We start from the raw sequence: 53,225 nt of genomic DNA, 5'->3' as shown, positions 1-53,225 counted from the left end.
AATACCCGGGTATGCTGGTTGCCAACTTACGTGGTAAAGTTAAAAAAATTCAAAATAAAATACTTACAGGCTGTTTAAAATTACAACTTATGCACCAAAAATCATAAATTAAAAGTTGGGAGGCTACGGAAAATTTCAGGTCAATAAAAGCAATGAATCAAAAGTTATTGCAGTTCGAAGCTGAAAAAAATACCCGGGAATCCGGTTGCCAACTTAAAGGTTAAAACTACCAATTTTTCATTTCTCCTACCGAAAATCAAAGATATTTGATTTTCCTGTCGTTTAAGCTTAACCGTCATGTGTACAACCGCCTACCTACCGCCTATTTTTAGTATCGACTTAAAAATTTTAAAATGCCTCAGAAAAGATGTTTTCTACCCATGTGCAAAAACTATAAATTATTAAAAATGTTAAGTTTATATACCCTTCACAAATACAACCGCCTACCCGGGTAGGCCATACATTTTGTATGGAACAATAATGTTTTTCATGGTTAAAAGCGTATATCTTTTGAATTACTTGTTAGATTTGAATGAAAATTGTCTTCACACATAAGTTTCTTTCATTCCATGGGTTTCTTCCATTATATCAGCATGGAGGTCAGCTGCAGCCGTGTACGAAAAGCATGATGTCCAAACGCTATCCAAATCAAATATGCTGCGGAATATAAAACTTATGTAGCTCATGTGAAGATAATGGTAATATCGATACACTGACCTGTTATAAAATCATGATGACACACAAATTAAACAATAGCTGATAAAAGTTGTCGCAGACGCTTGGTTTTGTTGCCATCTACACACAAGCTACACACACGAAGCTTGACGAACTTTTTGACATAAGAAATGGAGGCGCCATGTACGTGACCATGTACAGTATGTCTCAAAAATTATCGTCATCAAGAGCATATTATTTTGCCCAAGAAAATATACATTTTTATGAAAAAATTTCTCATTTGCAAATATTTCATACCCTTTATCAAACTCTTCACATGTATTATTTGAAAATATGAAATATTAATTTTTTATTTTTAAATTCTTTTTTTATTATCACCGCAGCTTCAAATAGAGGAATAAAAGAAAACACATAGTTTTCAAACAGTTAATAAAAAATAGTTTGGTGTAAAAATAAATACGCATTATTACATAAATAAGAATGGAAAATGATTTTCCGAATATTGAATAAATTGGAAATGGTGTACATAAAATTTGAAAAACACTGTGTGTTATAGTAACCCGAATCGAAAAAAAACGAGTGTAACGGAATACGTCGTTATGATGTAACGCTGGCAAATGTCATATTCTCTTAAGAAACTCTATTTGATTTTTAAAGGCTTTAAAAAACTGTTAATAATCAAATAGAGTTTCTTAAGGCTACTTGGGGCAGCAATGAGATTATTGCCGGCGTCCGTCTTTGACACTTTGACAAGAGCCATCTCGTACCGATGTCATGCATTAAAAAGCTATAAAGATCCACCAAGTTCGGTACGCTTTCTTAACAAGCCTTCAAGTTCCATCATGAACCCTACACATAGTGCTAATCAGCCGCAAAGTTCCAAAAAGTACCATGTGCCTGTTAAAAAGCTCCTTAGTTCCGCAAAGTACCGTCTATCTCTTAATCAGCCACAAAGTACGATATCGGAATGATTTTTCGTTAAACAGCCCTAAATCAGCTATAAAGTACGAGCTGGCTATTTGGGTTATGTCTTTTTATTTTCTTTCAAATGTTGTATTACAGTTGTGTACAGTTAAATTGTATTGCTTGTTGTGTAACAATATACTGAAATTAACACTGAAATCACCTCTTTTAAAATGTTACCAACCACTACAAGCAAACGAAATAGAATTGGCTGAAAGTTAACACACACATTCATACTTTTGTGTTACTCATAGCGTCATAGTGTTACTGCCGAATAGGGATGGGAACCAACGGCTCTGGAATAACGTTTCAAGAGAGACGGCATTGTATAATAGCGTAAAAAACGAATCTATCATCTCGCAAGTGTAGAAGCTAACAGCCAAAGTGATGGTGTGATTGTTGAACAATGTCCAAAACTTATCGATTTTTTTTATAGATTCCTTTCAACATTATTTACTCAGCTAATTATGGATCTTCCCGATAAAAATATTTAAAATGATTTTTTTGGTGCAATCTGTAAAAACCGGCTCCGGAGCCGTGAGCGTGGAGTCGTTGGTGCCGAGCCGGCTCCGGAGCAGCTGGAGCGGAGTCAGCTTCGGAGTCGTGAGTGCGGAGCCGGCTCCTTTGGGTTGGAGTGGAGGAGGTTCCAAAATTGTCTGGAGCCTGTCGTAGCCGGTTTTTAATAAAACATGATGAGCATATTTTATAGATCATCAACATATATTTTTATACAATAATTTTATAAACAATTTAAAAATGTATATAACTTTTGAAACAAACGTAAGTAAAACTTAGAAAAAACTAATCATCCACTTAAAACATGCGGCCTGGCCAGTTATGGTGGTGGAGTTACAACATATTTTTGATTGAAAAAAATATTGATAGGATTTTTAAAATTCTAATTTTACTACGATATATTATAAAACATTATTATGAACCTTTAAGACAGTTTTCATTCAAATCTTACAAGAAATTCAAAAGATATACTCTTTTAACCACGAAAAACATCATTGTTCCATACAAAATGTATGGCCCACCCGGCTAGGCGGTTGTACGATAACGTAAAGTTTTTTGGTCGTACACAAGACGGTTAACCTACCGAGAACTACAGATAAAATGTTGGTGCTTCTACCGAAATCCGCCAATATAATCTGGCCACACTGACGGTCACACGGACGGACAGCTGCTGTCAGATCGAAATTTTGACGATTTATTATTTAGGGAAAAGTTATAAAATGTAGAAAAGCGAACATTGAGGCAAAATTTAAACTAAAATCAGAATTATTTTATTACCCAACACCTTTGGCAATACGAAAAATATCTTTAAAAATCGCAACCGTTTTACCAACGTTCAAATAAAATGACCGCTGACGTCCCTATGTGTGCTGTTGTGATTAGCAGAGCTTGATCGGCTTAAAAAAGTGAGAATTTCTCGTCCCGTATCGATAAGCAGACAAAACTAACTGCTTTTCCCGTTCTGTAGCGTCTTTTCAGGTAATTTATTGCTTTCATTAACGTATTGTTCAATTTAATAATGTTTTCCGTTTTCGTTAGACGTCTTTCAGGTAGCTAAGGGGGTGCTACAACACAATCCCCCTCCACCTGAGGCCAAGACAGGGTAAGGCAAGCAACAAAAAAAAAAAAAAAACGGGGTGGTGCCCACCGGAAACACAGCCGCCAGAGAGCTGCTCGATGTTACCGAAACACAGCAAAATGCCAGCAATTAAGGACAGCCACATCGTGAAGATTGCGGTCGAGTATGTGGACAACACGCCCCAGATGTACCCGCAGCTGATCGAGTTCGACCAGCGGCAACCGCTCGGTGCCATCATCCAGAACCTGTGCAGCTCCTGGGGCATACCGGACGCGGAAAGCTACGCCCTGCAGTTCGACGGCATCAACTACGTGACGGAGAAGAACCGGAACGAGGTGAAGAATGGGACGGTGCTGAAGTTGCGATTTTCGCCCTCGAAGACGACGAACGACATACTGGAGAAGCTGCGCAGCGGAACGGAGGACGAGAAGGTGGCCGAGCTGAAGGAGCTGCAGGTGCTGAGCGCGGACAATACGTTTGCGCTCGAGTTTATCAAGGAGCAGGGCCTGCGGCTAATCATTGCGCTGATCGAGGACGGGCAGTGTGAGGAGCGCATACTCGAGCTGGCGCTCTGCTCGTTCGTGCAGCTGATGGAACACGGTACCATCTCGTGGGACATACTGGAACCGTCGTTCATCATGCGGAACGTGGCGTTCATCAATGGGTCCTCGAAGCCGGAAATCATCCAGTCGGCCCTGTCCATCCTGGAGAACATTGTGCAGAGCAGCAACAAGTACGCGCTGGTCGAGAAGGAAATTACGCTCGAGACGCTGCTGAAGCTGCTGCGCGACGCAACGCGCACGCAGGTGCAGCAGAACGCCATTGCGCTGCTGAACGCACTCTTCATTAAGGCGGACGACGGCAAGCGGCGTATGCTGGCGGCGACACTCGGCTCGAAACAGTACCGCAGCGTGATCAACAGCGTCATCACACCGACGATGGGCGCCGAGATGGCCCACCAGCTGTACGTGCTGCAAACGCTTACGCTGGGTCTGCTGGAGCAGCGCATGAAGACGGCAATGGACGTGCAGGACCAGGACGCGCAGGAAAAGATCAAGGAACTGCGGCGGATAGCGTTCGAGGCGGACGGGATCGAACCGATGCCGGACGTGACGGCCCGCCGGCAGCACGGTTCCTCCTACTCGAGCCACTACAAAAAGCTCGGCTTCAAGTGTGACATCAATCCGGCGCAGGACTTTTTCGAGACGCCGCCCGGCACGCTGGCCCTCGACTGCATGATCTACTTCGCGCGCAACTACACGCAAAGCTACACGAAGGTGGTGCACGAGAACAGCTGCCGGGCGGACGAGCACGAGTGCCCGTTCGGGCGCACCAGCATCGAGCTGGTGAAGGTGCTGTGCGACATCTTCCGGATCGGCGAGTCGCCCTCCGAGCAGGGGCAGGAGTTTTACCCGATGTTCTTCACCCACGACCACCCGTTCGAGGAGTTTTTCTGCATCTGCATCGTGGTGCTGAACAAAACGTGGAAGGATATGCGCGCCACGACGGAGGACTTTGTGAAGGTGTTCTCGGTGGTGCGGGAACAGATCGTGCGCAGCATCGTAGGGCGGCCGGCAAGCCTGGAGGACTTCAAGGCGAAGATACACACGTTCACCTACAACACCATCACGACGCTACGCCAGCAGGAGCGAACGTCGCGCGAGGAGTGCGAATCGACCGCATCGGCCATTGTGAGCTTGAAGAAGAAAATTACCCCCGAGATCAGAGCGCTTATTAAGGAGCAGCGGCTCGGCTACCTGATCGTGGGCACACGGTTCTGCAAGTACTCGGGCGGCAAGCGCGAACGGGACAAGTACTGGTACGTGCGGCTGTCCCCCAACCACAAGGTCATTCACTACGGCGACTGTGACGAGAAGACGGTGCCGACGCTGGAGGAGCTGTCGAACAAGCTGCCGGTGATCGACATCCGCCAGATGCTGGTCGGCAAGGAGTGCCCGCACATGAAGGAGATGCGGTCGAAGAAAGCGTCCACGCCGCTCGGGTTTTCGCTCGTGCCGGAAAGCAGCGAGCAGCCGACGCTTGACTTTATTGCACCGGACGAGGCCACGTTCAACTACTGGACGGATGGTATCAATGCGCTGCTCGGGCAGCCGATGACGAGCAAGCAGCAGGAGGAAGACTTCGAGACGCTGCTGTCGATGGAGATCAAGCTGCGGCTGCTCGACACGGAGGGGGTGGACATTTCCAAGGATCCACCGGCCATTCCACCGGAGCCGGAAAATTACGACTTTTGCTTCGACAGCTAAGCAGCAGGAGCGGGATTAAACGAAGGCACAAGAGAGAATGTTAAACCAAAGGTTTATTTTGTATGGCAAATTTCCAAAAAAAAAAAAAAACGTGAATGCCACTTATTTTCGAGCATCCAAATTTAATACAGGTTTTAATTTTTGATACTTTCTCCCTCCATATCTTCCATATCGTGCAGCAGAGGGAAATGAAAAGAGGAAGAAGAAGAAACGTTCAATCGAGAGCAGCAAAGGAAGTAGTTAGGGCAAAAAACGAGGGACGATCTTGTAGTAAAAGCCAAATATTCCACGCAATATGTTATCGTAATCAGTTCTACCACTATTATAACTATGCTAATGCTACCCTATATCCAACGTATTCAACGCGCACATGTGCTATTTTATTAGTTTTACGAAAGGAGCCAACGGTTCGATTTCGGAAAGTCGTTCGTTCCGTTCCGCATTTACTCGACCTAGCTTTAAGACGAGGCAATGCACATTTTCTGTAAGCAAATAGCCAAAAGTATGTAAGCCTATCTCCCCATCCGAGAAACATTACTGCAAAATGGTCGGAAATGTAAGCAATGAGAGGCGCAAAAAACCCTCGGATATATATACGGTAATAAAAGTATATACACTTTTTGTATGAAAGTAAACTTTGACGGTGTTGTAAGAATTTAAAGAAAGAAATAAGACAGAAAACAGTAATATAGAAAGAAAACGATTAAGAAAGAAAACACAGTTTGAAATATAACAACAGTATAGCGAAATGAAAAAGAACAAAACTGAACTAAACATGTGAATACTTTACATTTGGTAACAACGGGGTTATTAGATTAGTCCGAAAGTAAATTTGAGGGGAGCAGTAAGTAATAATAAATACTAAAATAATTTAAGATGGAAAGAGGATCGATAAATAGTAGCATTAATGTGAAAATACAATAAAAAATATTAAAAAAGAAAGTACAACAATAAATTTCAACCATGTTTTAAGAGATCGAAGAAAGAAAACTTGGATACATTAAAGCAAAAATATAGAACAAAAAAGATAAAAAGAAAGTAGAACAAACGAAAGCATGAAAATATAAACTAACAAAAAGAACAAGTAAAACCAATACAAATAGGTAAAGAAACAAATAAGGTAAACAAGCAAACAGATGATATTAATTCAGTTTATTTTCAAATAAAAACGTGTGTAGTGTAAGCGTTTATTTTGCTCTCATGTATTTAAAAAAAGGAAAAAAAAACGTTTCAGGTTAAAAATATTACAAATATTAAACCACATAACGGATAAATAAAATGCACCATATCGCGCAACAACCTTTGCTTTGGTGCGTAAAATACAATCGCAATCGAAAAACGCAATACACTAATAGCATCCATCTAGTAACAACTCTCTCCCCCTAACAGCCCAACCTGGCTCAAAACAGTTTCTGCTGCTTCTTCAGCTCCACCTGCTTCCACTTGGGCAGCTCCTCGAACTCGTGGTACGTCATGCTGAACACCGTCACAAAGTCGTCGTGCGTCAGATGGATCTCCTTGCGCGTCGGATTGACACTGGCCGGCAGATTGGCCGCATCGCCCCGCAGCATATCCAGCGGGTACTTTTGGTATCGGTCGAAATCATCGCCACTCCCATCATCACTCCGCACGGACGAGCGGGGCACGGGAATGGGAGCACCCGGCAGCCGCCCACCAGCTCCAACACCGTTCGGATATTCGATTTCGCTTCGCAGATTTTCATACAGCACACAAGACTTCGCAGGAGAGGGAAAGCAAAATGACACTTCCATTAGTATACACGCTTAGTGACCGTCAAAACGCTTCACTTACCTCAAAACGCTTCCTGTCCCAGCTGTCAAAAAAGCCCACGAACGTGATCGGTTCCTCACCCTGCCGCACGGCAGCGATCGGCATCGCCGTATCGCGCTGCACCGGATGCGTCGCGATCAGCTGCCTCGCCAGCTCCCAACACTGGGCCCGCTCTTCCACCACCGTCTGCTCCCCAATCCACACGTACACGATACTGCCCGCATCCAGCAGGAAGATACTGTCCGGCCGAAGATCCTGCTGCGAAAAGCCAAAGATCTGTCTCAACGTTGGCTTTCCATCCTCCAGCAACTGACAGCGGTACAGCCCAATCACCGCCCGGTCCCACGTCTGCGCCACGTTCGTCTGTACCGCGGGCGTGATAATATTGCCCGCCGTGGTCGTCTTCTTCAGCTGCTTCAGGAACTTCTCGCCCACCGAGTTGAAGAACTCGTCCGTCTCATTGCCCTCCATCACGAGGCTGTACTCCCCGAGCTGGCCCGCGATCGACTTTGCCATCTCGCGCGAATCTCCCGTCGAGTACTGGCCGCACCAGATCCACACCTCATTGTCCGGCGCCTTCAGGATGTAGCAATCTTCCGGATAGTACAGCGTCTTGCTCGACACCTGCACCGCCTTGCAGGTGTAAGTCGCATTCCCCACCACCTTCAGCACGAAGCTCGTCGGGTACTGGCGTATGTTTACGACAGCGCCCGCCTGCTCCAGGCTCGGATCTTGCGCATTCAGCACGATCAGTGACCCCTTGAAGATCTGCAGAAAGTGGGGCGGCTCCATGCCCTCCGCAATGCGTACCTGTACCACGTTCTTCTTCAGATGCTCGCACAGCTCGGCCAGGAACGCTTCGCCAATCGTACGATGCTCGGGCGGTGCGTTCAATCCACACCACAGATAGACCACATTACGGATCGAGTTTGGCAGTGAACCGTTCGCGTTCTCCGTACTGCAAGCGACCTCGTAGTGCACCGCGTAGCAGTTGCCCGAGTAGAACGTTTTTGCGTACTTGTTCGGGATCTCTTTCACCTCATCGATGCCGATCTGGTACACGGTCATGTCGCCCGACCCGTCGTCCATCAGCTGTATCTTGGCCGCCATCCGGGGGCGCTGTATCAGTGTCAGTGCGTCAAACTTCTCCGACAGCCCCTTCACCGTGTTCCCGTTAATGTCGGCGCTGGTCCACGCCGGGAAGAGGCTCACAAACTCGGCCGGCTCAAGGCCATCAATAACGCGCGCCACAGGTGTGCCCGCGGGGTAACCCTTCTTGATGACGTACCCCCGCACATGGCGCATCGCTTCTGCCCGGTTCTGTTTGTGGGAGCTGCGCCCAATCCAGATCCAGATCGCTTGCGGGAAGTAATCCACGATGTAGATACTGTCCCGCCCGTACAGATCCGCTTGCTCGAGCGCACCCGTCTTTACCAACTCCACCCGGAACACACCGTTCACTGTGTCACAGTGGTAGAGCTTCAGCAGCCGCTCGGCGACGGTCGGTGTGAGGGGCATCGGTTTGACGAAGCGTTTGGCCAGATTTAGATACCCGTTCCAGACCTCCTTCCGGGCGATGCTCATCGACTGCTCGTAACCATCGTCCACGATCGCCAGCTCGGCAATGGCGTGCTGTTGCTTGAGCCGTTCACCCATCCGTATGCCAAAGATCCGCTCGACCGAGCCGGTCGAACGACCAATCCACACGAACACGATCGTTGCCGTCTGGAGGATCATCACCTGACCGCTGTTGAAGCACTGCCAGCTGATCGTTTTCTGCTGGACGCAGCGTTGTGGAGCTGTCCCGGAAATTTGATACAGCCTTGGGTCGGTTGGAGTTGAAGATGCATCGCTACCTGAATGTACACTTCAGGAGAGGGAGTTAAAAAAAGATCTTGTAAGAAATTAGACACATTGGGATATTCAACGTGACCCACACTTACAGGATACCGTCATCCTTGAAGTAGGACAGAAAGCGTATGCCCTCGTTACCCTGCGACTCCCGGAACTGCGTCGTTTTGTGGTCGAGATGCAGATCCAGCTCAATTATCTTGTACGCCGCAGATTTCGAACGTTCTGCAGGAATGTTAGCACCAAGCCAGAAGTGAATGTTGCGCTCGATTGCCGCCCCAGCAGTTTTGATTTCACGGCTCTGAGAAGATATAATCACTGTTGACGATACTACCAGCCATTCGAATTCTTCGAAGATCTACTCACAATAGTGCTCTTGTCGCAGGTGGTCCCCGCAAGCGACGCAGCATAGATGACGTACGCACACTCGTCGTAGAACGTACCGTACTGTTCCTTTGGCAGTGTCTCCACATGATCCTGCTGGATGCGCCAGACGTGGAAGCCGATCGAGCGGGGACTAATCTTCCGGAACGCGGTATCAATCTTGATGTCCTCGTACACCGGACGCTTCTGATCCTACATGGAGTGACATTAAGGGTGAGGAATGTTAGTGATGTTTGCAGTTGACAAAAGCGTAAATTGACTATAATTCCGAGATATACGGTACATGTACACAGTAACTGTTTGGAGGATATTGCATCTGGAATAACACATCACTCATCACATCAAGGTAGAAGCCACAACGTGGTAACCATGCAGACAACGACAACGATGATGATGATGATGATGTTACGCTTCGGTGGAGTGGAAAATCGACGCCTACTTTGCTGTTTCGTAGATCGCGCGAGCGCGACACAACCTCCAAATATTACCCCTACGCGGCCATTAGAGGTGGTGGTCTACTACACCGAACCGGTAAAAAATGGATCGACAAAACGGGCATTCTCCCACCACCACCCCATTTTAGAAGCGCACCGGTGCGAAAGCAACCAATCCATCAATTTCCAACGTACCCGCATACAAGAGCCTCCCAAAACCCCAATGTACCAATGTGCCAATGTTGGAGGTTAATGACTGACGAGGCACCAGACGCTTAACACGGGCGGTTTATGACGCTGGTGCTACGGGTAATGCACTGTGCGGGAGCAAAACAGTGATCTTCATTCAATATGGAGCAAGGTGTGTCTTTGAAAGGGGTTTTGTTGAACTTGTGCAGTTGTGGGAAAATCCACAGCTTTGTGGAGATGTTGCGTGTTGCGATCGGAGGCATTGTGTTCTGGTAGAATTTCAATCTATGACCGTACACCATGTAAAGTAGTCGATCATAGGCAAGATCGTGTGCCATTCATTGGTCAATATGATTAAATTGGACTGCAGGGTGGAGTCAATTCGTTGGCCTATATCTGATTTGCATTGTTTTAGAGAAGCCCTTTTGGGGGAGGTTGCATCATTGCATGATCGATACACATTGTTGCAACGGAGAGTCAATAAATCATTTTGCCATACATGACAAGGTCTTGATCAAACAAAGGGCCGCTAGAATTAAGCTAGAAACCAACATTGTACAGCGTGCGGCTCTTAGAATGATGACTTTTGAGCTCCGAAGAATTCCTTGAATACAAAACATTCGTTGGGTTTTGTTGAATTGAAAACTACAATCAAGATGATGACGATTTCATCGTATTGGTTGGTTGGTTTCTGCTGAGCTCCAATCATTCCCAGATTAGCATTTAAATTGATTGATTTTTGTGAATTGAAACCAGTTAACTATGGAGATCTTTATTTGATCATGTGAGGAAATTAGAGCATATTTGCATATTGGATATCCAATTGAAAGATTATAAAGCTATTGCTACTAATCCATATTAACATTTAATTAGTAAAATTGTAAAATCTCAAGCATTCATCTTTAACCACAACCCTGCCAAATCAATAAACTTGCAACTTGCTGCTTTCCTTCTACTCGAAACGCAGCACCATTTCTACACCTCCACTCCATTTACACCATTTCCCAGCGAAAATGTACCATTCGGAGATGATTGATGGGTTTTCCTTTATTGGCGCCCGTTTCGTTTTAGCCAGCCCCCAGCCCAACCCATCCCAGCTCACGCTGCCCAAAATTTATGCAAATTGGTCACTTTCGTTCGACTACTACCATTAAAAGCTTTGTTTAATGTGAATGGATCAGTACACCGAGCGGGAGAGCGCGGTTGATAGAGCCTTATACTTACGGGGCGTTTAATTAGATGTGCCGTGTGCCTATTATTACAACTTTTTCGTACTTTACCGTGCTAAGAGGGATGGTGGTAAAAAAGGGAAGCAAAGAGGGACCACATTCAAACGCACATAAACAAAAAACAAAACCTGCCACTTGATACTTAATCTTTTAGCAAACTTCACTATTTAGACGATCCACTAATGGATGGGGTATGTTTTTTCTCCCCTTTGTGGCACACACATTAACGATTCGTCTTCCTATCGGCCGCCCTCCCCCTTTCTTTTAAACGCGTTTTAACGACCTTCGCTGGTGGTAATTATGCTGCATTTACACCTGTTGCTGCTGCTGCTGCTGCCGTTGCTGCGTCGGTATTTGATGTTGACGGTTGCAAGCTAATATTCATGGGGGGAAGGCAGACATGTAGCATGTTCATTATGCTTCGTTCGCTTCGGTTCTCTCATGGACATGGGAAAATGTAACTGTGAAAACCACCAGTGAGTGTGGTTTACCGAAGGGAAAATTGACGTGAGGCTGTCATTTCCACCCCAGCAGAGCAGGTTGACCGGTGCTGTTGATCATTGCACACGCATTCACGAGGTTCGTCGCTTGTGGTATGATTTAAATCCCACCCGCAGTCGTACGGGCGCCTGTGTTGACGCGGAACGGAACGGTTGTGCGATGTTTCGAACATTTGCTTTACCATTACTCAGACCGTTTGCCACTTGGGACACAGGAGGAAGAAGGTGAGAGATTATGCAAAGTAGGGTATGCAAAATGGAGAAAGAAATGCAGAGGAGGGAAAAAGAGCATTTGTACTGGCACCATTAGAAAGAGCGTGATGCCGGCGGGAGGGCCGACCATTGACCGCTGGCTCGGTTGCCCGATCGCTCGAATTTGCATGCCTGAGCGGGTGCAAAGTGCAGCGATGCACAGTCGTGTGCGGCAGGTTGCTGCACTCGATCTGCATCGAAGTTGCCCGGGGAGGAAGTTCCGTATCCACTTCCAAAGGAGAGAGGACGACGGTGACGGCTGTTATTCCGTTGTTTTACAGCCGATTTCTCATGCCGTGTGCTAGTGGTGGTAGTGGTAAGCACATAAAAGAAGTGCAATTTTCCGCACCGAGAAATCGTCATGACGAGTCTGTCTTTTTTTATTGCCATCGCTGCTCTCCACTTTCAATTGGCGTGATGGATTGAGATATGCACAGCGGTCGGTGCAGTGCAGTAAGCCACCAATGCAAAAGTGTCTATCGTGCTCGATGCAATGTGCATTTCACAAGTAAATTATGAGTTGAATTGAAGCTTTTTTAAACTTTTTTGAAGTTATATATAAGTAGCTATGGATTCATAAACCATCTTTTGTCAATTAATTAAGTTTAATTCAAAATAAAACAAATTATAAACAATAAAAAAGCAGTAATAAAAGATACATAACAAATAAGATTTGAATAGGTTTAACTGTTTTCAAAAACTTCTTTAAACTACATTCAAAATAACTTTATAAATTAAAACATCAGAATTTACTTCACGATATTTAAAAAAAATCAACAATATCAAAGATAAGAAAGATACTATATTTAACTTAACCTTATAATAAATAAATAAATTAAAACAAAAAAACACAAAAACCATAAAAACATTAATATCATTCGAAGCAACGAAAAATATCAAACACAAAAGAATAAATACAAAAAAATGGAAAGCAAATCGTATGTTTCCAAAAACTTCTGTAACAACAAAGAAGTGCTTTACATTAGTGAAGTAGAAAATTAGTACATGTTTTCACTTGATTTTCACTTTTTACAGTTTTATTTTCTATTTCCTGTTAGAAATTCTATTTTTAAAAATAAATAACACTGCAACAGTTTACAGCTCAATTTGTAAGCCTATTTGTAATTTATAAACAATTGATAAGGTCGTCTCCGAATTGACAACCCTCAACCACTCTGCATGTCAAGCTGCAATCGAGCAGGTGTCACGCAGGCTTATCACACTTCCTCATTAGCGCGAATAACATTCAACCGCAGCGAAGCGATTCTCGTCCCCATTAGTACGCAAGCGTCAGTAAGCCATGTACTAACGTTGACGCTGCGTTTAATGCGTTTATGCCATGCAACATCACCGATTGGATGCACACACAACAGCAACAAAAAACCCCAGGCGCACGCGCCCGTCATCACCCAGCAAATCAAGCGAAAGAAGGAAAGGTGCTGAAACGGTGCGCAGAAATTATGATCGATCGTAAAATGGTCCGGTTTTTTTTATTATTCCTTCTTCTTTTTGCCTCTTCCATTGCCTTGCCCCTTTTGGCTACGGCCACATTCGCCACACCGAGCGAGAAGCCGGAAAACTACCGGCACTATTAAATTCGCCAACGACGCTATAGTAGCGACCCTAAGGGGGGGAAAACCCCCTTCGCGAAACCAAATCAACGTCAATTTGTCGGTCGGATTTTACAAACCAACCCAAACGCATCGATGAGGCGAAACGAAATGAAGCAAATATACATACAGTTTTGCCGGAAGTAAGATCATCTTAATAGGAAAGAAAGTCTCGCCGTGTACGCGCGGGGTTTTTTTCTCTCTCGGAATTGTAGTTATGTTTTCCCCCCTTAGGCTTTCTGCTAGCAATATTTAGCCATGGTCAACTTATCGTAATCGAGGTTAGGCTTAAGCAAATCGTTCGGTCTAAGAGGGTGGAGGGCTTTCTGGGAAAAGGCGCGCAAGCGAAAGAGAGGATCATTAATTAATTAATTTTGGCCATTCCAAATGGAAATGGATGCGTCTAGTTACGCGTGCCCGGCCGGCTTCCGGAAGCGCTGGGAAGCTTTAATTAAATTTATTTGGTTGCCTTTAACGCTGTGTTTGCCGATCGTTTAACAGGTTTGGATGATCTCGTTTTTGGGGTTTGCAGTTTCACCCTGACAAGATGACACAGAGATAGAGAGGCAATGAAAGCAAATTATATTCAAATGTTTCAAATGGGAAATTGGATAGAAAGTACAATATTTTAGAGAAAATTTGGGAAAGTTTTGTGAAAAACTGGAACTATTTAAGACAACACTCGCCACACCACTTCGATCGCTCTTGATCTTACCACTGATTGACGTATTCTAGCTCACAAACACAAAAAATCGTTTCATGTAGACAATTTGAGCAAAACAACGGCTCTAACCTTTAGCGGCCATTCCCAGCAAACACAACCACGGCCATGGGGAATGGGGCTGTTCGTTCGTGCCTGATCACCACAATGGCACAACAGCCAGGGCGGACGGATAATTGAAAGGTTTGCATTTCCTTCGTGAGTTGCTTTTTTTTCTGCAGCCCACCTTTGCCATATTGTAAAGCACGTAAGAACATCCCTAACCTTCCCCGCAAGACATGGTAGAAGATGATAAATAGCGGGACTCGGTTGATCGCTATGGGATGGGAGCTGATTGAAATACGGCGAGTGGGATGAAATTATGGAATCGTAAAGTAAGGGGTAGGGCAAATTTGCTGAATGCAAAGTACGCTCGGAAAGCAATAGATCATTCTGAGATAAAGTTGCTTCTTTTTGTCGGGTTCGTCGCCTGAAGCGATAAATCTTAGTGACGCAAATTAGACGGGTAGATTGATTGTGGAGCTGAATCGTGGAGAGTGTAATGAGGAAAAAGAAACAATCGTTTTCCTCTTGCAGCTGGATTTTGATTGATAAAATATCATTTCATAGTTACAAAGGAAGGAATATGAGGGAAAAGCTTTATTAAAATGAAATTAAAATGAATAAAGCAGTTTAAAGCAGTTTAAAGTATTTTTTGTTCTTTTAAACGATCGTTGAAAGGTTTTTGGCTGATCGTTTAACTTTTCTTACGTAATGTTACAGTCCAAAAGCTGTTTTATCGTAAATAATCATGGAAAAATGGATAAAAAGACGTGCGAAAAATACTCATTCCACCAAATTATTATTTTTTGTTTCATTATCATTGTTTTAATCATATCTTCAGTACTTTAAGTACATCACAAACACTTTCATATAGTTATGACCTAGTGGAGCTTGGGCATCTAAAATATACTGTTTAAATTGAAGGCATTGACACCGTTATCATCCATTTTCTGCCAACAGAACGGATTATAATAGTAAAAGTATAAAAGTAAAAACTTAAAAATAAAAATAAAATGAATTGAAGTGCTTCGCCAATTTCTTTGTGATATAAACAAAGACACAAAACCATTACCCTGTGCCAGCTATAATCCGAAGAAATGTGTTCCCTTCAACAACAACAACAAAAAAAAACATTAAACTACCAGCACACAATAGATATGCATAAAAGTGTGTGCAACAATTTCGTTCCGGTAAAAGAAAACGGCCGACCTTCAGGCGCACCAGAAATCCTACCCCCCAGGCTAAGCCACCCCGTAGCAAACACATAAATAATGTAGCCCCGCTGTCGTTTAAATGGAACAGCGCCGTTCTGTGGCGGCCTGTCTGCCTGATACTGCTTTTAGGATTAAATTTTTATGACTTCCTTCTTTCCAAGTGCCCTTAAGTGCGCTCTGGCCCACCCGCTTTCCGTTACTGTGGGTGGAAGAGTCTGGATGGCAAAAAATACAACAAAAAAATACAAAATAGAAAGAAGGAAGTCAAAATACAAACGACCACAAGGGGAGGGCCACAAAGCAGTGAAAGGAGTGAAAGAGGTGAAATGAAACAGTAAAACGTGCAACATTGCAATCGGCTCAATCGGTACGCCGGTCAGGAATAAAGCACGCCATGCAGTGGCAGGGAAGGGCTTTGCTGTTGTCGGTTAGCCGTTGGACGGATGGAAAACTCTTTGCGGTAAAACGAGAGCAACATCAATGTGGTTCCGCCACCGTTCCTGAGCATAGTGCAATCGGTGGTACATAATTTTGACGAGCTGGTTTTACATGCGTAATAAGAATGGATGTTGGAATGGCTTGCATGAATCGTGTACCAGCGGTAGTTATTGATCATTAGCATAGGGAGGTTCGGTGGGAAGGGAAGACACAAATAAAGAAGCAATTGTGGCTAGATATGTAAATATGTTTGTAGAAAACAAATCTAATTGGATCTAAATCTTCGATAATGTATTCCTATAATCTCCTAAAACGATTAGATTATCAAACAATTTGCTTGGATCTAAAGATAAAATTAAAGAAAAAAGCGATAAGCAAGAGCTTTAATGGGTTCCACTTAAAAAAGCAGCGATAAAGTCACACCCAACACACAGCTCCCAACAATACGTACATAATCTTTCTGATTTATATCCAGTATCTGCATCTTGGCGACTTGGCGTTTCTCACACGTTTTTTCACGGGCAGACAACAAAGCGCTCTTTCTGCCCAATTAACCTGCGCAAACGTTTTGCTCTCTCTCACACACACACACACTGCTTATCAACCTAAAGCTTTAACTATCACGATAAAGTTGACGAGTTTGCCACAGAGTTCACGCTGGCTAATTGCCACCGCCTAAGAAGGGAAGAGAATATCTTCTCCAAGAAACTATCACACAAATCACAAACTAGCTCACTAATCGCTCCAGGAAAACATGTCCACTTTTCTACCGCGTATGCACTGCGCGTGTGTACGTGCGTTTTGAAGCTTCTTGTTCACTTCCCGGCCAAGTTTCCACCGCAGGGGGAAGAAAATACAACTATGCTTCCAACTGTGCGAAAGATGATTTTCTTTCTTCACTTACACCACACGACACTGCACGACACAAACCAATTAGTCCCAATTGCAGTTTGGCGCTTTGCAAAGCAGGAAATGAAAAGAACCCGCAGGGGGACAGTGAGCGTAAAACGAACCGCAAACAACAACAGAAAAAAAAAACAAAAAAACAAAACCTAAAAGCGAGCACAAAACGCGAACAAACGACTTGCGCGCTGCTGCAAGCGACGAACGTTGCGCACCGAGCGACGATGCTGGAATGAACCGTACGGTGCGGGCTCAGCGTACTCGGAGCCGGACCCCGATGGAAGAAATCGACGGTCCATGAAAAAAAAAATATGCTGCATGCGAGGTCGGGGTTTTCAGTTTTGTTTCCCTCCCTTGTTTACGCTGCTCGCCGTTTGGTGCTCCCACGGGCTGCATTCGGGTGCTGCAGATTTCCGGCGTGGCAAAAGTAAACCCCTATCCGGCCACATCCGTTTGAGGGGCCGGCAGTTCTGGCCCCCAGGAGTCCACTGCCGGTGGTAGTTTTGGCCAGTATTAGTGTACACTTTGTCACGGTCAGGGCTGTGTCATAGCGCCCTGATGAGATGATCCGTTTGATGTAACCGAGGCCGAGATGAGGCCAGAGGCGAGTGAAAGGCATTGATAAGGGTTTCATTACAGTATAATGAACGCTTTCCGATCCAGTTTGGCCAAGTCCAAGGCCAAGTGAAGGCCCTTTGGGTAAATGGCTTTTGGGCAAAACGAGCTCAGATGTATTGATATTGTCAGAGTTGCAGTTCTGATAAGCTAAGCAATGCTATGAAGCATCTAATTTTAAAATTGAAAGATGCTCTTGTTAAACCAACTTAGATTTTTTTAAGAACAAAATGGATCAAAGGATGAACATTTTATTCGAAAAGGCATCTTAATTGCATTTGAAATTGATAATTCTGCAAATTAATACTAAAAACTAACAATGACTATTAAATATTAAGCAATTCAATCGAAGAAGTATTATAACATAGCCAACACGATGCTTGTTTTTGAATATTTTCATTTGTTTCATAACTTCTTTACATTGTTAAGCTCAAAGCACGATCATGTGCTAAACGATGTATCACGCAACAGCGTGGTCTAATTCCTAATTGTGTTTCCTTGTTTCTTTAATATGTACGTGAAAAAGCTCCGATAGCAAATCTCTTGATTGATCCCTCAACAACGACATGCACAACATGATATACATATTCCTGAACCAAACGACACGATCTGCGGATGGCGGATTTCGATTCCGTTTCGTTTCCGAGCACGATCTCGCATGAAGACTTACGCATGGGACAGAAAGCCAGAAAGTTGAATTGAAAAGTCTTTCTTTGCCCATCCATCACCCAGACATGGGGAGGTTCTTGCGCGTGCTGCGGGTGTGTGGCGGATGCGGAGGGCTAATCTACCATTGAAGCTGTTTTCGAAATTGATTGAGTAATGAACCGTAAATAATTCGATTTGATCGCTTTTCGAACGCCGTTCTGGCCCGCCATTACCGGCGTCATTACGTTCTTGCCGCTACGGTTCCCTGAGCGCGCAAGGGGAGCACATGATCGTGCAAAGGTAAGAGAAGAGGGACGGGGAGCGTTTGATGCTCTACTCACGCACCAGAAAACACAATGCCCGTAACACGAACCGCGGGTGGCAAAGGGAAGAAAATCCCTTTCCAGCCGGAAAGAAAGAGCGTTTTCTTCGTGACGGCGAAGAAAAAAAAAAGGGTTGACTCAGAAGTAGCGCCACACGAAGCAAAGCGGAGCGGCAAAGAAAGCAAGGCGCGAGTGCTACACAGTCGATCATTCTTGTGCTTGAGAGTTCATTGAACCGATAAATTACACGCGACACACGCGAGCGCATTGGCGAGCGCGGTTGGAAAATGAAAATGTAAAACATACGGAGCGCGCGCGTGCGGATGCACTTTCCGGCCCTTTTGGCAGAGTAAAATCGGGGGGCCCTTCTTAGAGGTGTTAAAGGGGCACGATCCGTGTCAACGGTGCCTTTTGTTAGGCGGATTGTGGGGGGGGGGGGACAACACACACAGACACAGACGGACAGACAGAGCAAGCGTTTTGCGGCATGTTTGTCTTGTGATCGTCGATTGCACGCGCCTGTAAGTTGGGCCTTTCTTTCGCAACTTCCTACCAGCGCATGCCCTCGCTCAGCTAAGGAGGGAAATGTAAGGGACAATAAAAACAGAACAGCCCCATGCCCGCATAAGATAATTCATCCTCATAAAAAGGGGAGTAGAAGCATAACGGGCCCCCTGGAAGGAAAGGGGCGATATTCTTTGTGTTTGTTTAGCAAGCAAGAAAAGTTCAAAGCATTTGGCCCCTTCCAGCCCCTTTTCATTGGCAAACTGTAGCGAATGTGACACAAGGGGAGTTAAATTTAGTTTGTCGTCCCCGTTCATTTTTACAATAGGTACATATCGAACGGTGCGTTTGCTCTGGCAAGCTTTCCTGTGATGATCGAGCGAATTGCACACAAATCAAAGGGACCAACCCCTTGGACAGGGGACCGTGTGTGTGTGTGTGTGTCCGGGATTGTAGAGAGCATAAAAGTAGGTAATTGCAACGATTGAAGTAAAACTAAAGGAACACATTGTTGCACAATGGGCTAGGTGTGTCAATTGATGCTCGGAGAAGTTGGAAACATGATCAAAGTGAAATGCTTTTAGCTCTCTATCATTATCGAGTTGTAGGTAATAGCATGGAAATAATGGATAGAAAAAAGCGAATTTCAAAAATAGGAAAAAAGTTTTCTATTTATACAGAATTAATATCTACAAAATGAATTTATGGTAATCAAATTACTAATGATTATAATTTAAAAAAAAACAATAGGGGAAGGAAGGTAAACCTTGGGATATATTAATAGAACGACCAAGAAAATATGCATACCTTATATTACGTTCATGTTTTATAAAAAAATGTGTTGAAACTTTTGAGTTTTTATCGATTTTTATATTTTGTTTTGTTTTGTTTCATGAAAAAAAAACCTGTTTTTTCGAGCAGTTTTGAAGTGTTCAGGTAAGACGGACACTTAATATAAGAAAGATGGACACAAAGAAGGATTTGATAGACCCCTGTAGAAATGTTGGAAATTTAAAAAGAAATTTAATTTAACAATATTTCAACATATTCCATCGCTTTTCACGTCCTAGTACGTACCAAAACCAATTGTAGGCCTTTTGCAATGACGGTTCAATTAAGCCGTGAATTTAGGAATTATAAGCGCCGCTTGTAACATATTCGAATAATTCAGAATCTAATGCATTTCGATTACAGAACCTAAGGATCGGGCACTAGCAGCGGACATTGCTTCAGTTTACAGAACAACAGTCTAGAACTTCTTTATACAAAATTACACCATGGAAAATAAGCGACCCTAGCATTTTTGAGTGATTTTTTTTTGAGTTGGTCAAGTCGTGGCAAGATATTGGATTTCGTGAAGCGAATTCGGTATCCACCTTTCCCTACGACAAAGTGTCCGTCTTTCTCGCTTTGCTGTCAGGATACTTAAACCACCAGAAAACAAGATTTTTTATTACTTTCATCCTCGTTATTTCATCAGTTTTTGCTTAATAATTGCGTTAACTCATTCATGTAATAAAAGTTCCGAAAATATTTCGAATTTCTCCAATACAAGTACAAGTCCATACAAGATCGAGCAATTAATATGAATCTTTTAATGAAATGTTCTTGTCTTTGTCTTTAGCTTTTTTGAAAGAATGATTTCATTTGTTTTAGTAGTTTTCTCTTTGCCTGGAATTAAAAAAAAAACCCTTACAACCTTCAGACTGTTTTAAACCCTCTTTTTCACAACTAGAAGCCTCCTCCTCCAGACCAACCAGCATGCAGTTCCCAAAATTAATATCCAAAAATTGTACAGCCCGCAATGTAATCACTACCATTAGCCACACTGCTCAACGCTTCCAAATTAAAACCCGAACGATTTGGGTGTAAAGTTTTACCTTTCAAGAGGCCAAACCATCCCGCAGCCGGAGCAGTAGCACTCAGCACCGGTCAACGCGAACGGAGACGCGTCTTCACTCTCCACCAATTATCCAGTATGACGAATCGTGTGAATCGTTCCCGACGCTAGCAACCGGAGTGCAGGAAACGCCAGTTCGCCAGTCTAATGGCAGTTCCGAGAAGATGACGATGACCCTTCCCCCGCTACGGTCGTTATGCTAGAAATTTGTAATCTTTTCCATCTTTTCCATCTCCTGCGCTTTTCCTTGATTCGCTGTGTCCGCTACAGTGCGGAAAGTATCGTTTGGATTTTGAGAGAATCCGTATGCTCTTCCTCCCTTACAGAGAAGATTCTTTTTTGACCGAGAACTTCTTGGCTCAGCAAGTTTCCCATCGTCTGGCATCATCGTTATGTTCCGTACCATTATTTCTGTCCCAAAAATGACAGAAAAACAAGTTCGACACACGTCGGTGATTCGATTCGAGATTGGAGCGCCTTGTCAACACCTTCATTCACCGGTGATGGTTCACGCTTCATCACGCTTTATGTGGGCAAGAAGTGACGCGTATAATCGCGAGCGATTTGGAGCCACGGGATTGGTTGTTTCTTACCGTGCCGAGGGGTAAATATAGCACACATTCCTTCACCCGCCAAACTTTTATTATGGTTACGGCATGGGCACTGGCGGCTTTGACCTTTCCCAGCGTGGCACCGGTTCGTATATACACAACTGCATGGGAGGGGAAGATAGCACGCCTCGCAAACAGTACAACAGAACCGTCTAGCTGCTGCCACAACGGAGCGCTCGTTGTTGGATGTGACTGCAACGATAAACATGCGCCCCACACACCCTTCAAACGCTTGGGAAGAGGGCAGTTTGTACACGAAAGCATCAGACACGCTGGTAGGGCACGGAATGGGCTTTCCTCCTTTGCCGTGCAGCACCAAAGAGCAGCCCCCACAATTTGCCTTTGCCAAACACGTCGTCGTCTAACGAGAACATCAGCTGTTAAGGGGAAAGGCAATAGGCGCGGATGAGCTTCGATCGACAATTTTTGCGCAACGATGCCGCGTCGATCGCGTTAAAGAAGATCGCTTCGGGAAGCGGGTACACGCGGTAAAGGGCCGTGAAGAAGATCGTGCCTGAATTTTCCCGCCAGGGGTTTGGCATTACACAGCTGGCATTCAACGTGAATGGAGGAGAGTCAAAGAAGATTGAAAGGTATCGCGGCGTGGCAATAGAGCACCATGCCACTTTTTCCAATTATGTATGGAAAAACGAGGATTGCAGTGGAAATAAAAGGAAGAGAGAGATGATTCGAAGGCAGAGGGTAAAAAATTGATCAACGTGCAAGCATTGTGATTGTCGTGAGATGGGTGCGTGCGCGTGCAGTCGATAAGATAGAGATATATGTGTTTAAGTCCTGTAAAATGTACGTGAACATTATTTCTTGTTTATTGTATTTTTTTTCTGTACTTCCGCTAATTTTGAATATTAATCATTCATGCATAGTAATTACAAATTATTATTTATTTTAAAAGATGTTCACTGTACCCGACTTCATCTCATCAATTAAAGAAGATTGGATCACGGGTCCAGATTAGGTTACGATCGACAACCTTCGTTGTGTTAGGCCGCGAGCTCTGGCACAGCATCATGGGACCGTCGTTATTCTAGGTAGTTAATTTAGTGTACAGGTGTTATAAGCTACAACTCAATTTAATTATGAAAAATTAAAACAAATTTACACAGTCAGGCATAAACTCTTTTTTGATTGTCCCTTTTTTCAAGACTTTGAGTTCATTTAAAAAGAAAATATTTTTAGTCAATTTGCCTGCACAAACACACCAACACGCTGCAATTTTGCCATCGCAATTCCGACACCAATTCGACATAAATCATTCATTCTGTCTCGGTTCGGGCCATTCAAACCTTCTTTTAATTTAACTTTTTTTTTTGTCACAGACCACAAACGATTCTCCGCCGATCCGATTATTATTATACCACCAGCTTAGCGGTGCCGTTTTTTTCTCTGTTCTGTTGCTCTATACCCTCCGTTCTGGCAACAGTTTTCGGTTCCCATCCATCTAACCATCCGATACGAGTGAACGTTACATTTGCCATTACGCATTTTTCACAGCCCCGTCCAAAAACCTACCCAACGTTACCACAATGGTTTTGGGATAATTCTCGGGGTTCCATGGCTGTTTTTCCATTTCAAAAAGCAAATTCTCTTCGCTGGAGCTTTTCCATTTTTTGTTTGTTCTACCGCTCGAAACCGAATGGCGGATGAAATGAAAGTAACGGGGTGTGTGTAGTGGGGAAGTAGAATAACGATGTCACCGGAAGTTGGGTGCTGTAAAGTACGCGTATAGTCGCTGAGGTTGGGAATGTGTGGAGTGTGGGGAGGTGATGAATGGTCGTCTAAATAATGGTAATTTATGGTTCAGCAAGCACCGAATAGGGCCTCTTCTGACGTGCTCTTTGCTTTAAGCTCGTTTTCTCAAACAGGTTGAAAATTAATATATTAACAAGTTGCCTCAAAACACAGCTTATTCGAGGGATTCTCCGATTTAATTTAAAATATGAAAGTAATTTAAAATATACTTAAAAATCAACGTTTACCTCACCACTGCGCTACTTACCAAAAACGGGTTAGTGTTGATCATTTTCCAGCTCGAATGACACAATCAATTCTTTTTGTTTCACTTTTTTATTTTTTCACCAATTCGATCTTGCATTCACATAATCCACACACGCGCTGCGGGTTGCAATTTTCCCCCCAAAACCCACACTTCCGGAGTTTCGCTTTAACTGTCACCGAGAAGCTTAATCACACACACACTTAAAAATGAGGAAAAATCAAACAGCCAAAACATTACAATTGTCTTCCCTTTTTTACCAATCAGCACTAACGATCATTAGACGATCGTTAATCGATGGGAGAAATCACAGGAAACACACGGTCTCGCCCTAGTCTGCGGCTAATTTTCGTTTTAGCTCGTCCCACACGAATCTCACGAGCGTCGCGCGATCGTCGACCGTCGGGGAGCGAATTTCACTTTCAACTAATCGGCTGCAAACTGTCACGCACGAACCGACCCGTCACATCGTGCACACACAACACCGAGCGGGGCCTCCAGGGGAGGAACCCCGTTCTAGCGCGCTTCCACGCGCTTCAAGGCAACTGTGCTGGAGGGTAGGTTGGAGGGGCGTAGGTTATTGTTGGATGAATTCTCCAGTCCATCACCACCGAAGGAAGAGGGGGGAGGGGGGGAGGAGGGGGGTGTAATTGTACCCTGGGTGGTGGTGGAAAGCCGTTCTTTAGTGTTACCCATCCTAAAAGGGGTAGCGCTGGGCTTGGCTTCCAGAGAGGGCACAGAGAAGCAGAGCGAGAGTGCACTAAACGACACTCAGTGGAACAATACAGTAGTGGAAGGAACGGTGACCGTGACTGATTCGGAAAAGCGCATCGTTTCCCTTCGCAGCTTAGCCGTGGGACTGTTGACTTTTTTGTTTTGTTGACTGTACTACAACAACCTGAGAAGAATGGATAGGACACAACGCCCGCGAAAAACCCCAAAATTGTTTGCACCACCACTTCACCACAATAACTGGATCTGCATTCACTAACTGCCACACGATCATCGATCACTAATTGGACACAGCTTTTTGTGTTGGTTAGTATCTTTATTCTCTACCGTAAAGTACCCACGGCAAAGGTTGCAAAACTGTGTTTACTCGGTCAAAGGCAAACCGTCAACTAGTACGCCCGTTTTTTTTTTTTTTTGCAGATCACCCACACACCGATCGACAAGAGACCGAGACCGTATCGAATCGATCATCCCAAAAAATCGATCAAACGTGATGTTTGTTTTGTTTTGTAATGTTTAGTGTGTCTCAAAAAAACAGCAGAAGGTCTCAAACTCACAATCTAACGAAGTAAAAGGAAGATTTTGCCACAATATTCAGAACCACACACACCCGCGAATAGCCCGCGTGATACGATCGACGCCCGACTGGACACTAACTGCATGATAATATGATTAGCGAGCTGTGTATCGAAGTTCGCGAAATCGTTGATGGGTTTCAAAGAAATGCAACAAATAAAAAAAAAGATCATTCGCAACATACGCAACCCACCCTCTCCCGTTTTGCTGCGATCAGTAAATGCGCGGCCGGGAAAAAAAACCAGAGCATCTAGTTCTGGCTTTTCACCAGCTCCCCCCCCGATCCATCGGCTTCTTTTTCTCCTAAAACATTTACGCGCCTCGCTGGATGGCCATTTATGTATGTTCCGCAGCGCGTTTTGTGGTTTTAGTCGGTGTTGCGCGCATTTTTTGTTCCATCTCTCTCTCTCTCGCTCCTCCATTTCTTTCCGTATCACCGGAACATTTCCCCTCGGCGAACATGGCGCGCGCACTGTGTGCAAATGCATCGATCACATTCCATATGCAGAAATGCCCGGCGGCACTCGAAGAGGGTTTATTAAGAGCCACCCCGTCAGCGTGCCTACCGGACCATGGCTCCGGTCTGTATGTGTATGTGTGTGTATGTGTGTGTGTGTGTGTGTGTGTGTGTGTGTGTGTGTGTGTGTGTGTGTGTGTGTGTGTGTGTGTGTGTGTGTGTGTGTGTGTGTGTGTGTGTGTGTGTGTGTGTGTGTGTGTGTGTGTGTGTGTGTGTGTGTGTGTTATTTGCGTACGTTTATCCGCGGAAATGGGCGGATTTTGCAAGGCCCCCGGGTGGCCATTCATCATACCGAACGGACGGAAAGAGCGGGTTGATTTTTCTGTTTCACTTCAATCTCTATACAGATCAGGGGGGAAGGAAAAAAACACTAACAGCGCTTAAAGCCTCAGTCGTTAAAAAATGGGTATTTTACCATGTAAAAGAGCTGGTGTGTTTTTGTGATTTTTTGCCGTTTCGACAAATATTTAGAGCTACCTTTTCAAAAGTTTGCAAATTAACAACGACGGACGTTAATTAAGTTGCCCCCTGTCTAACAATGCACCAACACAGAACACATGTTTTTTTTTTTACAATACGTAGCGCCAACCTCGGCGGACATTTGGGAAGGTCGGTCCCTAACCCCAGTGGTTGGTACAACGCAAAAAGGAGAGGAACTGAAATTATGTCATCGACACACGCAACACGAGACAGCCGACGTTCAGTTGTAACATGGAAACGGTGCAGAATCTCTTCCTTGAGAGATTTTATTCTTTTGTGACTATGCTACACACGTGGTCCAACCCTTTCACTGCTCCCTAGTTCGTCGCGGCACGAACGTTTTGCTCCTCGGGCTGGCTCTTCTCACCGCAAGCGAACCGCTGAAAGTCGACAATCTGCAACCGGTTCGCCTCGAGCACCTCGCCAACCGTGTAGGCCGGATCGACCAGATACTCCTGATGGATCAGGCACGTTTCGTCGTCCTTATCGGCGGCCGGTTCATCCTTGCCCGGCACACCGATACGTTCCGGCTTCATGCCCACGATGTGTTGGCACACTTTGCGTGCGACCTGGGCCGGGCTTAGCTCGGCACCGTCCGCCCCCTCCTGCACTGTGGAATGTTCCGACCTAAATGCGACCAGGCTGCCGTACTTGCCGAGGAGCGGGACATCGTGCGGGATTTCTTCGCTCGGTGCGGGATGTACGTAGCCTAGCAAAACAAAAAAAAAGCATAAAAAACGGTTTATTGAAAGTAATTTAAAGTTTTACCCTGCTCGCATAGCTTACCCGTCAGCTGTATGCTGTCTGGCACTTTGTAGCAGATCGCCCTGTTGAGCGACGCATTCTCGCCAACCGTACCGATCATCAGCGCCAGATGGTCGCCCAACGATTTGCCATCGTCCAGCACGATCTGCTTCAGCGCCTCACTGTTCAGGCCCACCTTGGTGAGGTTGGCGTCGGACTCGACCTTCTCCAGGTGCCGCACACAGGCGGCCGACGCCACCTGCACAAACCGCTGGAAGCTTGCGTTGCGGGCCACAAAGTCCGTCTCACAGTTGACCTCCACCATCGCGCCGACATTTCGCTGCACCAGCACCCCGATCAACCCTTGGGCCGTATTGCGCCCCTCGAGCTTGGTCGCCTTCGACCAGCCCATGGCCGTTGCCTGCTCCTTCAGCCACTGTTCAGCCTTCGCCAGATCGTTGTTGTGCAGTTCGAGCGCTTTCTTGCAGTTGGCAAAGGTGTAGCCGGTCTTTTTACGCAGCGTCGCGAGCGCACTCTTCTCGGCCGTTGCGTACAGCCGGATGCCAGTGGCCGGGAGCAGTCGGGAAAGGTGCTTGAACAGCATTGTGTGTGTGTGTGGAGGATCGTTAGAGAAGGAGCTGAAATGTAAAATGATCCATCGGATGTTATTTGGTCGGAATGTATGTGAGGATTGCCCTGATTATCCTGATTATACAGATTCAAAAGAATTTATTCTTCAATAGTAACACAGACGCTAGCTGTTGATTGGTAAAAATATGTCAATTCAACGCAATGATACAAGTAGGGAGCATGAATAGTTCATAGTTGGAGGGACAGTAAATGCCAACAGAAGTAAAAAAGTAAAACACCCTTAAACAATACTTCAAATGAGTTCTCGCGTTTGCATCGCGGAATGCGCACTTAAGTTAAGGTTCAAACGAAAAAGGAACCCCTTTAAGGATGCCCGACACCGTCGTCCTCCTCGAACATTTCGTCAAACATCTCTGCCAGCTCTTCCGCGTACATTAGCCGCTCGTTGCGCGTCCAGTTGCTGGTGTTTGGCTGGAAGTTCATCACCTCCGTCAGCAGTCGCTCGAACCCGTTCAGTTCGGCTTCGATTATCCGTTCCTCTTCCTCCGTTATCGGACCATCATCGTCTTCCTCTTCACCAACACCACCGCCACCACCACCACCACCACCACCTGCGCCATCATCATTCCCCGGGTTGGCGGAAGGCAACAAAGCCGACCCATCCCCATCCGGCACCGCTGCGCTCCTGCTCCCCCGGTGTATGTTCACATTGGACCAGATGTAATTATGCATCGCCTGTATCAGCTCGTCCACCCCGGTCGCTTCCACCGCCCCGGCCACCTCCTCGCTTCCTTCCGCCTCGTCCTCGGCACTCGGTTCGAGCTCTATCACGTCCAGCACGGTGCACTGGCTCTTGGCCTCCGCGTACGTAACACCCTCCGCACTGCTTTCCTGCAGCGTCGAGCAGAGCAGTATGCCAAACTCGATCTCGTGCTGCTGCACGAACGCCCCGTACGCCGGTAGCCGGTCGAGAAACGTTCGATCCTTCGCATCGAAGTAGATCAGCATGCCCTCCGTGCGATTCAGTATAGCACTGGGCACTGTGGACAGGTCGGCGGAACCGTGCGCACACAGCACCACCTGCGTATCGTAATACTTGGTGTGTATCTGGTAGGGGAAGCCGATCGATTCCGGCGCATCGCCGAGCGTGATACGGTCCTGGCCGTTCGTGTGCTTACGGATCCGCTCGACAATGCTTTCCGGCTGGACGGTGGCGTCCGCCGACAGGATGAGCACTATCGGTTCACCCATCGTTTCAGTAAATGGGTGGGCGGGACCGGTACCGGTAGCGCCTGGTTTGCATTCAGTTCCCCGCGCTGGCAACACAAACACACACCGTGCCCGGAAGGGTCGCAATCTGAAACAGACCGGACCGGAATTAGTATTCTCGTACTCGGCGGAGGTTTCTTATTCCCCTTGCAAGGGGGATTGCATGAGGTTGAGCAAAGGAATGCAGCTTTTGGGACACTTGCGCCGCGTTTGCCGGAAGAAGCTAGCTCGATGTGTTTGTGTGTTACATCATGCCGAAGGGTGGTGGTGGTGGGTGGTTGGTACTCTTCCCGGGGCGACGCAATAAAAACAATCGAACGCGAAGCGACTTTGTATCACAGAACGAACCCGATTCACAACTGATAAGGAATGTTCAGCAGTACTTTACCTGCCTTGCACTTAATTTGGAGAAAACGCAGAAAGTGTGTCGAATGTTTACGAAATGCTCGTTCTTGTTGGTTCTTTTCGTGCGGTTCTTTTGCACGTCTGTTGGACAGCCAGAGTGACCAGAAATACCGATTTATCTGTATTCCTACCGATTTTTATATGCCTACCGATTCACAGATGACCGCCCTAAAACTACCGATTTTCCATTTATCCTACCGAAAATCACAGATATTTGATTTTTCAGTCGTTTAAGCTTAATCTGTGGCGCTTGGAATACTGTTTCAAGGATCGCTATCCTCATTTGTTACGTATCGCGCTGATGCACGTTTGTTTGCCTGCAACTTGAAAAATGCTACATGCGTTTGGAATTCAAAATTTTATCCGTTAAAATTTAATGTTCATAATAAGTAGAAAATGTCAGTTGTGTGAATTCCGAGAATTGCTCGTCAAAGAAAATCATTTAAATTTGAATTTTAATCTCGCTGTCGGCGGTTAAAGCTTACCCGACAGACAAAGAGAAAGAGGCGAGGGGTAGGTAGAAACACATGGGGGGGGGGGTACGGCTCAAGATCGGATCCGAAGTCCGTTGTTTTGGGCTAAATATTAAAATTGGTGGATGGAGCGCTACCACGGAGAGAATGCGCTCTACTGCATGCCTTTAAAATGCACCAGGCGCTTGTAGGGATCAAGAGTGAGAGAGAAGTCTAGTGAAATCAGAGAGAGCGAAAAATATTGATACATGCAAAAATGAGGATGAGAGGGGAGAGATTGAACGAAAGCAGAGATAGAGATGGAGGAGGCGCGCGGAAAAGGAGACGGACGTCTACCGGTAGCTAGCGGTAGCTGGGATCAAGAGAGAATGAACTCCGAGAGTGAATCGAGAAAGAGAGTGTGAGAGAGAGAGAGAGAGACAAATCGTGAGATCAGGGAGAGAAGACAAGTCAGGCGACAGGGAGAAATAAAGGAGCCTCGGGTCAGTCTTGTGGTTGATCGCAACGAGATCGGTAGAGCGTGAAACAAAAAATTGAATAAAAAAGCCTAATAAATAATTGAAATGTGTGACGATTACGACAGCGCTCTCACTGAAAAGAACGCTCACTTGCGCTGTTTCATTGTATTTTCCTCATACCCCTTCCTTCCCGTTTCTCCCAAAACACGCTGCACTAGTGCGAGCGAGACACCGATACCAGTATGCCGCTGTGAGAAAACCAAACTGAGCGCGCAGGCTGAAAGTGAACGCACACATTCACACATGTGTAACTGTGTGAGTGCAAAAACTGTGTAGAAACCAAAACACGCTCGCGCCTCTGCGTAATTCCGCGTATTTCCAACCGTCTCCCCCTGCTTCTTCATGCCCCTCGCCTGAAAGTCGTACACTTTTTCACTCTCTTTGCTAGCGGGATAATCATTTAAATAATTGATAAAATTGAAATGGTTGCGTTCTCAACAGTGCTCCTGCCGAAATCTGCCAATATAATCTGGCCACACTGGTCCGCAGGGCAAAAGCTCGCTCGAAAGGTCAATAACCGTCGCAAAACGTCAAAAACGACCGTCGCCAGCGCCTCGAAATCGTTGCGAGTTTCGCTCGCTGGCGACGTCGCTTTGCAGTACATGCGACGTCGGTTTTGACGTTTTGCGACGGTTTTGCGACGCTGGCCGCCAAAAAGCTCGCCTTGCCCTGTGAGCAAAGTGACCAGAAATACTGATGTACATATATCTAGGGTTTGAAGGAAAAAATCTCAATTTTTTTAATCATGGAACTATAAAACTCAGCCAAACTATCAAATCAATCTGAATAATCCAGCGAAAATCAAATGACAGCACGTACGATAAAATCGTATCCGATGGAGCACTGCAGCGGCCCTAAGCGGTCGCGTGGAGCCCCGAGAAAAAGAACTTGCCACCACTGAGAAGAAAATGTGCATCTTAGTCCTTCTTTGGCTTTGAATTCCTAGTACAATGTTCCTAGTGAAAGGATGCATATTCTCGTGAGATGGAACTTTTATTTTACGCATTAGCACTCTCCCCCCCCCCTGAATTTTGAATTTCAACCTACAGAAAAATACAAATAAAATATTCCCAAGCGAAATTTTTCGGGGATAATGAACACAAACTCATGCCATCTCTTTCTATTCATCAGCCCTACTCTCTCACACGCATCGATGAACTTTTACACATCTCTTTGTTCATTGTACTATATTTGAAGGGTTTAAAAGTGATAGATAACAATTCATGTTCATGAACTAGTTATGGTCAAATGTTAATGGTGTAATGTTTGTACCATGGTCGACCTGAGTTCAATTCCATTTTTTTTGTTTTTTTTTTATGATTTAAAGTTTTATTTAATTTTTAAAACATCCAGCTCCAATAACTTCAAACCCATTTACTCATTGTTAGAAATGCGTGTTTAATAGTTAATCTGTTATTTTTATTGTTTTATTTATTTCTTTTAATTCTTTTAGTATCAGTACCCCTTCATACAAACAAACCAGTAAATAGCACGATAATGAATAATAATATGGTGGCGCAACTGGCAAAGTGATTCGAAGTAGAACTAGCGATGTGGTTGGTAGCATCAAGGATGAAGCATGATCATGAGTGGAGGGAGTGAATCCGAATGTTCATTTCTATTTTTAGCTCTTTTTTGCATGGGTTCATCTTTCACGTGTGTTCACTATCCCCGAAAATGATCTGTATTTCGTTGGTCTTTTCGGGGATAATTCGTTAACGACTTATCCCCGAAAAGACCAGCGAAAACCAGCGTGGTCGGGAGCTTGGGTTGGTGCTCCTACCGAAATCCGCCAAAATAATCTGGCCACATTGTTGACAGCTCCAGCAGCGGAGCCTTTGGGCAGAGTGACATTTGTAAGGTTCCACACTGTGATGATTTGAAATGACCGTTTCTGTAACAAGTCTTTGAACGGTTTTTGAAAAGCTTTATTTTCTTTTATTTATCAATTATTCGAGTTTGACTTGATGACTTCAATTGTTCTATTAACAATAAAAGAAATATCTCTCAAAAAAAAAAAAAAATAACAAAAAAGACAAAAGCAGCAGCTGCATTGCTATAAATCGGAGAGCTATGTCAAGGTCATAACTGTTCTTCCGTGCAGGTGTTCTACGTTCCACCAAGAGCGCTATCCGTTATGTTCACGTTGGTAAGCAGACCGACCACGCTGCCGGAAGAGGCCACGATAGCATTGGGTGGTTGTTCCGCAACAACCAGCGATGCTACAAGGATGTTGATCATCGTAATGATGGCTACACCGATCGACGTTACGATCTTGACGCGCTGCCGTTTCGGATCATCACGTTGGGGTTTGGTGAGCTTTTCAAGAAGGATTGAAATTTAAAAGTAGAGTAATATAGCTTATCGAGATACCATAAAAATAACCTCATTCTACCTACCGAAACTACGATCATCGTAATGGCGACCATCATTTGCAGTACCAGCGACATGATCACGAACGTGATGCACGCAACGTACGTCTTGGAGCCCTGGTTGTAGGTAATGAGCAGCCGCAGCTGGTTCGCGTTCGCCGTCAGCAGAGAAATGTCCATAGCACTTTCGGCGATGCTTTTGGAGATGTCGTACGAAGGCGTTATGGTAGACTCCCTGCGCCCACTATCCGTCTGATAGATACCGGTCACGGTAATTGGTTTCGGGGGCAAGGGTGGCGGTGTCGGTGGAACTGCTTCCGTTGAGCTGCGGGACGAGCGTGCAATTAACGCTGACAACGGATCCGTGTTCGAGTCAGCTCCTTCCGGATTTAGCTCGAATTGTCCGCTCGCTATATCGAGTTCACTTTTGCTCCTACCGAACAGGGGGTTCGTGCGGGTAATGTTGTTCCTGTAGTGTCCATTGGGCGTCGCAGCGTTTGGACGATACACTACGGGCAGATCGGCAGGGCGCTTCTCTTGCTCACGATCGTTCATTGCACTGAGTAGAAATGGGATCGTACCGAGACTGTGGCCTACATATGGGACAGTAAAGTAAAAACACACTTTCTTAACCAACACTATCCTGTCAGAAAACTTGCTTCAAATACCGTTGATCAACCGGAAAAGGGCGCTGTACTTTACATCCATATAAAAAAAAACAAAAGATAACTACTGATCCTCACCGTTACAATGCTGATCCGTTCCGATCCTTTCTGAACGCTGCCTCGGAACGAACTGCACGATCACTGTGGTCGGTGTGCGATGATAACCTCATTCGGAAGGTAACGCTTGCCGGACGGGTATCGAGCAGGGATCTATAGAATTAATGTATGTATCGATCGAACTCGGAAGTCGCGGGCAACTGAGATTGGTCAGGTGAAACGCTTTTTGATATGCTATATTAATCACAAGAAGGCCATTTTGGGCTTAAGGAGGACTTACATGGGATGTAATTTAAATCGGAACATAAAAAGATAATTGTGTCTGGAATTTAAAATTATTGCTCATCGAAGGCTGCCATGGAGAGTTGCAAAATTATATGTTCTGAAGGACAATTCAAATAACAAGTATTATCATCTTCAGGCACATCGAGGTAACAAAAAGAGCAAACACTCCTAATTGTTTTTTTTATTTGATGAGTTTCCTCTTTACATAAAGAACTAGCACATGAGGTCATGTGGGTCTATAAAAATAAGGCCAAGGCTCATTAGATTTATTTTTGCATCATGTGTGATGAGATAAACGTCAATCTTTGTTTATAGAAAAAATAATACACAAATGAGAATCGAACCACATTCACATGAGGATTATCATTAGACCACCGGAGCATCTCGAGATCGGCTGAGTAAAACGTAATAAGAAATAAGCAATTGGTAACTACAATTTAGGCGAAAAACGTCATCTTATCTTACTATTTCCAATTCAATATTATTAATTTAAAACATATTGAGCGGATACAACACGATTTCTGAATTTTGCAATGGTATTTATTGGAATATGTTTCAGCTTTACAATGCTTTTTTGAAGAAAAATGTATATTTTATGACAAACAAATCAACAAAAAACGATAACAAAGCACCACAGCAATTGCACATGGCTCACTCCATGGTGGGAAAGTTGGCTAAGTTTCCAGCAAAACATTTAGCAGCGTTACGACGCCCAGATTCAGCAGCGCAATTACCGTCGCCACCAAGCAGGCCAGGGTTCGTAGCAGCGGCCAACGCTGACTGGTGTACGTCTGCAACGAAACAACAACGATTCGTTGGAATTTAGCATTGGCAACTGAAAAAGAAACCTCGCCCTCCCTTGCATCGCGATATACTAACCGACATCATCAGCATGGCGACACAGTTCAGTATTTGCAGTACGAGCGACACTATCAGCAGCGCGAAGATAGTTTGATAGCTGACCGTTTCCTGGCGCTCGCTGTTGGAGCTGCCCAGCAGCCGCAGCTGATTGGAGTTGGCCGCCAGGAAGGCAATGTTGAGCGCATTCTCCAGCACCGAGCGTCGCACATCGTAACCACCGTTGTCCCGGTTCCGCCGATCCGACCCATTCACGGCACGATCCGCCTCGTAGTTCGGTGTCGTTTCGTTGTTGTCCCAATCGTTCTCCTGGTACGGCTGGACGCGGATAGCGTCCTGGTTGAAGATCACCGGGTTGCAGAACACTTTCGACTGTTTCTCGCTGCCGGTAAAGATGCGTACGCCCCGATTGCCAGCGTGCTCGACGTGCTGGTGGGGCGGTGGCGACGGTCTATTGTAGCGCCCGGGGCTTCGGCGGGATGGCTCGGGTCTGGTCATGATGATGAGACCGGGAGCAAGCGATCGCGTTTACCGTTTCGCACGAAGCTTGGTTGCGTACTGCGCAACCGGTGATAACGTGCCGGTGGCCAAGGTGCGTCTGAAAATCGTTCCCTACCATCCGAGCGCTATTATAAGCTTGTAAGTCAAGGGCAGCAGCAGCAGCTGCAAGAAGCAATGTGAAGGTTGTATGCACACCGAACAGCCCTTACTGATGTTCTTTAACCCTCGTCGGTGCTTAGCCATGCGTTACCAACCGTACATCGTTTCCGGATGGAAGTGCGTGCAAACCCTTTTCGGACAAGGTGCAAGAACGATGCATAGAGTAAAGCTAATAATCAATTTACAACGATGTTTTAAAAAGTAGCAAAAATAATGCTTATAGCTTTATTAAAATAATGTCCAGTACTAATGTTCTAAAGCCTTAAAACTACTGTTGTCCTGCATGTTCACCAAGGCTCCGATAGATCTCCTCGAAATCAATCCGCGAATGCTCCACATTGATCATGAACGGTATCAGCAGATTGACGAGCGAAATGATGATCGCCCCCGTCACGGCAAATGCTTTCATCTTTGCGTATCGACTCGGATCGTTCACCTGCTGTAAGACATAACGCCAATCATGGTTATGGTATTAAAACTTCCAAGCAATACACCCTCCTACCGTGATCGTTATGACGGAGATCGCCACCAGTATCTGCAGCACGATCGAAACCGTCACCAGCACCTCGGTGGCGATGAACGATTCCGTCTCCTTGAAGCTAACCAGCAGCCGGAGCAGATTACTGTTTGCCGCCAGGAAGGACACACTGAGCGCGATCTCGACGACACATCGGAAGAAGTCGTACCCGGTGTAGCTGAGGGCAAGATAGTACTCGGATCTGGCACTGTCGTACGTTAGCTCCTCCGAGGCCGAACGGGATGATCCGTGCTCGATGGGGGTGCCCACTTCAAGACGATGCTGATTGGCAGCAGCGTCGGTAGGTTTGGTTCTGTAAATCGAGGTGCTGTTGCTGGTCATCTTTACGCTATCGGTTCTGGTGGTGGAATGAACATCGATCACCCGGGGCAGTAGTGCAGGTAGTGTAAGACTGAACTGGGGCTTTGTACATAGATACAATCGATTGGGTTAGCGTGCCGAGCACGATAATTGTATTCGGCAAAAAACTGGAAGCCAAGCAGCTCATTTAAAGCTAGCTGTTTGGAGATTGGAATCACATAAAGCGCGTAACGCTTGTCAAGCGTTACACCATCTAAATGCGCTTATAGCTACGGGTGTGTTGGTGTTGGGTTTATCAGCAGTTTATAACGGCTAAACCACGCGCAAGAAGGGATGTTCTTAGTGACTGTGGGTCAACTACTTATCCGTGATGACGAGCGAAGCCACCAGAATGTTTATGACCGTGATGATCGACACCAGTATGGAGGTGCACACTTTTAGCTTGTGAATTCTACGATTCGGCTTCGATCGTGGATAGCTCTGGAAGCAAAACAAGAAAGACTTTATGAACATTTTCTTTTAAAAAAGAACACAAAAAACGTAAAATTTAAAGACCACCCACCTTTATAATGATAACACCACTGGCCACAAAAATCTGCAACACCAGCGAGCTTATAACGAGCGCAATGCAGGCCACGTACGTGTGCGACTTCTCGTTGTACGTCATCAGCAGCCGCAGCTGGTTCGCGTTCGCCGTCAGAAGCGATATGTCCATGGCACTTTCGGCAATTCCCTTGTGGATGTCGTACGTTTGCGTTTGGCTTGCCCGTGTCTTTCGCCGACCGTCCACCTCCGATACGCTGGCCGTACCGTCCTCTGCGTAGCCCAGCTCGAGCGGTTCCAGCCGACGCATCTCGACCAGATCGGTAACGCCCGGTTCCGCCTGAGCGTTCATCGCGATCAAGCTGTCGTTGGTGTTTTGGGCGGACCCGTGGGGCGGTTCTGCCATACTCACGATCATGAGCACAAACGGTCTAGTTTGTGGGGTGAACGATCAAACCTTTTTTGCTACGCGACCGATTAAAAGAGTATGTTCTGATCGTCACTTTCTACTGAGGCACTTTCAAACATTGGCGCCTGGTAATTGGCGCGTGCATTGCTCAACGATCGTGCGTAATACGACACCCGTGGGAAGCAGCACAATCACAACATTCCTTACACACTAACTATCAACTGCACTCAGCACTATCAGCGGACTGATATTTTACGCACTTCCGATTCGCAACACGGCCAGTTCGCGACTGTGGCCAGACCCGGGGAAAGCAAAACTGTCGCACAGTGCTACCATCGTAGTAGAGGTTAATACAAAAAATGCCAGCTGTTAGCATTGGTGCACACCCTTTCTTCACCGAGGCTCGTAACGATTATCATCGTTGGTTTGCGGTTGTGGTAGAGCGTTGGCTTTTGTTATTTTCATCACTGCCGATTTGATTGTAAAGCAGATTGTGATATGAGTTTCAGCGCTTCCAAACGAACTGTTCTGAGCTGATAGCTGATGCTGCTGCTGCTGCTGCTGCAGTGATGGTAGTAGTAAGAGGACACACGCGGCTAAGGTTCTTTGCACGTACAATAGCGAAAGGCGACTGAGAGCACTCTCGGGGGTTGCGAGATGAGAACGAGGGATTTTTCGCTGCACAACAGAATGTGGAGCAACAGTGGGCCGGACCGGGTCTGATAGTGTACGGAACGCTTTCAATCAAAGGGCGTCCGCGACTGTACAGTTAGCGGTGGAAAAATGCACTCCGCTGGGGAGAAGGGAACATTGTGGCGTCTCGCTCCATGTGAGATAATCAGAGCGAATGTTGAGGTTTATTCTCGTTAGGGAAGACCGATTGTCTGGTATTTTTTTGCGCTTAAGGGAGACGAGGGTGGTTTCATTCGCGATCTTGCGTCATCGATCGATGGCGGATGAAACGCACGTGCAGTGTATGTATGTGCAATTGTACATTGTATGAAGAATCATAATCACGAAGATAGAGCTTCGTTAGAAAGGCTATTAGTTGATCTATATAAAAGAGTAAATAGAAAATGTTTATTAATTAACTGCTCTATAATATTTGACTAAAAAGAAGAAAAAAATGTAGAAAAAACAAATGGGAAATTAATTCAATTGAATTTAAAAAGAAATATCATACATAAGAAATGGCAAGATGAAAGTAAGAAAGATTATTTTAAGTTGCATCTTTTTAAACACTGAAATGAAAGAAAAAATACAGAATTGAAAAAAAGCTCAAATAATGCATACATACAATGATAGCCTATTTTTTAATTCTCAGTCTAACGGACACAGGTTTTCCAGTTAACAAGGTTATTTTTGACCGTTTAATAAAACGTCTATTTTAGCTATTTGTTATATTAGTTTTTTTTTTCTTTTACCAAAAAAAAAGAATCTAAAAAACATTATAAATAAAAGTTGTTATAATACTTTTTTGTCTAGTTATTCTTGGATAGCATAGACATTATTTTATTATGTTGTAGTCTAAAGCATTTGTGTTTTCTTATATTTTGTTTTATTATATTATATTAAATGTTTTTTTTCACATCGTCAACTTGTTTAACAAATTGCGATTGTTTTTATAAATTCATTATTTATTTTTGTTTAATTATTTGTTCAAATTTGCTCATTGGTCAATGCAAAGCGGTTGTAGCGCCGGATAATTAAGTAAGTAAGTTGCTCATTGGTCAATTAATTTGTTTCATTTCTCTAAACTACTCATAACCAGTCGAAAATCTAAAGAAATAACCATAGTAACCACCTGTTGCTGATTTTCAAACAAAGCACGTGTTGCTCGTTCCCGTCCGCGTCAAAGCCAATCAAGGTGTGCCAGTGTCCTGTTGCTATGGCGAAGGCAAAGGCCAAAGGCAGTTTTGTTTATTTATCGATCAAATTCAGCCGTGGAAATACAGTACAACAACCCATCACCCGTACGCTTTTGCACCCGGTAGTAGTGCATCGGAATTCGTCCCGTACAGCAACGCGCTGTGGTGTAGGAATTTGTTAATTACGGTCTGCAGTTCTGAACTTGATAAAGTGCAGGTAAAGGTGGTGCCACTAGCATGACGTACCGCAGCCACAACGTGGGACCGTCCCGTGCCTTCGATCACATCTACGACCCGCTGTACGTGGCCTCCGACCGGAAGGACGTCTGCCGGGCGAACCATGCGGCGCTCACGAAGTCGGCCCCGATCGGCATCTTTCCCGTGTACCAGTCGATGTTCAGCGAGCTGCCCCGGCTCACCCGCAACCACTACGTGATGCATCGCAATCCGCTGCCGTACTATCCGGAGCCGGGCCTGGATCCGATACGTGGGTACGGTCACCATCCGGACACGTCGAAAGTGCTCGGTTCGGAGCGGCCCAAGTTTTTCTGCCATCCGAATGCGGGCGAGTCGGGCTGCAATGTCCGATACGCCCCGGATTACGTGCCTGGTGCCGAGCCGGAGTACTGTGGGTGTGAAGATGAATATGAAGAGGGAGGAGCCCAACCAGCCCGCTTTCGGGAGGTAGCTTCCCAAACGGAGTACCGCGAATCGTCCGCCCAAACGCAACCCTGGATGCCGACGGCCGTACTGAAGGACAGTGCGATGCCAGGGGCGGAAATTGTGTACGTGGCGGAGATGCTGCAGCACACGCGCTTCCCGGGCGTGAACGAGGTGGAGATAGTGGAGCGGGCGAGGCGCAAGCGGACCTGGGAGTATGCGCTCGGCAGCTGCGACTCGCTGGACGAGTGGCGCCAGCAGAAGCTGGTGCTGCAGATCTTCGAGTGGGAGGAGTGGGTCGCCCGGGAGCGGCAGATCGATCGGTACCAGATGCTGCGGTTGCAGCTGGTGGCCAAGATAATGGAGAAGCGCGAACGGGACAACCATCAGGCGGCGGAGGGCAAGATGGAGAACACGAAGCGGCGCATCAATCAGGCACGGAACCGGGCGATGGATAAGCTGGAGGCAAACTTTGAGCGCAATCTGAGAAAGTTGGACCGCAAGCGGCATCAGCTGAGCGTGCGGTACGGGGGGAAGAGCCGGGGGCAGGACGCGATGGAGACACTTGCGCTGGAGGCGCTGGCCGGAGCGAGGAAGAAGTACACGAAGCAGTCGTACGACTACGATCCGAATCTTATCGAAGTGGGGTGAGAAGTTGGAAGTTCTAAGGAGAGCGATCTTCATTTATTCAATATCTGATCTTGTCCTTGTAGGTTGGCAAAGTTGGACAAGAAGACGACTGTTCCTCAGAAGTTCGTAAACCCTCGGGACCAGCGTCCGGAGCTCTGGAAGCCGAAGGAAGTCTGTCGTGAGCTCCAAAAGGGCTTCTGGTCGGACAACTTCCTTCGCAAGCTGTACGAGTCACTAAAGGTAAGCCTTTTCGCTCGGAGTAAAGTCCTCGGAACTCACGCAGTATTCCTTCTTTCAGCAATTCCGCAACCGCAAAGACAGTGAGCGAGCAATCCCGCAATGTCTGATCGTCGTTTCATCACCCACGGAAAGTGTCGTCATGTCTCCAGTCGCCGTGTCGCCCGAGAAAGAAAGCGACAACCTCTACCAGCAGGCCGTTCTGCTCCAGAAGCTTATCAAAGGCCGTGCGACTCAGGAGATGATTCACCGTGACTACGCCACCGAGCATGATCTGATGGATGATTTGCTCGCGTCCCATCGGCTGCCCGTTGTGGAGGAGTTTTTCCCCTCGGATGGCCTACAATCGTTCGGTGGAGAGCCGGCCGGCGGGAGTGTTCGTGAGCGTTATCTGCAAATTCTCAAGAACGAGCAGCTGCTGGACGCGTTCATCGAGAGCAGTACGCACGCACAGATGAGCTCGCTGATGAGTACGCTCGAGCGGGAGCTGACGCGGCTGCAGAACGAGCGCAACACGCAGGCGTTCTACTTGCTCGCGGAACGGGAGCGTCATCGGCGGGAGGCGGACAGTGAGCCGGGCTCGATGCTGGACCGGAAGCAGCAGCTGAGCGGCGATGAGATGGCACTCTACCTAGAGGCGGCACTGCTCGAGCAGGCGGACAATGTGGACGAGATGCGGGAGCGGATCCAGCAGATGGCGCGCAAGTTCGACGAGGAGGCGGATCGGCGCAGCGACGGCAGCTCGCTGCTGCTGATGGCCGGGGATGGGGCCGGTGGGCATCGGGAAGCTGTCGGCGGTGTGGCGGGTGCTCTGGCGGACGAGATGCTGCTGCCCGAGCTGTTTCGGCGAGCGGCAAGGGAGAATGTCAAATTCAAACAACGGTCAATGTTGGCCAATGTGCATGAGCTGATTTACAACCGGAAGGAGGAGGAGGAGGAGGAAGACGAGAAGAAAGAAAAGGCTGATCGCGAGGATATCGATGCAGGCCAGCTGAAGGAAGATTTGGAGCGTCAGCCCGAGGAGCGCCGGGTAGTCAGTGGGTTGCTGGATGGTATTATCGATCGGGCCGTACTGCAGCCGCCGGTCGTGGATGCAGCCTACTCCGAGAACGAGGTAGAAGAGCTACCCGAGGACGAGGAGGAGGAGATCGGGGGCAGTGATTTTTCGGCCCTCGATTACGAAGGGCAGGAGGTGGGGGAGGAAGGTGTGATGGAGGAAGGGGCGGAAGAGGAAGAGATTTCCCGCATGGCGAACGAGCTGATCGAGGACATTCTGAGCCGCGTGATGGACTTTTCGGAACAGGGCATCGGGGAAGAGTGAGTTTGGGCCATGCTTTAGTGCAATGGAACTGAGAATATTGCTAAATTGATTGTAGAAGTTCATACTTTCATTCACATTCACATTGAAATAATTAACTCAAATACCAATTGGTATAAAATTGGTCGGCCAGCTATGAAAATGGCCTATAAAAGAGTAAATTATGAAAAAATCAACAAAGTCAAAAAATTAGCATTAAATAAATGAAACATACATTAGTTATCGTAAAATACTTTTTTTTATTGACAAATTACGGAAAGAAAACGAATTGCGCACAATAAATTTTCTTCCATTTGAATTTGAATGAGATTTACCACCGTGATGAGCAGTTTGACTTGATTTTCCAATAGATGGCGCTAGAGTTCATTGAGTATCACAGTTCCCAGGCGACAAAAATGCTTTGCTTCATACTTCAGATAAAAAGCTGTGCTGTTAAGGTGCGAAGAATACGAATTTGAATTTGTGTTGATTATTAACTAGAATCAACGTCATAACTTCGTTTCATTAATGTTTGATGTTGTTAATGCTAAATTGTTCTTAAGAACAAATAGAGATCATTGTCGAAGATTCGGTGGTATTGTGAAAGAAATTTAAAAAAATGTATAAAATTTTATGCTTGAATCGAAGCTATTTATATCGTCGAACATTAGATTAAATTAGTACATTTGATTTTTTCCCATGGGTTTTTTTATAGTTTGGCAAATATTTTGGATTCGATTGTACGGCTAAATGGCTTCAAAGCTGTCATATCTCGGGGAAAAAAACGACATTTTTTTATTCAAAACTTTATTAGAAGCATTGGAAATGCTCTGTTTAATAATAATCTATCACTTCAATGAATAAACTCCTTTTCTTTTTCTTCTTCTTTGATGTAACTACCGACATGAAGACTTCGAAAAACAAAAGCCTCGTGATAAGGTAGGCCAGTCCAAATGAGAGTTAAACGCGTTTTAGTCTTTTTGAAGCCAACGCGTCTAGTCAGTGCAGAAAGATACGCGTACATTTAAAACCTGTAAATGTTACCTTTAAGCCTGCCCAATAAAAACGGCATATGACAGAAAACTCCCTTCGTTACTAAATCATCGCCCCAAACCTATTCACATTCCCTTCGCCTCCCCCAGTTTCGAACGAGTTGGCTTAGCGCCTGCGAGCCCAATTATGCATCCATTACCATAAACCAGCAGCGCACTCTTCCACCCGCCGAGCTCGGGTGGAGCGCGCGTTACCCGCGTTACATCTCATTTGCTACCAAATTATGCACATCCTGTCCCATCGCAATGGGATGAGATTCGGTGGTTCTCCTCTGATTTCTTGCTCCGGTAAAGGATTATCGATCGGTTTTTGTGGGTACGCGCACGACAGGCGTAAAGGCTTATACGATTAGGCACCGTGTTGCGCGCGTGCTTTGTACACGTTCGGTCCTCCCAGCATCGCCCATCGTGTGGAATGCCTGATCGTGTTCGACGCGTGAAATGAATGGGGAAGTTTGATTATCGAATTAAGCAACAGCCCAGCGCCAACGCTGCCAAAGAGAAAGATGTGTCATTAGGCGTAGCACAAAGGCAGGGAATGTGAAGCCTGGCGTAGGGAGTAATCGTAATCGTTCTGGCACCCGCTTTTGAGATAAAATGCGCGCTTGCTGACGGTGGTTGGATTCTAATTGCACATCGTCATCCTCGATTTCGAAAAAGCGTCCGGTAGGTTGCAGGGAATGCTATAAGCGAATAATGATGGCAAAATGGAAAGTGAACTAGTGTAACGAGCTTTGAAAGAACATATCGAGGTGCCCTAGAGTATATGCGGTAGCTTCAAGAGCTTGATTCAATGGCCTTAGTTAAGCTGAATCAATCAAGTTAACTACAATGAATCAATCCCAATGCTCTTAAACCCGTAATAATGGCCTTATAAAACTGATCGACTCCTCCCTGCCATAAACAGGCACCACCAACGACAGAAAAAGCCATAAAAAACACACTCACTCACAACTTTCAGCACATCTCCTGCAAGCGTGAAGAATGGACTCAACTCAACTCCTTCTCTCTTGTCTACCAACCTTTTGAGCATGATGTTATGCCACTTCCACCATTTCCTAGTGCCCAATCCCAGCTCGCAGCTGTGACAGCTTGCACAATCACTCACAAGCTCATCCGAATGGAAATATCAAACTTGAGCTTGGCGCTGCAATCAGACACAAAATCACTCACCTTTCTTGCGTTCTTCGGTGCAAAAGCGGAAGATAAAGTTCGTCCACCGCTCAAGAGACGCAAAAGGATTGGCATCAGCAAAAAGAAGCAAATTCGAGAGATGAACGAACGATTCCGGATCATGGAAGTGCATTTGATGAGGTTTGAACCATATCCCTGTGCTGCTTGGGTTCGGTGTGTGTCGGTGTCAGTGCCAGTAGCAGTGCACAGGAAGTTTCGTTCGGTCTTGCTGTGAAAGCAGCAAAAATTTACATACAATCAGATTCAGAAATAGTTTTTCCTTCGTTTTTTTTCAGCCACCCTTTTTCCTGCCCTCACCTTGCCCCGTCTGACCATAACGGCGGAAATGGAAACCAGTCGACGATAAAGTCGAATCCCGAAATGTCCCAATGGATGCCAGTGCCGTCAGCAGCCGCTTCCCAGTGGCATCTCTTCTTCGCTGCCGGTTCGTATGTTTTCTCTTGTTGTGTTGTTCTTTCCATTTTTGTGTGTGTGTTTTAGCTCTTGTTGCTTGCTTTCACCCACTGCATCGGGCACTGCATTTCTCGAGTAGATCATAAATTTCTTCCTGATGCCTGTTTGAATGACGGTCGCAATTGGTTGTCCAAGACGACACAAGGCTTGGAACCAGGGGCATGGAACAAGCATCACCATTCCGTGCAAATGTTGCTGTTGCTAGTGCTACCGCTGTCGGCCTATCTGTCGACAATCAGAATAACCGATGTACGCGGTACATCCCTGACACGGCTAGTGACAGGGGTGGTAGGGGGAAGAGAATGGAAACCAAAGCACAACAAGAGAATCGCCATAACGCCGGAAGAATCCCACTGGCGGACGCTTGGCAACTACAAATGCTACGGTTGACTGGTGGTAATGGTGTTCCGTGTAGGAAACCAAACGGGAGTTTCGTTTCGGCGCTCTGGTCGTTGCAAAACACCGGGAGAATGCAGCACATCGGTTGAAACATGATGCTGACGGTGCACTGGACGCTGCTTGGTATTCCGAAATGAATGACCGATGGCTGTTGGAAAGTGGTGTGAAGGAAGACTGCCACCATCACCAACAGCAATACCACCAGAGTGAGCTATTAAAGTGCGACGTAAGGTGAGATCTTTAACTGCGTTTCCTGTTTTGAAATGAATCTATTTTGCGCCTAAATATATGCAATAACGAATTTTATTGAAATGTGTTTTGATGCTTTCGGTATAAAGCTAATAGTTTGCTTAAAATCTCAATTTTTTTAATAAATATTTTAAAGTGTGCAATTCATTTATAAGGAAGATAAAACATGCAATGAAAGGGCAAGACACTGTTTTTTAATGGTATTTTAGGTTACTTTTGTATAATATATAAGGATTTAAATATCAAAAACGGACCATGAACACATTTGCTATAAATTTATCAATTTATTTAAAACAACAATAAACTTAAATCTTGCTTATCTTTTCGCGCTGTTTAAAATAAGTTTTGTTGAATTGAAGTTTTGTTAAAATGAATGCATGATTAGATGATTTACTTTCCGTTTGTAACCAAGACACGCCTAAAGTACTCGAGTGTGGATATAAAGCTTTGACAAAACCCGGTTGCTTAGCATTAATAGCATGAATGCATGTTACTATTATTTTTATTGCCTATATTTAGGCACTTGCTGCTTATATGCGTTTGTGCTATAAAATCTAAGCGCCTGATAGTATACTGTCAGTGTATTGAATTATATTTGATTGTGCTACTAGCACAAATAATGTTAAAAAAACTTATTAACAGCTTTTTAACGATTAACATGCTTTGAAAAATGTTTTTAATGCCTGTTTTTCAATATACCTGATTCAAAACTGTTGATCCAACTCGAATTCATTTTTAAGAGGTTTAGTGATTGTGATTGTTAGCTCTTTGTGGAATGGTTATTTGCTGAATAAATACTTTCGTTTTGCTGCCGGAAGCACATTCAACCCCAAAACCATCCCATTTATCCATTAATTTGCATTCGTTCTTCTGCGCAATCCAGTGCGTTACCGAAAAGGGATGCTAAACAACGCACAGCGGGTTAGAGGACAAAACAAATCGGCATAGTTGGGTATCAAAATTTGGCATGATTTGCTTTACCGGCCGAACAAACCGAGCATGGATGCTGCCAGAGCCCCCCTCACACAGTTTATACTTTTGGTAAATTTATTTATAAATTTGCATTCGGGTTTGGATTTGAACCATTGTATTCATGCTCGTGCACAGCGTAATGGCGTAAATACCGTCCCTTTGGGTGTCCGTTCCTCTTTCGGGAGCGCAAAGTCAGCGAAAATAGGCATCGTCCATGGGACAAAACCAGAAAGCCAAGGACAACCATTCCCCACTCATCCCGTCGGGTAGTGTCGTTGCCCTTCACAATGGAGAAAATCGTGCGTCAGCGTCGGGCTGTTGGGCGGATGTTTGCTTTCTTTTCTCTTTGCCTCTCTCTCTCTCTGTCTCTCTCCTGCACTCTATCTGCGCCCTGGTGGTCACTATCTCCCAGTGATGGCTTAAGGGACGAAATTAGATTTGGGACTTGGGTTGCCTTTTCCATCTTTTCCATCCGCACTTGCAGTCCCTTCCGGGAAACAGGGTTGTCCACTGCTTCACTATCTAAACTGTTCACGCCTTCCCACGACCAGCCCGGGAAATCAAGCCCCTTTAAATCATAGCCCAGTGCAACCCGGAACGTTCCCCGGGCAGGATTTGTGGTGCGTCGTCGGTGGAGCATATTTTATTGGCCGAATGTATGTTTTTGTGTGCTGGCCGGTGGCATTTTCTGTGGCGAAATTATTCACATTCGATTTTCCCAAAATAAAAAACCCACAGCAGCTTCCATCATCCAAAGCGGACATGTCAACGGGGCGGAAAATTTATTCCTCTTTTGTGTGCGTGTACGCAATTCGGCTTACGGTTGTCACAAAAAAAAAATAGAAAGGGGGATTTTGTAAACTGCTCACGCGTACGCGTATTTTTGTCCCCGAAACCTGGACAATACTCAGGCCGCTAGTTCTCCCCCTTGCAGACGGCTCGTGTTCGCACTGTTTGAATGATAAATGCTGGACGTGTTCCCATTTTTCATTTTTGTGCACGCGTGGCACCAGGCACCGGTGTAGCGCTGGCCGAGCGTGAATGAATGCACTTTTTCGGATGCTGTGCATGGTTGGCTGGTGCGTGCTTGCGGGTGTTGATTTATTCGTTACAAGGCATTCCGTTTTAATCAGCATTTTTTCGTTCTCGTTCGTTTTTTGGCCCATGGCGCATCCATAAGTAGATGCATATTTCTGGAGGGTTCGACATAAATGGACACAGAGTTTAAAATGTTTCCAGTTTTTCCACAGTTTTTTTTTGTGTGCGCCATTTGGAAATTGAAAATTGTATTATAATTTCATTAAGAGCCGATTGTTTACAGCGTGCAAAAATAATGAACTTCATTTTATTTATCAGTGTTTTTCAAGCGTAGTGTTGCTAATAAAAAAACGTATGCAGACCACGTTTACAAACAATAAGAAAGTGAACTCGGTGCTAAGAAACGGCATCATTTACAGCAAATTAATTGCCGGGGCCTTTAAAACAAATGGTCAACCCATTAGTCTCACAGTCAAAGGATGGCTTTTAGCCGTTTGTGGGTACGCCGCCCTTTTTGCTATGATTATGTACAAACATCTCTACGATGGCTGAACGAGGTACGAATGCTCCCGTTGGTAGACAAATGTTCCACTCCCCAAAAGCCAGTGGGGCAACAGTGCCACATTCTTCAAGAAGCTTCCCCGTCCCGGAAGCCGTTCTTTAACACGATGCGTGCACTGTGCGTGTTGGTTGCACTTTTGTTCGTCCTGCTGGATGCATCCGTGTTGGGAGCTGTGCTGGTTTTGCTTGCACACTAATGGATTGCACACTGTACGGATGGCACTGTTTTTAACGCTGGTTGATGAATGGTGCTTTTTGGTTTGGGGTTGGCAACGGCTTCAGTTTAGTACCTGACTCCTCCATTGAGCGGGTGGAAGGAGTGCAATATGTTTAGCTTAAAAATACATTCGTCTTGTTTTGAGGATGTGAGCATCAATTCTTTTCTTTTACTAGCAGCGTTTTGTTTAAAGACGCAAAGTATTTTTACTTGTATACAAATTTTAACAAGATACCTAGTGAAACAGCTCTACTCACGTAGATAATATAATTATAAAAACATGAAGAACAATTATTTTCTTTAAAATACATTTGAAACCTTGAACTGAAACCTTGATTTCATCTAAAAAAAAAAATAACGTAAATGAAATAATTCAACTTGAGGTTGTTCTTTTTTAAATGTTCTCGTAAGAGAACGGCTTACTTCAGGGTGTGCTTAATTGTGATCCTCGTATATCATTACAATTTACCTTGAATTTGACCAGATGTGTCTTAGGAATAAAAGTTGAGGCTTATTTTTAAAACATTAAATACGCAATGCAAATACCAGCATACCAAAAGTAGCCTAAAATTCAAAATAACTTATCAAATTGCATAGTTTTAGGCGCTTCTCAAAGCATATCGAGCAAGAACAGCGTTAGTGCTTACATGAGATTGTTTATGAAACCTTTTTGCAGCGACTTGTTTGTATATGCGCATAGTTAATAACTGCATACCAGAAATCATGAAAGTATTCATACTGTAATTAGCTTTGAATATACCTCCTTCAGCTATCAATAAAAAATAATAGCTTACAAAGCTTATATATATATATAATACTGTGGAATTTTAGCCTGGATTTTTTTTACATTATTTATTGTTTTGGGAACATGTGTTCAACTTTTGATTGTTAGCACTCGGTATTCATATTTAAATAACATATTCTTTAAAAAAAAGTAATAAATAGCCTACTTTTAGGCGCCATATTCCATTTCTATAACAATTTTTGAACTTCAACAGCAGTATGCGTTTAAGGTTTCCATCACATTGGCTTACATGGTGTGTTTTATTGCTCCGAAAAAATAAAAAAAAGAGCGAAGAAAAATCCATTTGATACGAAAAAATAAATTCAATCTTCGTACATTGTGGAATCCTTCTACAGTTCGTTTAAAGGCCCTGGCGCTAGATACGGGCATCGTTCATAGGTATCGGTTAATCGGGTGCACTTTTTTGTGTCGGAGACGTATCTTTTTAACCATTTGCCATGCGGGACAAGCTTGAGGGTGTTGAACACTATTCACGTCTTCCAGCAAGCTGACAGCAGCGAGAAAAGAGTGGAATATATGGTCGCCCTTAAAGTGGCCCAAAGATACGAGCGTGCGGGTACGGCTAGCCGAGCTGGAGGAGCATTCGACGCTATGCCCGCTCTGTGTGCGTATGTTGCGAATGCTCAATTCGCTACGAATTGTGAGAAATATGGCACGGGTGGGTCGTTTTACTGTTTCGTTTCAAACATTTCTTAGATCGTTTATTTCCCAGCAGCTTGCTTTGCGAGGGCGTTTCTCTCTCTCTCTTCTTCTTCCGCTTCCCTTGTTCATTCTACAATTTTCTCTTTCCTCATCCCCCAGTGCCCGGTTTTCGCTGCTCGGTGCAAAGTTCGGCGCACGTTTCGCAATGAACTTCAGAGCAACCCATTGCCCGTGAAGATGCCCGGGCTTTTGGGCGAGCGAGCCGGCCCGGGCCAACACACAGAAACGCCAAAAGAAAAGCAATTTAACTTTTCTTCTTCTCCATCTGCCCGTGGTTGAGTGAGCGCGAGGGTGATGGAAGGAGTTTTTTTTTCCTTGAGACGGAAAAACGAATCTTGTGCACAATATAAAACCATTTTCAACTCATCCCTCTCCCTCGTGGCAAGGGCAATGGGAGGGTGAGATGATAAGAAAAAAGCAAAAGAATAATGGAAAACCAGGTGGCGCAAAGTGTGTGTGTGTGTGGTGCTGGATGGGTGGATGAACAAGAAGAAAGCTTTCATTTTTTCCCATTATGTTTGAGCGCAGTTTTGTGTGTGTGTGTCGTTGCTGCTTTCCCGGTGCGCTTTTTCCCTTGCCCAAGTCGTTTCGGAAGGGTGGCCATCGAGTTTTGCTCATCGCACCCGTACGCCATTGGGAAAAGGCGTTGGTGCTTTCGTTCCATTTGTATTTCAGTTTCAGTTTGCACGCCACCGACCGTTCCCTGTTCCCCGCGTCCAGTTGCAGCAGCAAGCAACACTACCAGCTTACGGATTTAATCTGCAGTCTCGAATGGAAGGAATCCCTTTTGCACAAGTTTTTTTTTGTGTGGGTGGGAGGTAGAAAAGATATTTTTTAAGGATCGGTATGTTTCGTTTTTGGAAGCCCTTTTTTGTGTCCTCGCTCCGGGGGCAGCTAGGAAATAGGAAACAGATGTTAAACGGTATGTTTTATGCTTGGCGTTGAATTGAAGAATTTATTTTTGATAGAGTTGAGCTAAAGCAGAATCCAAGCGAACGGGTGCTTGGGTGCTTTGGGTTGGTTGACTGCGAAAGAAAAGGGCAAATAGAGAGTGAGTGAGAGAGAGAGAGAGAGAGAGAGAGAGAGAGAGAGAGAGAAATTTATTAATTTTCCAACTCAAAAAGATGAGTAGAATGTAATTTAAAGTAGAAGAATGGAATGGAATGGACAATTGAAAATAACGGACGGATACTTTTATGCTAGAAAGCCGTCCGTGCCCCTTCTCTTTTCCTCTTTTTTTTCTACCTCAAATTGACATGGGCTGGGGGCATATTTTCTTGGCTGGAAATGTACGGCGGACGCGGAGAATCATTAAAAATATAATGAAGAAAAATCAATTTGAAAGTACAGTATGTTGTCGTGTTCAGGGCACAATTGTAAAGCTGCTGGAATGGTGGAGAGAAAAAGTAATCAAATTTAACGCGATCTTCTTATCGATGATAAAAAAATTGTAAGGATTCATGCAAACTTTACAAAAAAAAACATTATGAATCAAGAATCAGTTGCCAACGAAAAATTTAAGCAAAATTGAACATTTAACTTTTGTTTTAGCTGAACGCCTAAAGTTATGCAAAATAGGGTTAGTAGTTCTTGAAGCATACATTTAGGCGCTTTTTACGAGATGATCTGCATAAAAGCTAAGGAGCAAAGACGTTATTGTGAGATTTTATGCTATTCTTGTTAAATATTATTCTCCACTAGTCGGTTTTGATTTTCTGTTGTGGATAGTCTAAATATTAAGTTCAATCGTGTTTAATCGAAAACGCTTTTCCCCATACAGGAATAATCAAAATGAATAAAAGCACGATACCAACTCCATCTTTATTCGTTCCACTTTTTAGAATAATATTTTTCTTTAATATCTTTTCACAACGAACCGATCATAGATTTACCACCATCTCACTCAGCTTTTGACAGCATTTGCTCCCCGTTGAACCATTTTTCGAAGAAATTATACCAACATTCGCAGCTACGGGCAGCCCTTTTGTTTATGACATGGGTTTGAAAAACAGGAAAATTTACAATGTGTCGTATGTTTGCGTAACCACGTCACGTCACGGGAGAGCCCCGTTCGTTCGTGCGTGTTTTTTTTTTGTGCCACTCACAAACCAATAAAAAGTGCGCAAACCTGACAGAACCGTTCATCGTTCATCGGGCAGCGCTGGTTTTGCGCTTGTTTCAGGCTCGGTGTTTCCTTTCATCCCGTATCCCTTCACTCCCCTTGTTTCATGCATTTGAAAGTTTGCAAAAGCTTTAATGGAACAGTATGGGTACAATTCTTGGAACAAAAACAGCAATTGTTGTTAAACTAACGAACGCGAGGGTACGAAATCAGTTCGGTTAAATATTCTTTTTTTTGTGCAAGCTGTTTTTTCCTCTCTGTTTCCCCTCTCTTTATTTACCGCCTTTACCACCAAGAGTGGTTGTGTGGGCTGTTCAGCGGTACGTGCCGTATATATTATTCGGCTGAAGCCCGGGACCGAAATCCTTCAGCCTCTGCTGCTGCTGGTGCGAAATTCCGCGAATCATGAATAATCCAAGTGTGCAAGCATTTCGCGCTGAGCTTCGAAAAATGAAATGCAAATCCGTCCGGATGTATTTTATCTTTCAACTTTTTCTCGCCACCTGTCGTCATCGTGCCGTCCTGGCCGGGTTTGCGCACGTTCTGGTTCTGCATCTCCATTCCCGCAAAAAAGCCCACGAAAACTGCGCGAGCTGAATGGGAAGTGGTTCCTTTTTTTCGCAATTCCGTTTGTTTTTTTTTTCTTTATTATGCTCCTCCCAACTCTCTCTCATCAGAGTACCGGAAAGTGCAAAACAATGCAAAGCGCGTTCGCTTGTGACGAACCGGTTGGCATACGCTGTTTGCCACAGCTGACCAGGCGGCTGGGTGGGAGCTTTCGGGTATGTGTGTGTACATTACCGGCTCGCTGCACACGGGGCCGCTCAGTGCTGTCAGGGCCCGGGGAGTGGCGATTGTGGATTGCGCTGTTTCAAGCGCGCTGCCACGTGTAAGACCAGCAACGCAATGGTGAACGCGCACGAGTAACGCCTGACGGAGCGTAACAGAATCGGTGCTAGCACAGCGACCATTGATTTGGAGGCCTTTTTTCGGCGAACTAATGATTGAATGGATGCCGAATGCCTAGAATCACGGAAACGGGTGTTTCCTTTTCTGCTTGATTGGTTGCTTGTGTCGCATAAAACAGACCTCTTGGTTGGAGTGTGATGATCGTAGAAATGGTGATTGTAATTGTGATCTGAAAACAGTTCAAGTATTGTATAACATAAATGAGCATATATTGCATTTAATGCCTTTAAATTAGAAAAGGCTTCTAGCATAGTTTTTAATTCTTTCTCGTAGTTTTTTTTGGATTATATGTGACTAGAAAACAATCAATACATCTTAAAACAAATGCATAAATCTAGTTTTTCAGACAAACTTTGAAAACACCAAAAAAAACCCTTTCACAGCTACAAAAAACTCTAAACCCAAACTTTGCAGTTCAAACACACACCGGAGACACTGGGCAAAAGTATTTCGGCACTTCATCATCGCCATCATCGACAGTGATCAACGACGCCCCTTTTGTTCGCCAAAAACAACAACTCCAAACTGCACAAAATATCTGACCCAAATACCGTTCTTCCAGCAATGCACAAACTCTTCATCGAGTTCATTCTAGTGCTTTTTTTGCACGAGAACGATTTTGCAAATTTGTCATCATAAGCACTCATTTTGCCACTCCTTCCACCAGCCAGGTATGGTACAAGGGCACACCAGCCACCACAACCAACCGAACTCGTCGAACCTCTCGGTACGTTAAACCCGTTGACCTGCCCGGAGATCGAATCCCGCTCCCTCGTCGGTCCATTCCAACGGTGCGCTTATTTGTCGAATACATAAAACATACAGCGCACATTCTCGGGCGGCAAAGTTTGCCACTGAATTTAGACAATGCGCTAACGACCGGGCGGTTTTTGTGTGTGTGGATGGTTCAGCTGTGGGGCTGGAAGAAAACGGGTGTTGAGGGTGGAAAACAGGAAACGACATTTAGCCAACTTGCACTGCACAACGTTCGCTTTCGAGGGGGAATTCCCAACCATCCCACACGAGTGGGTTGAGCTGGTGAGGGGAGAGGGGGTGGACAAAGGAGGGGAAAAATTGAAGTCAGCGAAGGGGGTAAAGGTAAAGAAAAACATTCATAAATTTCGTTTCATCAAGCT

At 45.1% G+C, this 53,225-nt stretch overlaps 8 protein-coding genes across 16 annotated transcripts; 2 read left to right on the top strand and 6 right to left on the bottom strand.

Moving 5' to 3' along the window:
• The first annotated feature begins 2,828 nt into the window (after nucleotides 1-2,828).
• Nucleotides 2,829-6,349, top strand: LOC121596931 (engulfment and cell motility protein 1). Of its 2 annotated transcripts, none has more exons than XM_041922326.1 (2): nucleotides 2,829-3,132; nucleotides 3,204-6,349. In XM_041922326.1, the coding sequence occupies exon 2, from the start codon at nucleotides 3,331-3,333 to the stop codon at nucleotides 5,497-5,499; it is 2,169 nt and encodes a 722-aa protein (XP_041778260.1). In that variant the 5' UTR covers nucleotides 2,829-3,132; nucleotides 3,204-3,330; the 3' UTR covers nucleotides 5,500-6,349. The 2 variants fall into 2 exon arrangements, with proteins under 2 accessions (XP_041778260.1, XP_041778259.1); XM_041922325.1 differs by having other exon boundaries at nucleotides 3,193-6,349.
• A 246-nt stretch (nucleotides 6,350-6,595) lies between these two features.
• On the bottom strand, nucleotides 6,596-25,218 carry LOC121597270 (villin-like protein quail). Of its 4 annotated transcripts, XM_041922908.1 has the most exons (6): nucleotides 24,962-25,218; nucleotides 23,676-23,874; nucleotides 9,508-9,717; nucleotides 9,234-9,442; nucleotides 7,312-9,157; nucleotides 6,597-7,235 (listed from the first exon to the last, which is right to left on the bottom strand). In XM_041922908.1, exons 2-6 carry the CDS (start codon nucleotides 23,697-23,699, stop codon nucleotides 6,900-6,902), a joined length of 2,625 nt encoding a protein of 874 aa, XP_041778842.1. In that variant the 5' UTR covers nucleotides 23,700-23,874; nucleotides 24,962-25,218; the 3' UTR covers nucleotides 6,597-6,899. The 4 variants fall into 4 exon arrangements, with proteins under 4 accessions (XP_041778839.1, XP_041778842.1, XP_041778841.1 ...); XM_041922905.1 differs by lacking the exons at nucleotides 23,676-23,874; nucleotides 24,962-25,218 and adding an exon at nucleotides 9,809-9,877 and having other exon boundaries at nucleotides 6,596-7,235; XM_041922907.1 differs by lacking the exon at nucleotides 24,962-25,218 and having other exon boundaries at nucleotides 23,676-24,729.
• Nucleotides 25,219-26,196: 978 nt separating this feature from the next.
• On the bottom strand, nucleotides 26,197-29,100 carry LOC121596884 (elongation factor Ts, mitochondrial). 4 transcript variants are annotated; one of them, XM_041922245.1, is made up of 3 exons: nucleotides 28,970-29,100; nucleotides 26,764-27,359; nucleotides 26,197-26,686 (listed from the first exon to the last, which is right to left on the bottom strand). In XM_041922245.1, the coding sequence occupies exons 2-3, from the start codon at nucleotides 27,323-27,325 to the stop codon at nucleotides 26,295-26,297; spliced, it is 954 nt and encodes a 317-aa protein (XP_041778179.1). In that variant the 5' UTR covers nucleotides 27,326-27,359; nucleotides 28,970-29,100; the 3' UTR covers nucleotides 26,197-26,294. The 4 variants fall into 4 exon arrangements, with proteins under 4 accessions (XP_041778179.1, XP_041778180.1, XP_041778181.1 ...); XM_041922246.1 differs by having other exon boundaries at nucleotides 28,974-29,100; XM_041922247.1 differs by lacking the exon at nucleotides 26,197-26,686 and having other exon boundaries at nucleotides 27,322-28,669.
• A 2,898-nt stretch (nucleotides 29,101-31,998) lies between these two features.
• On the bottom strand, nucleotides 31,999-33,116 carry LOC121597333. Its single transcript, XM_041923013.1, has 3 exons — nucleotides 33,093-33,116; nucleotides 32,377-32,942; nucleotides 31,999-32,296 (listed from the first exon to the last, which is right to left on the bottom strand). Exons 2-3 carry the CDS (start codon nucleotides 32,902-32,904, stop codon nucleotides 32,087-32,089), a joined length of 738 nt encoding a protein of 245 aa, XP_041778947.1. The 5' UTR covers nucleotides 32,905-32,942; nucleotides 33,093-33,116; the 3' UTR covers nucleotides 31,999-32,086.
• Nucleotides 33,117-33,880: 764 nt separating this feature from the next.
• Nucleotides 33,881-34,804, bottom strand: LOC121597208. The gene is made up of 2 exons (XM_041922804.1): nucleotides 34,236-34,804; nucleotides 33,881-34,147 (listed from the first exon to the last, which is right to left on the bottom strand). The coding sequence occupies exons 1-2, from the start codon at nucleotides 34,710-34,712 to the stop codon at nucleotides 34,031-34,033; spliced, it is 594 nt and encodes a 197-aa protein (XP_041778738.1). The 5' UTR covers nucleotides 34,713-34,804; the 3' UTR covers nucleotides 33,881-34,030.
• A 281-nt stretch (nucleotides 34,805-35,085) lies between these two features.
• On the bottom strand, nucleotides 35,086-35,745 carry LOC121597508. Of its 2 annotated transcripts, none has more exons than XM_041923321.1 (2): nucleotides 35,377-35,745; nucleotides 35,086-35,313 (listed from the first exon to the last, which is right to left on the bottom strand). In XM_041923321.1, the coding sequence occupies exons 1-2, from the start codon at nucleotides 35,731-35,733 to the stop codon at nucleotides 35,143-35,145; spliced, it is 528 nt and encodes a 175-aa protein (XP_041779255.1). In that variant the 5' UTR covers nucleotides 35,734-35,745; the 3' UTR covers nucleotides 35,086-35,142. The 2 variants fall into 2 exon arrangements, with proteins under 2 accessions (XP_041779255.1, XP_041779256.1); XM_041923322.1 differs by having other exon boundaries at nucleotides 35,086-35,310.
• A 324-nt stretch (nucleotides 35,746-36,069) lies between these two features.
• Nucleotides 36,070-37,476, bottom strand: LOC121597509 (ninjurin-1-like). The gene is made up of 2 exons (XM_041923323.1): nucleotides 36,275-37,476; nucleotides 36,070-36,192 (listed from the first exon to the last, which is right to left on the bottom strand). The coding sequence occupies exons 1-2, from the start codon at nucleotides 36,671-36,673 to the stop codon at nucleotides 36,070-36,072; spliced, it is 522 nt and encodes a 173-aa protein (XP_041779257.1). The 5' UTR covers nucleotides 36,674-37,476.
• Nucleotides 37,477-38,516: 1,040 nt separating this feature from the next.
• LOC121597507 (cilia- and flagella-associated protein 91-like) lies at nucleotides 38,517-41,596 on the top strand. The gene is made up of 3 exons (XM_041923320.1): nucleotides 38,517-39,839; nucleotides 39,906-40,062; nucleotides 40,121-41,596. The coding sequence occupies exons 1-3, from the start codon at nucleotides 38,770-38,772 to the stop codon at nucleotides 41,378-41,380; spliced, it is 2,487 nt and encodes an 828-aa protein (XP_041779254.1). The 5' UTR covers nucleotides 38,517-38,769; the 3' UTR covers nucleotides 41,381-41,596.
• The last annotated feature ends 11,629 nt before the right edge of the window (nucleotides 41,597-53,225 follow it).

The sequence above is a fragment of the Anopheles merus genome, chromosome 3R, assembly GCF_017562075.2.
Source record: "Anopheles merus strain MAF chromosome 3R, AmerM5.1, whole genome shotgun sequence".
Classification (NCBI taxonomy): domain Eukaryota; kingdom Metazoa; phylum Arthropoda; class Insecta; order Diptera; family Culicidae; genus Anopheles; species Anopheles merus.
Note: the sequence above shows the minus strand (reverse complement) of the source record. Positions and strands in the feature narration are given on the sequence as shown.

Excerpts from the sequence above, each read along its gene's own strand:
- LOC121596931 (XM_041922326.1), top strand. The coding sequence starts at position 3,331 with ATGTTACCGAAACACAGCAAAATGCCAGCAATTAAGGACAGCCACATC.
- LOC121597270 (XM_041922905.1), bottom strand. The coding sequence starts at position 9,862 with ATGAGTGATGTGTTATTCCAGATGCAATATCCTCCAAACAGTTACTGT. Across the intron at positions 9,718-9,808 it reads CAAACAGTTACTGTGTACAT|GATCAGAAGCGTCCGGTGTA; the intron begins GTACCGTATATC and ends CACTCCATGTAG. Across the intron at positions 7,236-7,311 it reads GGGACAGGAAGCGTTTTGAG|TCTTGTGTGCTGTATGAAAA; the intron begins GTAAGTGAAGCG and ends TCTCCTGCGAAG.
- LOC121596884 (XM_041922245.1), bottom strand. The coding sequence starts at position 27,325 with ATGCTGTTCAAGCACCTTTCCCGACTGCTCCCGGCCACTGGCATCCGG. Across the intron at positions 26,687-26,763 it reads AGACAGCATACAGCTGACGG|GCTACGTACATCCCGCACCG; the intron begins GTAAGCTATGCG and ends TTGTTTTGCTAG.
- LOC121597333 (XM_041923013.1), bottom strand. The coding sequence starts at position 32,904 with ATGAACGATCGTGAGCAAGAGAAGCGCCCTGCCGATCTGCCCGTAGTG. Across the intron at positions 32,297-32,376 it reads TTACGATGATCGTAGTTTCG|CTCACCAAACCCCAACGTGA; the intron begins GTAGGTAGAATG and ends CTTCTTGAAAAG.
- LOC121597208 (XM_041922804.1), bottom strand. The coding sequence starts at position 34,712 with ATGACCAGACCCGAGCCATCCCGCCGAAGCCCCGGGCGCTACAATAGA. Across the intron at positions 34,148-34,235 it reads TCGCCATGCTGATGATGTCG|ACGTACACCAGTCAGCGTTG; the intron begins GTTAGTATATCG and ends GTTTCGTTGCAG.
- LOC121597508 (XM_041923321.1), bottom strand. The coding sequence starts at position 35,733 with ATGACCAGCAACAGCACCTCGATTTACAGAACCAAACCTACCGACGCT. Across the intron at positions 35,314-35,376 it reads TCTCCGTCATAACGATCACG|CAGGTGAACGATCCGAGTCG; the intron begins GTAGGAGGGTGT and ends TATGTCTTACAG.
- LOC121597509 (XM_041923323.1), bottom strand. The coding sequence starts at position 36,673 with ATGATCGTGAGTATGGCAGAACCGCCCCACGGGTCCGCCCAAAACACC. Across the intron at positions 36,193-36,274 it reads GTGGTGTTATCATTATAAAG|AGCTATCCACGATCGAAGCC; the intron begins GTGGGTGGTCTT and ends TTTTGCTTCCAG.
- LOC121597507 (XM_041923320.1), top strand. The coding sequence starts at position 38,770 with ATGACGTACCGCAGCCACAACGTGGGACCGTCCCGTGCCTTCGATCAC. Across the intron at positions 39,840-39,905 it reads CCGAATCTTATCGAAGTGGG|GTTGGCAAAGTTGGACAAGA; the intron begins GTGAGAAGTTGG and ends TTGTCCTTGTAG. Across the intron at positions 40,063-40,120 it reads AGCTGTACGAGTCACTAAAG|CAATTCCGCAACCGCAAAGA; the intron begins GTAAGCCTTTTC and ends TCCTTCTTTCAG.